Raw genomic sequence first — 72,089 nt, 5'->3', positions numbered from 1 at the left:
TTTCATTCACTGTGAGGTTGCTCATAGTGTAAGACATCCTTCTTAGACTGCATCTCTGATCCTGCTCCTATTTTCACATCACTTTATCTGCCCATAGATGGGAAAGGGTCTCCATCAATAAGGTCTCATTGATGGGAATACTTCTGCCTGCCTACACCAGTACACATTACCCAGCTCAAGGTCACTTCCTGTCAAGATATCTTCAAAGTCCCCTTTGCCAGATAAAGTAACATAGCTACAAGTTTCGGACACTTAAAGATGCATTTTTCTTCAAAATGAGATTTGATATCATAGATAATACAAGTAACTATAAAATGTAAAAAGTCAATAGATGTTAACCACAGTTTTCATGATCATTATCTTTTTAAACATTTTTATGTTAGATGTTAAAAGAACAAATGTTCATTTATACAAGGAAGCTAAGCAGTAAATCCCCATACAAATAGTGATCAAATATTTAGAAAGCTCAAAGCTCATATTTTTCTCCAAGGCACTGTGATTTATGTTCACAATGATTATTATAAAGTGTATCAGCAATATCATAGGCCTTCTGAAACTTCAAAGACAGATGAAATCGATCTGATGTGTTACTTCCTGTTACTTCTACTCTGTACAAGCCAATTTCCTATGTGCTGTAATTGGAATTTTCTTGTGAGTACAATATCAATTTTTAATAAGGAAAAGTGCCCTAAAATTTAAGAGTAGGGTGACTTTGGATGCAGGGAAAACAATAACTCATATTAGGAACATATTCTGTTCAATAAGAATGTGGGTGAAACATAAGCAAGAACAAAGGAGCCAGACAAGAAGGTTCCTCTAAGTTCAATAAAATTCTGACACTGCATTTTGTCTTGAACACCTGTTTCCCTCTTACTCAAAGAGGAAGTGAAAAGAGCAGGATAGAAACCTGCCAAGGACAGCATCCCCCAAAACTCGTTTACCCTGACCTGGCTCCTGCAGCAGCATTATACCACCTCAGTTTTAGAACTTCACAAAACAGAGCTTCTGTTTGGGGACTAAACTTATAACCATGAGCAGATGGAGGGCATCACATATTCAAAACACAATATGGGTATGTCTAGTCTTACCAATCACCTCCTTTCACTAGGAAATAAACATCATTTGGACCTTGGAATCACAGGATAGATTTCCAGGCAGTAATTGACATGCAAACTATTCCTCTGTTTCTTTCCTACTTCTATACAGATTTTCTCAGAGATGGTAGAGATCAAAATATTCACACTCATTTATCTCAATATAAGACAATTTCTATTATCACAGAAAAGTCTCTTTAACAATTTTATTATTATTGAGAATGTTAAGTGGTTCAAATAAAAGGATCATCTTTCCCTCGCATCTCCAACATACTTGATTTTCCCTGTTATCAACATCTTTAATTGATGTGATGTATTTATTATCAACAATGAACCAAGGGTGGCATAATGTTGACCTATAATTATGAAGAATAATACCAAGGCTCCACATATTAGTCATTAGGTGACCCTTTTGTTTGCTAAGATGACTACTCAGTTTAATTTTGATGTCAGGTGTTGAAGAGTTTTCCTCACGTATTTCCAACAATGCCTCTTAATTGGGATTTGATTAATGTTTCTACATAACTAGACTCTTCTGTGTTTTACAAGGAAAACCCCAGATAAATAATCCCCTCATGGCATCATATCATTGTATGTGTGATCAAGAGGACTTATCCTTTTATAATTAATATTTATTTTTCTCCTCTACATGACAATATTGGTGAACTGTTGGTGTTTTCTGATACATTTTCCCTGTCTTTTCTGTTGGATTGCAGTGTGAATACATGCTGACTTAGCCTCAGCTGTACTTATCTTTCTTCACTAATGTCAAGTCCACTGAGAAGTCAGTAGTTGTTATTCTTCATCTTTATTACTGTTCTTTGGCTTCTGTTTTATTTCTTTCTATAGTTTCCATCTTTGCTGAAATCTTCCATTTTTACATCCATATCCATATTTTCCAACTTTTCCTAGTGAGTCTTACAATATCACCAACAAATGTTCTCTGGTGCTGCCTGTGTCTTTATCATAATTGAGCTTTGCTTTGTGTTGTGTTGCTTTCCTTGTTCTGCAAGATTTTTCCTCCCCGTCAAATTCTTGGCACTTGCTATGATATTCTTAGTAGCCGATGGTGACAGACAGAAGGAAGCTATTCTGTCTTGTTACACCAGCCTTTATCCTTTCTTCTAAGTTCCCAGTGGAGAGGCAAGAGAACATTTATCAGGAGGGTACAAATTGCTCTTTTGTTTCCAGTTGCAGCAGGCTTTATAACCTCACACTTGAACCCATTCCACTTTTAACAATTTTCCTTAAAATTTTGACTTTAAATCTTCCCACAACTTACTACACAACCCTATGTCCAATCTGTGACCTTTTATGTATACCGTTGGTTATAGGTTGTATATTTTCCTTATAAATAACTGTCCTTTCTTCAAATTCAGCCCAGTTTATAACATAAGATCTATGTTATACTCAAGAATATTTACAATTTTATTCTGGATTTTGAATGTAAACAATGTCTTCCCCCACTTTTTATCCCTAAGCAGAAGAAAAAAGTCTCATTAATGTTTAAGTAGATTTAAAGACCCTCATTTTCCACTTAAAATATTTTAGTTTATTATGAGTCTTCTACATACTGGACTTCCGGCGGGGACGGGGGAGCTGTGAACAGATTTCAAGAAACCTGGACTGAAGTTGGTTAATTGAATACGTGGACTGTTCTTCCAATGATATGAACTTTCTTATCTACAAAAAGGAAGATATTCCTCTCTCTTATTTTCTCAAGACTCTCCATAATTTTCTTCAGTGGTAGTTTACAATTGTTAGCAAAGCACATATTTTCAAAGGCTTTAACTTCATGTCTCAATTTTATGTAATGAAGGATTGAAATTAAAACCCAGAGATACAGATTTTTCTGGCAGCAAATTTAGTCTTGATCAATTACACAGAATGCAATTACTTAGGAAGTGGTGCTGGAAGCCCTGAAAACTACCTGAGCTTCACTGGGTGTAGAGTACTATGTTAACTCAACAACTTACCAAGGCTCTTAACAAAGTGTAGAATCAGCTGCTAACTGGAATAACACAGCGGAAAGACATGAGCCTTTCTCTAAATAGCACCTGTACAATTAGAATCCCAAAATTTTAATAGGAAGTGGAATTTTTATTTTACAGGAAATGACCTCAGTCTGTATTTGAAGGCTTTCTTTTTCTAAATGTATTTTTAACTAACACAGAATTATATCACTTTCCACCCTCCATCCAGATCCTCCATGCTACCCTGACTGCCCGGGAGAGCAGAGCATGCCTCTCTGTCTGAGGCATCTGGCTCTGAGTGGAGCTGCATTACTTCTGACCTCACTTCCTCTTCCTCCCAGCATTCTCTTCTGTTTACTCCACCCACCTATTTTCTAACCAATAAAATGGGCCAAGCCAGTTTCTTTATTAGCCAATGACCTTCCTCCATCATATATGTATACAAAATATATAAATATAGCCTGCTACATCTATTTTTCTGTTTGTGTGTATATATTTTTAAGACTGATCCTCTCCATTGGATCAATAAGTTGGCTTTATCCCTGGAACAAGATAATTCTTGTTCCAGCAGTTGGTAGTTGCCTTTAGTACTTTGTCTATAGTTGGGACACCACAAAAATTGCTCACTTTGATGCTATCATACCCACTGATCCTGGCTTTTGCTCTGATCTTTCTTCTGCAACTATTTCCAGGAGAGATTGTTTCCAGAGCAGACTTTCTGGAGTTTGCAATTGTTATGTCCCTTCTTCCTTAGTGTCCCTCAGCCATAGATACGGGAGCTGTGATGGGATTCTGGTAATTCACTGACTTATGCATATGCCCAGTTGTGATTTTCTTTGATACTTTCCACTTGTCAAGAGAAGTTTCTTTGATGAGGGGTCGTAGCTATACATCTCCGTGTGTATACGTATAAGAATTAAAATGTAGTAAGCTATTTGCTGGTCTTGCAAACTGATAGTAGTGGGACATTTTCTAAGGCTCATTAACTCACTATCCCTAGGAAGCTGGCTAGATTTCCAATACAGAGCTTTGTTTCTAACCTCTTCTAGAGTTTTGGAAGTTGCTTACAATGCATTTTCTGGTTACTTAGGATATTATATCATTCTGGAGTCTTTGATGGAGTTGAAGAATTTATAGTTATAGTTATAGTTTTTCTTAGTTATGACAAAAGATAAAATAGTCATAAATATCGTAACTGTAATTCTTGCTTGGTATTTGTTTCTTTATATGTAATTTTACTATGTTAAGGTTTATTTCCTTTTTATTTAAAACAGAAAAGGGGAGGTGATGTGAGATTTCCCTCTGTATGATGTAAATACCATTGGTTGATAAAGGAGCTGTCTTGGGCCTGCACAGGGAATAGAGGTAGGCAGGGAAAACTAAACTGAAATTTAGGAGGAAGGAGGCAGAGTCAGAGAGAAACCATGGAGCCCCCACCAGAGACAGACGCTGGGAACTTTACCTGGTAAGCTACAGCCACATGGTGATGCACAGATTACCAAAATTGGGTTAAATTAAAATGTAAGAGATAGCCAGAAATATGCTTAAGCTATTGCCCAAACAGTATTGCAAATAATATAGTTTCTGAGTGATTTTTTTCGGGTCTGAGCTGCTGAGCAGCTGGGAACCACCAAGCAGCCTTCTCCTATACTTAGTGTCATCAATTATATTCGTATTTGCCATTACCAGAAAATTTCAAAAAGTTATACATTGTTCCTATAACCAGTCCTCCATTACATCAACAGTACATTGCTTTGGTTAAAGAAACTCAAAATGCATTCTAACTTAAAGCACTGTACAGCAGTTTCTTTATGCTTTGTTTTGTTGTACCAAATGAGTATGAGACTTTTGAGATAATCACTACTACTAGAACTGACTTCTGCAAAAAAATTTACACTTGTAGTATATTGATTCTATGTCACATTCTTTCTTTTATTCTAAAATATTATTACTTAAGTACCATGCAAAGTGTTTTTCTCAATATGTAAAGGAATTTCTTTTTAAGCTCTTGCTGCTTGCTGTTATCCTCGATTTTGTGTGAGACATGGGGTCCCCCTTGTGGTTATATCGATGCATTTGCACTGACCGTTTGAAAAGGAAAGTCTCTGAATGTGTTATAGATAGTGAAGTGAGGCTGGGGTCACTTCATGTTGGAGGCCCTCGGTGTCTGTACAAATGACCCCAAATGAGTCTAAATAGAAGTATAAAAACAGTGCATTCTACTTTAAGTCTTTTAGTGTGCAGAATATTGGAGTATAATTTAATCATTGAAGATGAAACAAAAAGTGAATTCACATCAACTATACAATAAGTGGCTTCCTGAGGAGTCAGCCCCTAGGCATGACCACAGTCAGCTCTTCTCATTTCAGCACTGCAGACCTGAGTTTCTTTCTTCCTGGGGGGACTGGGTGAGGAGTTCTTCCCCTGCTCCACCCTCTTATCTTGGCTCTGGGCTCCACTCTGCCTAGCCTTGTGAACAGATACATCTTCTCACATGACATCTCCAAGGGAAAAACTCTTTGTAGTCAGCATAGACAGAGTTTTCTCTGTTCTCTTTTTCCCCTCCTATTACACTTGGCACAGAGCTAAGTACAAAAGTTAAAAATTGCAAGAGTGCTTTGCGCAGGACATAGAACACAGTGAACACTGCCCTTCAATTTTATGAGCAAAAACATGACCTGAGGGACTTGGTGACTATCCATAGTTCAAGAGTGATTTAGAGGGCTAAGTTCTCATTGTATGAAACTGATTTTAACAACCATTCCACATGCGTCAGAATCTATTTGACCAGAAAAGAAATCGTTCTTAACCTGGCTGCCTGTGAAGGACTTTGCCATTTGCTTTCTAGGGCCTACCTGGGGCTAAATCAAGCAAGATTTACTAAAATCAGCCACAGATTTATACTGACTTAATATAGAACTATTTTGAAAATTACTGTGTTATACAGGAGGATCATGAAGATAACACAGATTGAAAAAGACCACCAGGGACACATCTGGAACACAGCAAAATTGGGTTTCCTTACTCAGTTCAACAAAGGAGGCTGCAGAGCAAAGGGATGGTCAGTATCTCATGAATTAAAGAGTCATTTGAGTACATGGGGTAAGTTTATTGTTTTAATGGGCACAAATCAAAACAGAACTACACGTGCAGAGGTCAGCATCAGGTCTCCTGGGCAAAGTGGACCTCCCGGTAACATTAAATCTGAGATGGATATTCAGTAGTAGGTCTAGAGGCCTGTTATCTGGACAAAACCTGGGTCCTAGGCTTGTAAATCGAGAATGCTTTTCTGTGTCAAAGCGGCTTCAATCCTTTAGGCAAGCAAGGGACTTCTTTGTGACTGATACAGTTTCAAGTGGTGATTCTTCTTACATTGGATAATTTGGAGTACAAAGTTTCTCTCTGTGTAAGGTATCTGCTGTCTCTTGTAGAGGATGCTTCAGAGGTATGATGTGTGGGGCAGAGTGATTCCTATTAAATCTGTGGTCAGCTTTACCTATGGCTTGTGACTAGTGGGGATAAGTGTTAAAAATCCACATATATTTTTCTCTTTTCAAACACTATATTTTCCCCACAAGGTTATCTTGGGGAGAAAGATGGAACAGTTAAGAGTCCAGATGGCCTGTCAGTGTGTTCATGTATACTTGCCCATTCATTAACTTGTTAAAAATACTTTTGAGTGGTTATTGTATGCCATGTCCTTTGCAAAACTCTGGGGCCCTGCCAATTCACAAAGGCAAGGAATTGTACTCAAGAAAGCTAAAAGGTGATTGGAAGAAAATATGCATAAATAGACAATTATAATAGTGTACAGACAGTCTGCAGCTGTACTTGCAGGTAAGGTTCAATGGACATTAACCCTATCCTGGGAATTCAGGAAACAGAAACACACTGTCAAGTTTATGAGCTCTACAGAACTGATAAGCAGGTAGGGTACTAGCTCAGGGTAGAAGTGAAAGGACTTTGGAACAGAATCTTCTAAGGTTTTGGCTATTGTTTCTGTCTGTTTTGGGTTTTAAGGCAGGGTCGATTAAAAGCACTGCCTACTCTTCCAAAGGTCCTGAGTTCAATTCTCAGTAACCACATGGTGGCTCATAATCATCTGTAATGAGATCTGGTACCCTCTGGAGGAAGAGACCTGGTCAGTCATCCTCATCAACTTAAACCATGAAACCAATACTGACAAGTTCAACAGAATTACCATATATGGGCTGCTAATGCATGCTTCATCATTGCCAGGACAAAAATTTCAATTCAAAATTTCTTCTTATATTGCTGAGGCTGGTCTTGAACTTGATGTCCTGATGTCTCAGCCTCCAGATTACTGGCATTGAGCATAGTTGCCACCACAGCCAGCTGAGTGCTGGTGTCAGAGTTCTGTGTAATAGGAGTATCCAAGTGAGCAGGAGACAAGCTCCTGGTCTTCGTGTATGTGCACAGAAGAGGGTGCTGACTCACAGAATGTAAACAACGATAAAAAGTGAGTAAACTATTTAATGTGCTAGATAATAAACTGGAGAAGATTGGACGAGGTAGTGAGTCAAAGATCGAATGACTGACATGGCCTCTCTGAAAATGTGCGGAACATGCTGGGACTTTCTGTGAGGTTAGATTACAGAAGCAATGCTTGGTTGAGCTGCTGGGAATCCCCTAGCCAACATCCGCCCTGACATTGACCTCACCCACTCTTTCCTTCTTACCCCATGCTGTTGCCTTTTTAATTTGAGGGGACAAGATTTTGTACCTTCAATAAATCTCTCACTCCACAACAGATTTGAATTCCTCACTGAGAACGAATCTGTCTGAACAAAAACAGTTTCTTGAACACACCCATAGTAGCTGGAAAGTTTGGTTTGGAGCCTTCAGAACTTAAATACTTTAGGTTTCCTTTTGTCTGCCCATACTTTACATGAAACCGAAGGTTGAGTCAAGTGCTTACTTCTTACCGCATTCACCTTCTCGCTCACCCACCCCTGTCTTTATGGGGTAGAACCTTGTGGAAACCATGTAACTAGTCATGGGATCTAGGGGATCATTAACCACTTGGTGTGGAGACAGAGATGCCTAAAGTACTGAATTCATGAACCAGTTCGATTAAGTTTTTTTTATTAATTTCTTCTCTCATATATTATATCTCAGTTGCAGTTTTTCATCTTCTCTTTTCTAGCCCTGCCCCCATTCACTCCTCTTCTATTTCCCTTCAGAAAAAGGCAGGCCTCCCAGGGATATCAACCAAACATGGTAAATCAAGTTACAATAAAACTACGCATTTTCCATCATATCAAGACTGGAAGAGGCAATCCACTAGGAGTAAAGGGGTCCCAAAAGCAGGAAACAGAGTCAGAGATATTGCATGCTCCCACAATTAGGAGACCCACAAGAAGACCAAGCTACACAACTATAGCATATATGTATAGAGCCTCGATTAGAGCCAAGAAGTTTCCATGATGTTTGGTTCAGTTTCAGTGGACTGCTATGAGTCCAGGTTTGTTGATTCTGTGTGGTTTCTTGTGGCAACCTTGATCCTTCTGGCTCCTACAATCCTTCTTCCCTCTTCCTCCACCCTTCCACAAAATTAACTGAGCTCAGCCTAACATTTGGTTGTGGGATTCTGCACATCTGTTCCCATCAGTTTATGAATGAAGCCTCACTGGTGATCATTCTGACAGGCTACTGTTTCTGAGTATAGCAAAGTATCATTAGTACGATTTTTTTTTTTGCTAGCCTGTTTGGTTCGATCCTAGGTCTCTGAGCTGTCTGGTCTCTGGTTCCTGGCCCTCCAGGCAGTATCTGTGGTGGGCTCCTTCTTGTGGCATGGGTCTCTAGTTGTATCAATCTTTGGTTGGCCACTCCCACAATCTGTGCCATCAGGTTAGTTCTTTCTTTATGCAACATTCCATTTAAAATATCATAATATCTCTGAGAAGTACTAGTTTAGAAAAATAGACCTTTATCTGCAGACTTTAACTCTTCTGAAAACTGAATTATGATGTTCTCAAAGCATTCATTACTTATTTAAGACCTTTCTACTTTTCTATGAAACACCTTGAATTTTGTACTCCAGATACAGCCATTTAATCAAGATGACTATGGTTAAGCACCATAGGTTTTGTTAGCTTGAATAATAAATGTTGATTTTTATCTAACTTGTAAAACGAGGTGCTCAATATTTAGCAAAATGATGTTGGTAATAGGCTTCCTACTGGTGAAGCTGGTGACTAATGTAAATGGTAAGGCATGCTTAACCCTGAGTCATATAAAACAAGCATTAAGGTTAAATTAATTTTACCAGCCTACATTTTACTCTCACTCTTAGGTAGAGGAAAGGGTGCATATGCTTGAAAGTATGCTAAAATAAAAATGTATGCCTATATATGCTGACAGTATGCGAAGAATTTTCATATTAGCACTGTATATGACAACCTGAAAATAAAATTCATTTCAATGTCAATCTATAATGGAATATATGAATAATTTGCTGGGTGGTGGTGGTGTGTGCCTTTATTCCCAACATTTGAGAGACAGAGGCTGGCGGATCTCTATAATTCTGAGGCCAGCCTGAGCAACAGAGCACGTTCCAGGACAGGACAGCCAGGATTACACAGAGAAGCACTGTCTTGAAAAACCAAAATAAAATAAAATAAAATAAATAAAAAGAATATGTGCATAATTTTATTTTTTCATAGTGAAATATTGGGTGATTATGCAAATGACCAAACTATGGCCATACACAGCAAAATGACTGCATTTCACCAGCATAAAATTGAAATAAAACTCAAACGTCACAGAATACATGTTACATTTCTCAATTTAAATATTTTGTAAAATTAATGGTGATATATCTTTCATGTAAAACACTTAAAGGAATTGAAAACACACATAATTAAATAAGACATTAATCTTTGAAACTACGAACTGTATACAAAATATATGACTCCCCTTGTAAATATACACTGACATGTTTCTAGCATGGAAGGTGAGGTTGAGATTTCAATAAGAAAGAAGTGGGATAATTGCATAGACATAATTAATGGAGTCTTGTCTTAAAAGAAAAGGGAATGCATGGAATGCTGATGTGGGAATTCCATAAGTATGCTGTGAATATGTTTTATTGCCATTGGTTAATAAAGAAGCTGCTTTTGGCCAATGGCTTAACAGAATATAGCCAGGCTGGAAAAGATATATAGAGAGAGTAGACAAGAGTCAGAGAAGACACCATGTCACCACTGCAGGAAACAGATGCTGGATGTGAGACAGAACCTTACCTGTAGACCACAACCACGTGGAGATACAGAGATTAATAGAAATGGTTTAATTTAAGATGTAAGAGATAGCTAAGAATATGCTAGAATCATTGGCCAAGCAGTGTTGCAATTAATAGAGTTTCAGTGTGATTACTTTGGGTCTGGGAAACCAGGAAATGAACAAACAGCCTCTGTCTACAGGAAGCAGAAGCAATAGTTCAGCTGTTCCTCACAAGGAAGCTGCTTATAAACTCCAGACCTAAAGAAAGAAGCAAAGCAGCTACCAAAACCCAGGGGAGTGTGGTTTCCTGGGGAGGAGTTTAGATGAGAGATACAGCTTTATATCCATAATCACAGGGAGGAAAAGTGGGACATTGTGTAACCAGCTCCCTCTCTCCAGGCTTTTGCTAGGTCTCTTCAGTAGGCACCCAACTGGAAGGCAGTGGTTCTACTAATGTGATCCAGGTAGATTAGCACATCAGACAGAAGGCAGGAGCATAGGACTAGGGTGTGGCTGTAGGGAATTCTGGAACATTTTTATGTGTTTCCTTATTGTTTTAATGTTACAATAATATGAGAAATGCTTTAACACTGGAAAAACTATGTTAATGTGTGCTAAGGAATGTATGTATATATTTTCTTTTAAAATAAGCATTTAAAAGTATGTGAGAGAGAAAGAGGTAGAGGAAGAGTAGACTTTGTACAGAATGTATGAAACATAAGTGTGCAGGTACAGATTTTTTTTGTGTGTATGTATGTGCCTGAGGATATACATGTTGAATATGAATATGAGACATGTGGCATAATATGCCTGTGAGTCTATGTGAAAGTATCCAAGTAGATTTGATAGTATACCCATGTGTATATATGTGATTATGCATATGAAAAAAATGTGTTTGAATAGGTGAATATATTAGTGGTATGTTGCTTACAGTATTCAGATACTCATGATGTACAAAAATAGGTGTAAGAAGGTAAAGTAAATCATATGTTAGAGAGTGAGATTTTGAGAGGGGTTAAAAAATTGTGCTTGTTATTGTTTATTTTTTACTCTTTTGGCTCTTTGGGAGGTTCTGTCACCCAACTTCCAAATAAATACATGGAGATTTATTTTTCCTTATGAATGCCTAGTCGTAGCTTGGCTTGTTTCTAGCCAGCTTTTCTTAACTTAAATTACCCTGTCTACCTTTAGCCTCCAAACATTTATCTTTCCTAGTCTATATACCTTTCTTTACTCCTTTCTTTGTGGTTTGCTGTGTAGCTGAGTGGCTGGTCTCTGGCATCCTCCTCTTCTTCTTTCATTCACTTGTCTTTCTACTCTTCTTCTCTTCCTATTTGTTGTCTCTGCCTGCCAGTCCACCTCTACTTTCTCCTACTTATTGGCCATTTAGCTTTTTATTAGACCATTAGGGGTTTTAGGAAGGCAAAGTACCACAGCTTCACAGAGTTAAACAAATGTAACATAAAAGTGGCAGGATAAAACAAGCATTAAATCTTTCTGCAATTAGAAAGGCACTAAATATTTTACTTTGTTCTCTTTAGTCAAAAACATAAGCAAATATGCATTGTCCTTTTGGATGCTGTGTAAAAGTATTTCTTGACTAATAACATGTGACAGTCAATTGTGACTGTCTTAGAGAAGTTCTCATTATGCTTGCTGCCTGTGTAGCTTTCTTTCTGAGAATTTCTCTTCTTTTTTAACCCCCATGTTGATGCCTATATTAAAACATCTTTAGTTAATGCTACCTCTGCCTAATGCTGACTAGTTATAAACTTCTTTTCTGTTTTGAAGCCACTAACCCCAGTTTGACCTGAGTTCAGGTCCCTAATAAAGAGAACATCTCAGCCTGTAGTATTGTGCCTCCTCGCTGACCTAAACCCCGAAGTTTATGTAATAAGATTTCTCTTAATTGTGTAATAAACAACCTCTATAAGGAATTGAAAGAGATTTTGGGTTACTGTACACAACTTCATTTTTTTTTCTGTATTGCTTCATTTCCCTGATAATGAGTATGAAAAGTCACCAATTCCAAGCAATCTTGTTATGAAAGAGCTTTTGGCAGAAAGAGGCTGAAGTGTTTTATACTACTAACTTATTTTAAGAGTTTCAGTGTCCTAAATTTGACATGTTTCTGCCTATCATTGGTACCTATTATTTCACATTATCACATGTGGGCTTCTGTCATCATGTAAATGGAATTGATTGCCTGGAGTCACGAACAACTAGTTTAATTTTATATAACAATTTTTAAAAGCCATTCTCTAGATCATATATTTACTTCACACTTAGTAAACAACCTTATCTATTAAACTTCAAACTGGTTGTGGTGATTTGCAAGTGAATGGCCCCCAAAGTTTTTGGCATTTTTAGGAAGTATGGTCTTGGAGTACACGTAGGCTTGCTGGAGGAAATATGTCACCATGAAGGCAGACTTTTGAGATTTTATATATGTTCAAGCCATGCCCAGGGTCTCAATCCATTTCCTGTTTCCATTGACCTGTAAGTCAAAATGTTGAACCCCCAGCTATTTCTCCTGTATCATCATGATACAGGAGATACTGCTTGCACACCATCAAGTTGCATCGTGATGATAATGGACTAAACTTCTGAAAAAGTGAGCCAATCCATTTAAATGTTTTCCTTTATAAGAATTCCCATGCTCATGGTGTCTCTTCACAGAAACAGAAACCCTAACTAAGACACTGGGAAAACTCTGCTGCAAATGCCTGTAAGCTTAGCTGAACCCCTGGTGCTATTGGTTTCAGAAAACCCGTCAGTCATCATTGAAGGTGCAGACGCCCAGAGATGCCTTTAGTTGTTTGAGGAGTCTCCTTTGTTTCCTCCAATCACTTCAATATCAAGTCAACTCACTTCAAACTGTCTTAGTAACTGGAAAAAGTTAACACCCAGTCTTTAAAATCCATGAGTCATTTTCTAGGATAAAAGAAGAATCAACACACCTTTAGTCGGCAGCCACATCCAACCAGGGCTGACGTTCCGTGAACACCTTATGCTCCCACTTGAACTTGAGCTCTTCTGCAAGATCACCCCGGCCTAGCTTGCGGAGATGGCGAGCCAGGAGGCGAATTTTGTCCATGGAAGTCGGGAGTGAACGTTTCCAGAAGCAAAGCAGGTCGTGGATCTGCTCTGTCAGATCATCTGGGTGCTTGAGTTTGATGAGCTGAACTGTGCTGCGGCGCAGAGGAAGGGATGCGGTGAGGATCTCAACACCTTCTTCCGAGAGCTCCTCTGCCAACCAGTGAAGTAAATTATCCCAAAGAGCCTCTGTCAGGACACGTGTAAGGTTAGGTGAGGATAGTGAGGTTAGGATTCTTGTTTAGTCACTTTCTGATCTAACGCTCCTCACCAGGTCATGTGAAATCTATCTGCTTTCAGGTCTAGCCTCTGAGAAAGGAAACTATGGGACAATCAAGGTAGAATGCCTAATGTCTGCCAGTAATAAGGTCATCTGAGGGTACCAGCTACTGCAGAGGCTTAGCAATGCTAGCAGCCCTAGGAAGCAGAAGAGCTTGTTAAAATGATTTTTATGCTCCATCCATATAATGATTGAGCAGTAAATACTAGGGTAAGACGGGCATATGGTGTTTTTAATGAGCTCTTAGTAGATGCTGATGCTGGAGTCCAGACCACTGCTTGAATAGTACTGTGTTGGAGGATGTTCTCCAGGTACAAGCAGATATTTTTTATTAGTACTAATATGATGAATAACTACATCAGCTATTTTCACAGGGATATGACTACACATATATGCACAAAAGCCAGAGTACCCGGAATGCATTTCTATGGAAGGTCCTCTAACAGAAATGTCCAATGACCTCTGCACAATATAGACCTGCAAACATCTTGAGTAGATTTAGTATGATCAACACAGCTCTGACCAAGTCTGGAAAATTGGTCGTCTCTTGCATTTCTGATTCCATTTTGCAGTCATTACTTATTTGTTGTGGTGTGTAATTTAGACCACCTGTCTGTGTAAGGCCCCCATGCCCTACTCTCTTCTATCACAGCCACTTTTCTCCTGGCTTGCATTCACTCTCACCTTCGACTACCTGCATGAACTACTGAATGCACTTTCCTGTGAAGATTACTTAGGAAAAGGGGCAGATACAACCTGGTTAGGTTCCAAACAGTGTTCTCCTAGCAGCAGGCAAAGCACACATTTTGATGTTCATTGCACTTCATAGCTTTTCCTCTCTCCGTGTCTTTCCCTCCTTCTTCTGAAATTAGCAGGCAGCTTCATCACCAGTCTCGCCAATAACTGTTAACTCCCCTAACCACAATCCCTTTGTCCTGTCTTGTGTTTCCAAAACAAATAGAACCCAGGCTTCACACTTCATTTTCTTTCTCTCCTTTTCTTTTTTTTCCTTTTCTTTTCTTCTCTTCTTTCCTCTCTTCCTTCCTTTCTTTTGCAATGCTAAAGATCAAGACCAGGAGTTTTGCTCCATGGTCAATAGTTTCTCCACCACATCGTAGACTGTAATTCTACCACTGAGCTACATCCATCCACAGCCTGAAAAATGTTGTGCCTCATAGTCAATGAGATTGCTTCCTCCTATGTGGTCTAAGTTTCTCAACATTACTACTTTCCTTACACCCTAGATTTCCACAGCTCCAGTTCCTCTGCTCCTGGGTAGTAAACACGTCCCTCCATCACTAGTAGCTATCTGCCATTTTCTCACCCACCCATGCAAAGTCCTTCCTGCCTTATCCCAGTGCTGCTCTAAAGGCTCACCTCTCTATATCTATGATGGTCTTAGAATCAACTTAAAATGTCTTTCCTCTTTCTCTTCATTGTTTCCTGGTTCTTAACCTTAATCCTGCTTTCTTAACATTTTCCAAACTACTTGGGCTTCCCTGAGTCATGAAAAATATATTGAATGCAACCAGCTATGCTACTTTGTCTCAAGCATATTATCTGAGATATTGACAAGTGCACTTAGAAATCTTATTGTTCTAAAGTCAATTTAAAATTTTCTATCCCAATGGCCAGCAAATTCTTTCTTCTGTCCTAAGCCCACTCAAACTGTCCTAGAGACATTTGGTTACTACTTACAGCCACTGGCTCTTTTTTTTTTTTCTTTTTCTTTTTCTTTTTTTTCGAGACAGGGTTTCTCTGTGGTTTTGGAGCCTGTCCTGGAACTAGCTCTTGTAAACCAGGCTGGTCTCGAACTCACAGAGATCCACCTGCCTCTGCCTCCCGAGTGCTAGGATTAAAGGCCTGCGCCACCACTGCCCGGCTCAGCCACTGGCTCTTGGTTTACATCTTCTGTGACACCCATTGACTACATTATTATTATTATTATTATTATTATTATTATTATTATTATTATTATTATTTTATGCAGAAGCAGTATTTCATGGCTTCCTTCTTTTCTCTCTTTCCTCAGTTCACTCACTTCCCCAGTGTAACTCATTGTAACCTTCCTGTGTCATTTCATTTGAATTTTTTAAAGAGCATATTTTTTCTAAATCTAATTTTTATTCAATATTTGTGTATGTGTTTATGGTTTACATATGAAAATGTGGATGTACATATGACATAGTGTTTATTTGTAGGTTAGAAGATAACTGGAATTTGGAGTCAGTTCTCTCTCTCTCTCGCTGTGGAGTGCAGTGATTGAACTTGGGTCTTTAGGCTTATATGGAGAGCACTCTACCTGCCAAGCCAACTTGCCAATCCCAGATATTCAATTTCTTATGTCTCTCCCAATGAATTCATATAATCTTACTTACTTACCTCTCTCTTACAGGTAACATACCTCAGTCTACTATAGATTCATCTTCAGCTTTGTTTTTTTCTTGAACATACTCTAGAACTGAAATATTTGCCTCTTTGTGAGTGATGAACCTATCTGTATGGCTATAGGACAGACAACTGAGATACCATATTTATAAATCTGAAACTATCAACCTTTGGCCTTTTCTTATTTCCAGCTGCCTGGGTCTTGATTTCTTTGTTTGCTTCTTTGATTTTTTTATTGGGGTAGTTTGGCTGAGTAAGCTTAAACACTGCTATTATTCAAATTTCTCAAAGCCCATGTCACATACTCTTATGTCTAAACACTCTCTCAACTTTACAGATTTCAAGTATTCTGATTTCCGGCCATAGTGACACTCTATTAATCATTCTTTCTGTAGTTGGGATCTTACATATTTTACTTAAAAGACCCATGTTTCTTAGCCAGTGGTGTTATTTGGAGATGGAGGTTGAGCCTTTGGAGGTTGAGCCTGGTGAGAAGAAGTTAGGTCATTAGGCTTTTATTTTTGTGGGAGTACTATGACCCTGAGGTCTTTCTGTTTCTCTCCATTTTTTTTCCTGATGGGATGAGATGAACAAAACTCCTCTGCCATATCCTTCCACTACAGTCTACTCTACTGCCAGAAGTCATGGTGAAACTGAATCAAAACAAGCTTTTCTCATTTTAAATATTTTTGACATTTATTTGTTTTGTTTCACATGTGTTCGTGTTTTGACTGTGTGTATGGCATACCATGTGCATGCAGTACTAACACGGGCCAAAAGAGGTCATCATATTCCCTGTACTGGAGTTACAGATAGTTGTTAGCCACCATGTGGGTACTGGGAATCAAATGAGTTCCTTTGCATAAGCAACAAGTACTCTTAACCATTGAGCCATTTCTCTAGGCCCCTTTCCCATTTTAAAATTGATTTCCTCAGTTATTCTGTCACAGTATTGGAAGACTGACCCCTACAAAGTTCTATCTTCTTGCTGAAAGGAATTAAAGTTCTCATCCATATTCTTGCTATTAATTTTGGCTTGCTTTTGAATTTGACACAGCTAATAAAAATTTGAGACTTGATCTGATCTTGTTAATCACATTATATAAATCTATTGAAAGGCAGTCCTATTGTCTAAGCTTTTTAATTTGAGTATTTTAAGCACTTAATTATTTCTTTGTTGTGCAGGAAAGCTCACTGTGCACTGTGGATGGGACAGAGTGCCGAATATTCTTCCCACAAGGTGGCCTTCTAGGAAGAATCGCATAAACTATGATAAGTGAATGCACTGGAAAGCAAGGTCATGGAGGGAATGCGCTGGTCTGTTCTCATTAACCCCATGACATGGCCAAGATGATAAGGCATAACACCAGGTGTATGCACTTGTATTTGCTTAATCTACCTGTAAACATCACCCCATCCTTTGTTTTCCTTAATAAAAGTGAGAACTGTTTTGTTTGCAATACTCTTTTAGAACTCTGAAGCCTGGAGTCCCCTAGTTTGTCTCCATTCAGATCTTTAGAATATATCGTTTGTCTTTCAGACATAGCCTTGTTGGTCATGGGGCAGGTCAACAACACAAGTCTAATCCCATCTATGATCATCCTTCCATCTGAAGCTTTGATGCTACCTGGAACTTCCTAATACACATAATGAGGAGTGCCATGTTTTTGTACAATCTGATGGTCATTGACAACAACAATTATTGTGTTTTTATTTAAGCATTAAATTTCTTTAAAAATTAACATCATTAAACTTTCTGAGATTTCACTCACTTCAGCTGTGCAAACTTCACCTGTTCTCTTTTAAAATGTATGTCTTTGATAAAGTATATAATAATAAAGTTTATTCCTGTTCTCTATACAATGCAGATGAGGAGTGCCTGCATTTTCTGCACTAACCCATAAAGACTGCTGATCAGGATTCTGGTCCATTCCTGGTGGACCTAGTAAAGTATGGTGAACAATATGATCAATTTGATGAGCACAAATTACAGAATTAGTAGACTTTACACCATTAAATAATATATTTAAAAAGTAAATAGAATAAGCCTGTCAAGTCCTATTTGGAAATTTGCATCTTTGTTAGGGAGCTACATTCTTATTAATATGAAACCTAACTAATTATGAATAACCACAACCAAATATTTTCCCACCGGTTTCAGAGCTTAAAGTGCTCGGCATTACACAAGGAAACCTTCTCTTTTTTGTTGCAATGGAATGCACACCTCACTTTCATCTTTACTGACACCTAAGACAATCCTTAACTGACAACATTTGGATACTGACACATGGAAATTAGAGTTGAAGTTGAACAATTTTGCAGTGCTTCAAAACTATAGTGTATTTACCAATCTAGAATTTCTATGTGAGCAAAATGCTTTATAAAGCTCATATTTCTATGAATTACAATATAGTTCTAATCATATATATATATACACATATATATATTTGTAAATGCTATTTGAGGTTACATGTACATGAATTCTCAAAGAAGTCCATTGATGGGTATTCCTGCAATGATTAAGTGTTACTCTCTCACTTCTTTTATAAAAAAGAACTCAGTTACTTGTAAACTCTATGGCAATAAAAAGTCATTTGACCAGGACAAAGTGAAGGGTCCTTACCTACAGGGTCTGTGGACGCTCTTTTGGTGCTCTGTGGTCGGTTGATTACTTTTTCGTGCTGCTCAGAAAAGGGAAGCACAGTAAGCGAAGGAAGTTAAACGCTGAAGAACAAGCGCAGTCTCCACCCAAACCTCACCCTTGTTGGCAAGACTCAAGTTGCACACCTTGCAATCTGAGACTGTGTGTGTGTGTGGGGGGGGTGTTCACCAGTAGCTCTCCTGTGTAAGCTCAAAGTACAACAACCCAGATGTTTCAAAAAATTTACACTTAGTCACATTTAAGCATCACCATAGAAACCACATGAAGTCCAAACAAAACTAAAATTGAGGATAATTTAAAAGACACTAGCATAAAACACCCCATGAACTCTATGCCGAAACCATGATAGTTCATAAAATCCATGTATGCCAGGAACTGGGCCTTAACACTCAACTCGGAACTTGGTACCCAGCAGAGACTCAAACAACAGTTTATGTGAATGATATTCATACAGGATACAAGAAACAGTTAAGTTGTTATGCATATATCTTAAAACACATTTTTCAGAACTAATCACATAGTTCATCATTCCTTTTGAAACTACCTGAATAACAATTTGTACACAGTTAATGTGGAAGAGTGAAAAATGACATAGGACAAGAAGCAAAAATGTCTGGTTTTAAACAGCTAATTAGAGGCTGAGAAGCAAAGTTTCTTTGAAGCATTTGACACCTCAATCTCTGTGAAAGATAGTTATTAGGACTGCGTCACAAAATCTTGAACACAGTTCATTACAGCTTCATCTATAATGACAAAAACACAAATGACCAAGATTGTCTTAAAGAAGTGAGCACTACTCCGATTATGGAAGAATACTTACTAAAAAATCAAAGACAAATAATTGCAGGACAAAGAAGGTTAAAAATTGAAAGATGCCACTTTCTAAATAGAAGTGCCATAGACTATTGTGCTAACTGCAAAACTTTTGTTTTGAAAAGTTACGTATTCCAGTTTCTCTGAGATCATGTTCCTAAAATGACATTTTTTTTCAAACATGGGAAAAATTGCTAGTGATTTCTGATAGGTAGGTATCAAGGAGACATGACAATAAAGGGGAATAAAGAGGGCATTGTATCTTGATGGTATGATGGGTATGCCATTCATCAAGCTACAAGGTAGCAGAGAGCTACACACAAACATGTATTGATGTCACCTTCCTGACTTTGACAATATACCACATTTACATGGAGTACAGATGCTAAGGAACATTGGTTGAAGAATAAATAATTCTCTCTACTACCTTTCCAACTTCCTAAAAAATCTATCTTTCCTTCCCCCCCCCCCGTGTGTGTGTGTGTGTGTAATGGGACTGAACCAATGGCAACATGCATACTAGCGAATGTTCTAATACTAAGGTTGAGGTACACTGCCAGCACCCCATTTTTTTTTATTATAAAAACCTATCTCACAGCAATGACAATAAGAACAATAAATGTACCATATGTCAATATGTAGCACACCTTATGTACTTAAAACAATAAGTTTACTGAAGCTGAATATTTGCTTTGTAGCAATGCTTTTCATAGAAGTTCTATGGAAGAATATAAAACAAATTAAGAAGTTTCAATAGAAGGAAATTAATAAATAAATATATATTCAGGTATATTGTATTGTACCACTTAAATCTAAATTAACTTGGATGTAATGACTATATGACAGACCCTTTAAAACTGAAATATAAATGTCAATTTATTTATACTTTTAAATTCAGTTTATATGTGTGTAAACATCTGTGTGTGCTTGTGTGAATGTATACACTCAAACATGTGCAGGGACCCATTGAGGCTTTGGTGTCAGATGCCATGAAGCTAGAGTTGCAGATGTAGGTATCTGCGAACCAACATATGTGGCTGCTGGGATCTGAGCTCTGGTCCTTTTGATTAAGCAGCAAATATTGCTAAATGCTGAGTCATCTTGTCACTGCCATAAACATTGCAACAAAATCTGCCTCCCCATCAATGGCCCTTGCATGGACTAAGCCAATGGCAAGATATAGGTATCAAATTGCTTTCGTTATTTATGTATCAGTAATTTTTTTCCTGCTCCCAAGATATTGTTCTTTGTTCACAGAAGTCTCATAGCATCCTGACACTTGACAATGTTTCTGATGCCTAAATAAAGAGGGGTTTTCACACATATGTGCATCCAGTTTTCCCATAAAAGATACAGTTTAACATTTGGGATTACAATATGATTATATTTCTCTCTTGGATTTCCTCTACCCAAACCCTCGTATATACACTCTTCCCCACTCTCCTTCAAATTCATGACCTCTTCATTCATTAATAGTTACTGCATGTAAATATTTCTATACATACATATTCCTAAATATAACCTCTTCAGTATGTGTAATATTACTTCTGTATGTATACCAAGTGGTCAGTCTTGAAATCATAAGGGATGTTTAATGTCACTTTCCTGGGCTTTACTTGCCCCTCCCCACTCCCTCTTACTGCTTACTGCTCCATCCATTCTCTGCGTGGTGCACAGTTCTTGTCCTTATGCTATTTTGCCTGGAGCATTGCCTTTCAGACTTCCTGGTGTCCAGAACAGCCCCCAAGGCCAGATAGAGTCTTCATGCCCTTATACAGTCTTTGTAATAATCCCAGTGTCCCCATGCCATCCTTTACAGAAACAAACAGCTCCACTTTTATACTTTCTGCTTTTTCATTTTTTTTTCTGCTCAGATGATGTCAACCTTTTACCCCAGCCACATACTTTATCTTTATTAGTAGCCTTTTTGTATGTTAGCTAGTATATTTTGGCATGTTGACTATAATTTCTTCATCACTTTCAATTTTTGTGGCACATGAAGATTGTTGAATAAAACTTTGAAAAAAAATAAAACTTTAAGGTTTCAAAGTTTTTTCTTCAATACACTATTCTCTTACAAAGGAGACTAGCAACACTTATGTGGGGACATTTATCGACGACGACCCTCTTAAAGATATCAGCATACCATAAATAATTTGGATATATACAGGTACATATTTATACTGCTATTTATAAGTCAATTCTCATAAAAAGTCAATAAAAAGAACCAAAACCCAAAATAGCCACTTAGGCTTGAAGTGGGTATGAGTATTGAGTTTTAAGGCTTCTATTATCAGGATTCTAGGCACTGCTGACTATTCTTTCTGCCTAAGAATAATCCTCTTACTGAACTATTCAAGTTTACTAAAGAATTTAGCGGAGCTCAAATCTGTGGGTTGAGTTGCTTCTCTGTGTAATTTTCAACAAACTGACATAGAGTTATCTATTAAGCTCTCTAGTTTTAAGTCCTTTAGCACCTCCCATTTTCCCCCTTGTAGGTCTTTTCACTCTCTCAGAACAAGTCTGATCAGTCTTGGCTTTCCTTGTTATGTTAGTATTTTCTGTGCGTTGGCAATCACAAACTCTTGTACTATTGCAATATATACACATATGCATATGTATATTGATAGATAGATGGTAGATAGATAGATACATGATAGATAGATAGATAGATAGATAGATAGATAGATAGATAGATAGATAGATAGATAGATATCATACTATTTTATAGACCCTAGAGTTAATTCCTCCTAATTGTTGACTGGTTCTGTTAATAGCAATGGAGATTCAGACAGAGAGCCTGTAAAGCCTTTTAAATGCCATGGCTTGGGTCAGTTTAAGTCACCTTTTTTATCACACAAGTTTGGAAAGAACTGGCTGTCATTTTTGCATGTATGAAGCGTTTCTACAGCACTAACATTCTAATAGGTGAGTGTCTGAAGTTCCATCTGTAATTATGATGTAAACAGAGGCTTAGGTAAACAGAAAGCCCATCAGTCAATGTCACCATTACACAGTAACCTCAGAAATAGTGTTCTATCTTGTGTCTCACAGCAGCTCTGCACTAAGCTATTGTGGACCATTTGATCTCTAACAGTGCTTTGATCTGGAAAATACTCAGCATTTCAGTATCAGTTATGACTTACATCCATTGTAACGTGTTTTCAGGGAGCTTATGATGGTGCATTCAGTAGCCAAGCCAACATCACTATAGAAATACATGTGTGAGAATAAAGGAAAAAAACATTGCAGAGGAAGAATAAGCCATTGTGGGCTGGCATTAGGGTGATTTGTTTGGTGACATCATATTATCATTCCACCCTCCAACCTAAATGGTTGAATGTGGGTCATAGTTGAGAACACAGCAAAGATGATGGGGTGACCTAAGCCCAAGTTCTACAACTGGTAAAACACAAAATGAAGCTTTAAAAGGAAAATTAAATCATTTAGACTATTTTGCACACATCTTAAGTGGTTAGGTAGAAACAATGATATAAAACTATGCCTTTGAGACCTGGAGCAATACTCTATTTTAATTATACCTTAGGTGGTAAACTAATTTCAAAGGCATCTAGGAAAATATTGTTGTAATTTGATAAATGCATAAGTAACAAATGATAAATTTGTCTTATTTAGTTTCTAGTGCATTCCAATATGGGGTCTTCCAGAGAAGAATCATTTTTTATCAGATAATTATGCTAGAGATTCCCTGTTCTTTTGAGTATCCTTATACATTGATGCTGTATAGTAGAATGAATAACAGCACTTAATCATGAATATAAACTTACAGGTCCTTATTATAGTGTCTTGTGGTAACAGCTATTTCATCTAGTTCTACCTCACACTCCTCACACTTCAACCATCTTGCCACAGATTTTTTTTTTTGGTAACCAAGTAATTAGTTATGTTACTAAAATACACACAAGTTTATTTTAGCAACAGACAATAGATGAAAGCATGTATCTAACTAGTATCTGTCTGCATATCTTTAGGATATCTTTAATGAACTAGCAATAGACCCAAAATGCATCTAACTAGTACTCGTCTGCATATCTTTAGCTTGGGTTTTTATAAGGCGCTTTAAACAGGCCAGTTCTGGATTTGACTGTTAAGGTAATTTGAATGAGAATGGCTACCATTGGTTTACATATTTGAGTACTTGGTCTTTGATAGCTGTTTGGAAAGTATTAGAAGGTGAGTTCTTGTTAGAGGAAGTATCACTAGGCGACAGGCAGTTATAAAGCATCAAAACCCTTCCACTCTTCCCAGTACGCTCTGTCTACCTTCTGCTGTGGAATGGGTTATGAGCTCTCTGCTGTTGTTCTAGCTGCATGCCTTCATGTCTTTGCTCTGCCACCATAAATTTTAACCCTGTGAAACTGTAAACCCAATTAAACATTTTATTTTATAAACTGCACTGCTCATAGTGTTTTGTAAGAGCAATAGAAAAGTAACCAATACAACTGCTTACTTTAATCAATTTATTTTGTGTGAGTGATTCTTTAATAATAATTATCATTTGCATTAGAGAGCAGTTATAGCAAAATAATTGTAAGCCACTTTCTTAGGTTTGTAACTGACGGTTAACATTGATTTCTTAATGATTTCATACTAGAGGCAAGCTAGATAGACTATTAATCAAATAGGTAATCTGTTATAAAACTAATACTAGCAGAAATTCTATGATCTTTATAGGTTCAACATAACTGTCTGTCAAATAATAACTTATTGCAGTATTGTCTCAGTCTATGCTTTATAACATTATTTCATTCCAAAAACAAAACAGTAGTTTGATTAATTATCATTTCTATTTCACAAATGTAAATTTGTGAAGTCAACATGGCTAAGAAATTACAAAACTAGATTTAAAACCCAGGTCTTTTTAAAACTCTAATTAGAAGGTAATGTTCTCTGATAACATATTTGGCAATGATTTTGATTAGTAACCATAGGTTAGGAGTTACTCTAAAGAATATAACCTGTAATCTTTGCAGCAAAATGCAGTTTTGTGAGTATCTGATGAAATAGTTATTATGTATACTTTATAGATGAAGAGAACAGATTTAAAGAAAGAAAACAATTTGGTCAAAAATGTCCATTTAAAACGACAGACATACCATTCAACCTACTATCTATAAGAAAAATCAGATCCTAAGTTTACAACTGTAAGTTAAAACTTGCATAGAAAATGAATATAGCATATAACTTTGCATTTAGTTATTCCAGTAACGTCTACATTGCATGCATCATTCATACATGCTAACTTTGCTTCCCTGGACTTGGAGGTAGTATGAGATGGAGGTTTAAAACCTGACTTCTGGCACTAGTACTCATTTAGTTGTGACCTTGAGCAAAATATTCCCCTTTTCCTTGGTTCCTCACTTTAAGCAAGAATAATAGCAACTGTTCCCCAGTGACATTGAAAGGAGACACTGAATTATATCATGCTCCTTTAAAGCATGGCCTAATGTACAACAAAGTGCTCAAAATATTACCAGCCATGACTTGTTTATTCTTAAAAAATTACTATTTGCTGCCTGCTTAACAGGAAGTTCACTTATATAAACAAAAAGAAGCTCTAAAAATAAGTGCAATTAAAACAAAACAGCATTGCTAAATTCTGTTGCTAGCCAAGATTTCTGAACCTGAGAACAATTCACAGCTAAGAAGGGAGTTTTGCAAGTGATAGAGACATTAACACCAGCCTGTGTTCTATTCACAAGATCAGAGGAAGGGACTAAAAAGAGAGCAGCTGCATCACCATGTGGATCTATGTTTTATTTAAAGTTAATGTATGCATTAATTTAAGAAATAAATGGAAACACTACCAGAAACGTCAAGACTTGAGGACAAGCATTGTGTGAAAGAAGCATTCTTCTTTTTTTTTTTATTTTCAGGTTAATGACATCACTCAGGATAAATAGGTATGGACAGTGTTTATGTCTTTCCAAGCTCTAGAGAAAACATTTTAATGGCATGGGAGTAATGAGTCACAAAGGGAATTAGACTCTTCTACATCAGAGAAAGCCAGATCCGGTGGGTAGAGGGATGGCTGCAGTGTCTGCTCAACTGTCCCTAGGAGCTGTGTCCCTATAGGAGTAGAACAAAAAATCTTACCAGCGTGTCCATAAGTGACTACGCTCTTAAAACCAACATGATTATGGAAGATTGCTTCTGTTGTGTGAGAATTCCCAGGTGAGCAGATGACCATGATCTAAGACTCAACTCCAAAGCTGAATTTCAACAAAAGAGTTTGGTTATGGTGTCTTGGAGGCCTGCTATTTTTCTAAAGGCAAATGGAAGGGGAGTGGATCTGGGAAAGGAGAGAGGAGCTGGGAAGAGTAGAGTGGGGGGAAACTATGGTCAGGATGTATTGTTTGAGAGAAGAATCTATTTTCAATAATACATAAATAAGCAAAAAAAAAACCAAGCAAATAAATAAATAAATAAAATTGCTCATTCCCTTCTCAGGGGGTAGAAAAAGACTCCATAAGAGAATGGAAGCTAAGTGTTGTGACTGGGTCATATTATGACCTTGTCTTTTACATATCAAAAGAAAAGAAAAAAATATGTTTCTCATTGAATATAGAACATAAGCTTGCTGGTGCTTATTATGGAGGAAAGGAATGTATTGTGATCAATTATTGTAATCACCCTTTAGAAATGTATTTCCAAGTTTTTTTTTTTTTGTAGATGAAATGGTAGGTCATATTTTATTTTCTTTAAAATTTTTCTACAAGAAGAAATAATACCATCAAATCAAGGTGTAAAGTGATGAAAGAAGTGTTTAGTAAAGTTCCTTCTGCATATTCTTTACTGTGTTTACACACCAGCATACCCAAAGTTTTTTTTTTTTTTAATATATATTATGTATACAACATTCTGTCTGTGTGTATATCTGCAGGCCAGAAGAGGGCACCAGACCTCATTACAGATGGTTGTGAGCCACCATGTGGTTGCCAGGAATTGAACTTAAGACCTTTGGAAGAGCAGGCAATGCTCTTAACCACTGAGGCATCTTTCCAGCCCATCCCCAAAGATTTTTAAATAAAGAAATTAAAAGGCACCATCATGGGCTAATAACCTGTGGTTGTTGTCACATAGACATTCTGTTAACTCTATAATCAGCATAGAACTTCGCTGACAACCTATAAAAGATGATGCTTCAGTGTGAGAGAAAACTGTTACATAATAGCAAACAAGATTTAGCACGTCTCTAAAATAGTCTATCTCAGCTCTATAGGGCAGTTTATCATAAGTTCTTGTCTGTGGATTTTGTTGTATTGTTGTATTTGGTTCCTATTTATCTCTTATATTGTTTTATAACTTTAAAATATTTTCAGCTTAAATAAAAGCTACCTTGAGGTTTTGTCTTATACCAGTCAAAATGACCAAGATCAATAAAATAAATGGCAGTTCTTGCTGACAAGGATGTAGGGTAAGTTCTTGCTGGTGGTAGTGCAAACTTCTACAGCCATTATGGACATCAGTTTGGCAGTTCCAAGGAAGCATGGGACTCTAACTACCATAAGATTCAGCTATACCACTAGTAGACATATATCCAAAGGACAATTCATCCTACTACAGAGACACTTGCTTAGACATGTTCATTGCCATTCTATTCATAATAGTCAGAAGTTTGAAATAGCCTAGTTGTCATCAACATAACAATGGTTAATTTATAACCCACTAAGTGCAGTTAGTACTACCCACTTGTGCTATTGAGGCTTTAGTTATCAATCCTAATTAATTTTTATAAAAGTACCACATCTGAAAATTGTAAAAACGCTAAGGTGCCTGTGACCATAAGCATTTCTCCTATTCCAGAATCTATTCATCTATTTACTTAAGAATACTTTAGTGCTTCAGGCTGTTAGGAAAAATACGTTTTAAAAATCATCCTTGTAGGGTAGGAAATGCAATAAACATCCAAAATCAAGAGAAAGTGATGCTGCCGGCAAACCAAGGCTTGCAGCGCATCCGCACCCTTCCGGTCTTCAACATGGTGTGCTATTTAATGTGGCGGAAGCACAAATGCTGACAGTACCTTTTTTTTTTTTTTTAAACTAGAAGTGGTGTGACGAAATGTCATGAGTTCACAGGGGTTTTTTGACTTTTTTTTTTTTTTAAGGAAGTTCAATCTCAGCAGAACTCGGTCTGTGTTGCTTATATAAGCCTGTCATTGAGGTATTATTGGGAACTCCAGTCTCAGATACACTTCAGCCACGAGACTGAAGCCTTCCCTGTTCAAAGCAAAACCGCTGAACAGGTGGGGGAAAGACAATGTAGTCACAGCCCAAGCTGACGAAAGCAACCAAATGTCATATAGTCAGCCATCTGGGGAATTTCAGAAGCACACGCTCTAGCACCAAACATTCTAACCACTTCCTTCCACCCCAAAACTCTTCATCTATTTTTTAAAGGTACTTTCTTTCTTCCAGGGTACAAATGCATATAATATCAATAGAAAGTTCTAGAGCATCTCTGAAAAAGCGTGTTTAAGGCACAACTGAGGAAATGATTTATAGGCAAACTATGGTCCTTTGTGGCCACATATTTTACACATATTGCTGACATGGTCATTTTTAGAAAAGCATCTTGATTACCAGGTACCCCTAAGACCCTTTGTTTTTTCTTGTAGACTTTGTAGCTACCATTGTATATTATCCATGATGATGTTTCTTAAAGGCATCACAGAGGCTAGGAATCCACTCTTTTCTTTACCTCATCTAACACTCTCTGAGGAACATAGATAAAGAGGCTTCTCATCGTGAATTCCTCTTCAGCCCAGAAGTTAACTCACTGTTGGCCTTCTGTGACTGTCCTAAGTTAACAAACATGCCACTAATTTTGTTTATCCTCTGATGCTAATTCGTTTTCTTCCTTGACTTTTCTCATTTTCTCCTCACTTTTATTATCTGTAATATAAGGTCAAGTAACCAGCATTTGTTTAACATGTAATCTAGGCCAAGCATTGCTCTACATCCATGTTACTAGATAAGGATGGAACAGAACAAAGCTTCCTGCAGTCACAGAGCTTATTTACAGTTTTACTGCTTGTTTGTCCGTGTTCCTGCAACATACCTAACCCATGAGCCTCCAGTGCATTAGAGGGAACAAAGCTAAAGTAGGCTAGGGAGGGGCTAGAGTATTGGATTAAGAGAACAGAAATGTATTACCTATTAGACAGATTCAGAGGAAGATTTCGAGAATGTGAAATTTGACCAAGCAATGAAAATTGAGCTATTGGCATATAGGTAGATATTAGGAGGACCATTTAGGTCAGAGTAATCACTAACACGGAGATTTAAATCAGAAGAATGTGGTGTGCTCTAGCAGCAGGAACAGAATAACTGTGGGATTGGAGCTGAACAAGTGAAGGGGATGGGATACAAGGATCTGGATTCAGTGGGCACCTAGGTCACATAGAGACTTTTGCAGTAGCTGTCCCTTATGAGTGGTTTGTAGTTTCTGGTCTCAATATCTTCCAGCCTCTCTGGTAACATGGTCAATTAAGGTTAATAGAATTAAATGGAAATTTTCAAAAATAAAAAATCATAAATCTTAAGGAACTTTTATTATACTAAATTATCAATTGTTCCATTTAATTGATAGTTATGCTTGCTAATATCTTACTCTGTGTAATTGATAAAGTACAACTTTATCACAGCAATATATACATAAAGAAGTCCATTCCCGCCGGGCGGTGGTGGCACACTCCTTTAATCCCAGCACTCAGGAGGCAGAGGCAGGCGGATCTCTGTGAGTTCGAGACCAGCCTGGTCTACAAGAGCTAGTTCCAGGACAGGCTCCAAAGCCACAGAGAAACCCTGTCTCGAAAAACCAAAAAAAAAAAAAAAAAAAGTCCATTCCCTTAGGTCTCGATAATTTCTAGCACCCACTGGAAATCATAGAACATACTTCCATCACATGAGTGGAGCTTTTGCTCTAAGGGAAACAAGAGTCATTGCAGGGTTTGCAGCAGTCATGTGATCTGAATGATACTTTAAAGATACCACTTCCTAAAAACAAAAGATGGACCGCAGAGAAGCAAAGGAAGGTTTAGACTGTTATTGTTTTTCTTCATTGTCATCTTAGGGGAATTTGGAGTTGCCTGGGAGACACACCTCTAGTGTCTGGGAGAGTGTGTACATTGAAGTTAGAAGGAGAAGGGAAGACTCCCTCCGAATGTGGGCTTCAAAATCCCATGCAATAGGGGTCTCACACTGGATTGGAAGGTAAAATGGACAAATGAAGTTAAACCCTGCATTTGTTTCTGTATGACTCCTGAAACACACCAATTCATGAACACCCCAGTGCCCCACCTACCAACCACGCTTGTCACCAAGCCTCTGTGTCACAATGGGCTTTTCCATCTAACTTTGAACCAGAAAAAAAAATCTTCATATCTTGCTTTTCACAAGGTATTCGGTTGCAGTGACAAGAGAAGTAAATAATATACGATCCATACCGGATCACTATTGTATATGTATGTGGCCTTTGGCATACAAAACATGTTTTTTTAAGGAATTAATATATGAATGAGCAAAGTAGAAAAGTTGAAGGATATAAGGTATTCTCACAAGCAGGAAGCAAACACATAAAAATTACAAATAATCATCATTGCTTGAGGAGCCTCACAGTGCATTAATATTATATCTTGTGTTTACTTGTGTGCAAATATGTGTGACTGTGTACACACATAACACATAGTGACCTCCTGATGACACAGTGTGTCTTTGAGATGCTTATTTTTCAAATATTCTTGAAGTCTTGACCTTATAGGCAAAAAGGACATTCACTTAGCTCTCCAGACCTTCTCAAGGTACTAGGGTGGACTTGTTTGTGGTGGAGTTTACGTGTTAGTATGCTTTAAATTAGAATCATTTAAGGGGATATAGTTTTCAAACTGTTCTAAGTGGTGCTTAATATTATAGTTTCATGTATTAATGGAAAGTAAGCCACAGCATTTATTCTGTTAGAAGTATTTCCTGTTTGCCTTCTGTGCGTACTTCTATTCACTGAAAAGTAACACATTTCCATGCTGCTCATCTGAGCTGGAGATATTTTTCTTACTCTAAATTTTGTGGAAGTAGTCTGTTCTCACGAAACAAAGGTCACAGTTTCAGTTCCCGTTGAGGTACGCATTAGTGATAAAAGAGGAGAAAAGCTTCCGCAGCCACAAATTCCTTCTCAGCCCCGAGGAACTTATTTGCAAAGGCTTTGTTAAAAGCTATGGCCAAGAATGTGAGTCTGGAAACCCCTGTACAAACCCATCCAGGAGGAAAGAACAGATGGCATATTGATAGTCAATTAGTCTATGAAAAGCAGCAGATATTTAAGACACTTTATCTTTAACATGATGATGTAGTTTCAAGATGGTAAGTTTCAAGTTTGCCGAATTGTAACACTAGTAGGAATGACCTCATTGGTCTAGTCTCTTATAAAGACACTCTGAAATTGTGCTGTCAGATGCATGGTAGAGTTGTGTAGAAAAACCTAAAAGTTTCTGCTGTCAATCATGCCTTCCCAGGTGGAGAAACAAAGCCCTCCAGGAGAGATGTCTTCTAAATGCGACCCGAAGAAGATAGGGTGGAGGAAAGAGAGAAGGAAAGATGAGGAGATAAGAAGAAAGAAGGAAGGGAGAGAGGGAGGGACATTCTGAAATATTCAGAAAGGAGTTTCACAACATGCTTATTTAGGAAAATGCCAGTGTGTTCCCAGGTTGGAGCATGTCTTTTCTAGCCATGTGCTTTTGATCAACGTTATAGTACCAGGTCTGTAGTACTACATATAGAGTGGCCTTCACATTTGATTTTAGAGCACTTGGTTGTCTCTAAAATAGTAGGGGTGGTGGCACTAGTGAACCAGGAGATGTCTTGCCTGGCAGGTCAGTATTGCAGCAAACATGGTCTATAGCTGAGTGAGTTCACTTTCCCAGAAACTTGAATAGCACGTACTAGCACTGTGGCTAGTAGGCAGAGGGAGGGGTGGAGTGGGGGAGTCCCGCTCAGTTCCATTTTGATTTCTGTGTTTTATAACCAGAGCATGTAGTATATTCAAGATGTGTTTTTTTTTTTTTTCAACATATTCTGGTAGGGACCAAGAGCAATGATGATAGGTTGTTTTGGAGCCCCTGAGACTTTTCTGGTCAACAACTCCTAGGGAGGTATCCCACATCTAATAAAGGTTTTGCTTAAAAGCCTACAGCTTCATAGAATAGAATTAGTCATCCATAAAGGAAAAGTATGTCCATTCCAAACTTTTTAAAAACTTGGTTCTTAATTGTATAAGGCAAGGCCATAAGGCTTTTACATGCTTTTACATGTACTTTTACCTTTTGGTAGCCCTCCAAACCCCACCATTTCCCCAATCCTACATAAGTGTTTTCATGCCGATGCAACAATATTTTGCTAATTATTATCATTTTATATTTGTTAATTCCCCGACTTAGTGCTTTCCCTCCCAGTGTTCCTTTTTTGCTTCCTAGTAGATATTTATATTTTTATCTATAACTAGTTCGACTTTCAGTATGGGCCAGATATATGGATTTCTGAGGAGGGTGGCAATTAATTAGAAACTCATATTTGTTCAAAATGATGAGAATCAATGACAAATGGGTGCTCAGTCTTAAACAACATAATAGACACACACACATACAAACACACACATACACACAAATGCACGCACACATGCACACACCTGAAGATGCAGAGATCATTGCAGAAGAGAGGTCAAAAAGAAGTTAATGGACAGAGGATGGGTAAGTGGGTCATGTATTGCTGTCATCCAGATCTGACCTTGTTCTTGCAAGCCTGAGCAATAGCTATGGACACCTGCATGAGACTGGGCTCTCGCGATTTCCACCACGGATATAGGAAATCCTCATGAGTTTTAGTTCCTGCCTGAAGAGTGAACGACTGTTAACATCTGCTACAGGAGCATGTATCATTTTCTCTAATGGTGTAGCCACTAGGTGACTAAATGGAAAGAAGACGGTAATTGGAGGAAAAGGAAGGGGAATCATGAGCTAAAGGCGAGTATGAAAACAAAAACAATAAATAATTTATGTCTATAAAACAATTAGAATTTTAAAAAATGTATTTATGTGTCTCCCATTTAAAACACACATACATTTGTACATATAACATACATATAATATGTAATAGAATTTCTGAGGGGTTGATAAATGGCTCTAGAGAATGTCTAAAAGATTCTCAATGAAAGCATTAAAAACAGTAACGTGGAAAAGTGTTCTTTGAGGAAGAATAAGCAAGGCATTTTCAGGAAATGTGGTAACCAGAAAGAGATAAAGTACAGAATCCTTTCCTGCACATATGAGGAACACCGAGCTTAAACTAGATGGTGAAGTCAGGACAGCTCCCTGGGAAAGGTCACACTGAGGCAGAGGTTCAAGAGGAAGTCAACAGGAGCAGGCTACTGGGTGAGAAGTGTGTGTCAGAGTCAGAGCAGGAGAAGAGCTCGTGACACATTTACGGTGATCACTTACAAACTCTCACTGGGAAAAATCTCCATAAACTCCTAAATTGACCACCTTGGCTAATCCACCTAATGATTTCGAGAATCATACAGGCCATAGAGGAAATATGGATAACAGAAAGTTCAATTTATGTCACGTTTGTATTGAAATTCCTTTTTTTGTACATAATCTCTCTCTTCCCACAGCCTTGCCACAGTGGAAGTAAAGTCCTGGCACTTTATACAAGAAGGTCCTACTGTGCTCAGTTTTGTCTCCCTCTGATGGTTCCACAGCTGCAGAAGCACGACCCAGCTCTTTGGAAGAAGCATGCTCAATTCAGAATGACTCTGCTCTCTGGAAGAAGCATGCTCAATTCAGCAGCCTGGAGAGCAGTCCTCATGGGCATTCTCCACTCCCTACCTTTATGTGTTCACACACATCATCTCCTCAGGGTGACAGGCAAGGGCTTGCACAACTACGCTCTAAGATATTAACCTGAGAAAGTCCAAGTGTTCCATCCAGTCCACAGCCGGGATCCCCAGGGAAGCTATGAGGGCTGTACACAAAGTACCTCTCCCGTGTAATCGCACATATCTCGTGCCTGATCCGAGTCAGGTTGTCCTCTCACCAGTTAGGACAAGAATTGGGCAGGACAGACTAGGTCAAGATACAGCAAATGAACCTAAAGACGGTTGCAGGTTCAAAGATACCTAGTAGATGGGGGATAAGGACAGCAAAAAGCATGTGTGCAGGGACTTGAATGTTAAGGAGCCAAATGCAGGAGATTATTCCAATTCTTCCTTCCTAGGTATTCTGAAACAAGGTTTGCGGTGATGGCTATACTAGTTATCGCAACCTGATCATGTACGTATCAAAAACTCTACATCATAAATAAGTATATTTCTCAGTTACTGCTGATGGTGGTTGAAGCCAGAACCTCACATATGCTAAGCACATGCTCTTTAACTTAGTACATCCCATATAGTACATACATTGTTATGCACATTAGACTCAAAATAAGAGCTAAGTAGACTGCTGAGTGGAGGAGAGAACCAGCTTCCCCAAATTATCCCCAGACCTCCACTGTAGCATATATATATATATATATATATATACATACATACATATATATATGGACATACAACACACTATATATTATATAATATTTAATATATGATATATATAAATAAAATTGGGCTGAGTGTTCATTTAGATGACTATACTGTTCTGAACGTATAACAGTTTCTACCACCAGTGGTTTAACAGCATGTCCTTCTCTGCTCAAAACACTACCTAGCATCCTCCTTCAATCCAGCAAGGAAAGGGCTCTCGTGGCTCAGTGCTTGCTCTTTGCCATTAAGCTCCTCTTCACAGAGGCTGCTTTAGTTCTGCTTTGGTTTGGCTGGTGTCCATGACATGCTATTTGCTAACTTTTTCTAATAGTTGGCCTATACTCTTTCTTTTTTTTTTTTTTTTTTAAAAAAAACTTGTCCTACAAGTTTTAGGGAAAAATCTAGATACCTGCAACTCTATTCTGCTTTCTGGTCTATGAATAGAAGTTATGTCTGCTAAGAAGCAGCAGCAAAGTGATTGCTGAACACCTGAGGATCAGATTTCTTGAGTTGGAATCCTTTCTCTGCACTTGGCTCTAGGACCCCAGACAACGTGACTGAACCTGCTCTGTCTCCACTTCCAGTAACACAAGAACAATGGCACCGAAAGATTCGGTAAGGATTTAAGGACAGTGCGTGTAAAAGCACTTAAAAGCATTTTTGTATTTTAGAAGTTATGGTAATGGTTTTAATTGAAATGTGAATTTCTGCTAAGATATTTCTATCATCCCAAGCAAAAGCATTCCATTTCCTTGCTGTAGGCCAGTTTTCCCCTTGTGTCTAGTGGTTAAAGTCCCAAGAACAAAACAGGTTAGAAAAAAGTGACGCAATCATCACAAAAGGTCTACTGTTTTCAGCTTCCTGAGATGCTCTTTTCAACTTCTGAACAACTATTAAGGCATTATTTCTACAAATATCTAATTAGCTATAATATTCCAATGTACTTTTATATACATGTTTTACATACTCTATTAGGTTCTATTCATCTAGGAAAGTGCTGGGCCACAGAAAAAGCTTTTGAGATGTATATTTCAATTTAGCACTTACTTAAGGAAAAATAAAATTGATTTATAGAATATATTATTTAACCTGATCAAACCAAAATATTACGAATATGCCATTTCATCATTATAAACAGGTTATGATTCATTCAAATCTCTTTATTGGATCTATCTGACAGTGGATGTCCCATTTGAGATTAGCCATATATTGCGCCATGTTTGAGGATAGCCACTTGGGCAGTAGCTACCATTCCTGAGAACACAGCTTCTGACTACATTTTCTATCTATAGCTCTGTATTAATGATAACATGTAGAAGAGCATGTCTCTTTCAGAAGTACAATTAATATTCATTAATTAAGATCAGCACAAAGACTGATTGTGATGTTTACACCTGTAATCCTAGCACTTGGGATCTAAGCAAGGGGATTTGGGGTTCAAGGTCATCCTCGGCTATGTAGTGAGTTTACGTATAGTCTGAGCTATATGACACCTAAAAATGCACAAAATCTGTATATGAAAAACATGTTCTCTGATTCAAAACACAGACGGTAAGAATAGAATAAAATACTCTAGCTTTCTTTAAATGTAAGAAATGTCTTTGCAAGACAGTAATAACATGATTTTTCAGCATTATTTCCATTAAGAATATAGTTAGTTATACTTACTTATAGAAAGAAATTACTTAAACAATAATAAAATGTTTATATATTTTTATGTGTTTGACTTTTCTGGGAGATAGTTTAACCTGACTTTCTGGCAGGAGGCAGATTATTAGCTAATAAAAATTTGTAAACGGGCTGGAGTTATTTAGTCTTAGTGAAGTTATTTTGATGTTAGTCCCGTGTTCAGAATGGTCTGTCCTTCAAGTATGCTCTGAAATGCACTCAGTGTTTTCACAAATGATGTCTCAGTTTTTTAGATGTAGTTACAGAAGATGAATGACATTGTTTCCATGGTCATTGACAACCTGTTGTGAAGAACCAATCGACTTCCATTGCTCTAGTGAGAAAAACTAACATCAGCAACAGCAGAAACCTGATACATATTCCATCACTCTAGAATTGGCCCTGCCTACTCCTTTATCAAATTTGTTATTATATGTTTTAACCTTCTGTAGCCATTTGCTTGCAGAACTGATTGCAATAGGGAATTACAAAAGAAGCAACAAAAGTTGTTTCATAGGAAGATCAGTAACTTACCTTGGGCAATTTCAATGGTAATTTGCAAACTGGCAACTGGTAAAGATTTTCATGAAGGGATTGATCCAAGCTAGGGACAGTCTTCTCTCTGGGTAACTTATAAACCACAATGGCACCTTTATAATGAGGGCAGCTATAGTTCCCAAATTCATCCACCTCTTTGATGTGGAGTTCTAGCCTCGGTTTTCGTTGCAGGTGGAAAATGATTTTGTGGTCTTTCCCATAATCCTTCCCATTGCCTAAAAAGAGATGCATTTGTCACCAATAAGATAATCCTCTTGCTTTCGTTTTTGAAATTCCAAGTGACTTTTCCTTTACCAAATCTAGTCACAGTGCTTGCCTATGCCATCCCTTGTGGACATATAACCTAAGAACAATTGGCGGAGTTATTTAGATCATTAGGAAGATTTCTCACCTGTGATTGGACCACATATTCCCTTGAAGCTCCTACGTGGAATCATTTTTGCTTTTCTTTTGCCTGTCTATGATTTTCCACCAAGAGACTTTTGGAGAAATATTCACATTTTCCAGTATTTAGAAAGTTGTCCTCACTTTCCAAGAATTATCTCCCCTCCCCTGTGCTGTCCTTATCACACTGTGCACTGCCATGACCTCACACTGCATTCTCCTGGGACATGTGGCTACTTAAGTGTAAATTAAAATTAAATTAAAGACCATTAAAAATTCAACTCTTTGACTTCCTAGTTGGTTCAACTTATGAAGTTGTGCTTGCCACAATGGGTGATTTCCTGACTTCAATCCACAGATCCCATGTGATGGAAAGAGAGAACAAATCCCTACAAATGTCCTATGATCTACACACACACACACACACACACACACACACACACAATGTTTAAAAACTTACAGGAGGAGGGGTGTGTTTCTTAAGAAGGATTCACATTACCATTTTTTTATGATAAATTGTTTGGGGTGATTAAAATGTGACCTAAATTGTAAATTAAAGTTTTCAGATCCCTTGAGTAATGCCAGGTTAGGTCTGTGTTTCCCACCCCAAGAATTATCAAAAGAAACAACACTACTCCGGTCCTAGTAAACTATGACTTAGTAAATTTCTTTGTTGTTGCTGCTGCTGTTTTATCTCTTCTTTCCCTGTGAGATTTACAATTACTTATAAGTGATGACTAATATGCAGGATACATACAATGTAGATAACCCTAAATTGGTTAAATTCAGATCTAGACTCTGAAACCCTATCATTGCCAGTCAACACCTTATAAAAGTTAGTAGTATCTATAAAGGCACTCTAAAAGTCACATCTATAAATTAAATAGTGATACAACTATTGATGATTTACCAGTAAAAAATGTTTCGCCTTATGAACAACTTGTTATGTAATTTTGTAAAAAATTTGGGCTTGTGTCATTAAAAGAGAACTCAATACTCTGAGGGCCATCAGTCTCTAATAAAAAGGAACAAAAGGTTAAAAAACATAAAAGGAATAACAGTATTTTTCATCTTCCTCTAACACTTATAAAGAAGTAAAAATGAAAGTGACATTTCAAACTCACAAAGGACAGTTTTGACTGGTTGACCTTTGGAGAGTGTTTTCCCTTCTCACCATAGAACACACATAGTCCTTAGTAGACAATTGAGACAATCACTATTGCAGAAATACTTGCCATGTTAAAAAATTATTTATCTTTTGCGAATAACTGGAGTTTTCTTACAGCAATACATAATTGTTCTCAGAAGCGATGGTTACATGTCTTTTTTTTTAACGTCACAGGCAGTACACACACGTGAAGAAGTGCTTTCCCTAGAAAAGTCAGATGAGGAAGCGAAAGTGCTAGCTATACCAGGAAACTAAGTATCCTGAAGCAGTGTCTCTGGGTGTTTTTTTTTTTTTTTTTGATTCTTACCCACTACCCACAACTTCTACTCGAAGGTCTGCCATGGTCTTACAAAAATGGCTCAATTACAGTAATGACTCATTTAACTGGTCTCTTCAACGCTCACAGTGAAGCTAATTCTTAACAGAGCTGTGGTCTAGCTTGTCATGTCACCCCTCTGTGGAGCACTCATCACAACTGGTACAATCTTTGCAGTGGTCCTAGGGATGGTCATTGTTCATCTCCTGGTACGGTTCCTCACGCCTTCTGATCCTAGGTGCTGGGGGTTGCATGGTGCCCCTAACCACACTGCCTCCTTCCAATGGGGGTCTTTATAGAGAAGCTCGCATTAAGTGAGTAAATAGAAAGTGGCCTCTGTGGCAGGGGACACAAAAGAAAAGGTGAACATCTGTGAAAATAAAATAAGCAGAAATGATGTGATGAGAATAAATAAGGAAGACTTCCTCGAACATGACCACTGAGAAGATGAAATGGGAGTCATTAGTAGGAGAGAAGGTACCAGGGAGGAGATGAGGGCCCAGCAGGCAGAGGACACCTGTGGTTATCTCTTTCAGCTTCCTGGATTCTGATGAAGATAGGGATCAGCTCTTTGTGGAGAGTCCTAGATCCAGAAATTTCTAATGAGGATCCCAATATGAACAAGAATCTCCTGGAAACGGACAATAGAAAGAATATGGATATCTTGCCTGCCTCAATTTCTTTGAATGACAATTAGATCATATCCATCCCTCATAGACAAGGTGGCATACATGCTGCCAGTCTTTCGGTGTCTTAATTTAGCATGGGACCCTTGTCAGTGAAGACAACAAGTTCCCTGCCTGGGAAGACAGCAGCACAGTCCTGTTTAGCTGCCTCTTAGGTTACAGAAAAATCATTTGTACCATTAGTTAGTGTGGAGTACTTCTGAGCTCTGACTATCTCTCTTTAGAGAGTTTCCTTGGGTTTGCAGTGTGGTTTCTGCTTTAGAAGTTAAGTACGAAGGTGTCATTCACATCCTGCCTTTCTCCCCTCCTCCAACGACGGAGCTGCTGTACGTGAGAATCTAAGAGACAGTGTAGACATGGAGATAGTGTGTAATAATGAGTCTCACTTATCCTTGTGAGGGCCAGGACTGGCTTCAAACCGCATTTTCTTTGTGAGCTGCATACAACTACCACATAAGGTTTGGGGGCCCTTTTCTGATTGAGAGCTAGTAGGCATCATGGATTCAATGTTATGCATATTGATTTATAAATATACAACTATTACATCAAGTCAAGGGTGTAACAAGCTTCCTGATTGAGAAATCTCCACAAAATTGGAAATTGAGTAGCTGATGAAAACAAACGCCCAGATGGCAAATCCTCTGAAGACCTTTCATTCTGTGCCTTTAGCGATCACTTTACTTTTCTTCTCTTTTCTTCTCTCACTTCCCCTTTCTCTGCCTTGTATCTTCTTCACCTCGCTAAGCACTCACTTCTCCCTCCCCTCCAGTCCTTCCCATGGCTACCACTTCATTCTTTTCCCTCAGCACTGTCATAGCTTGTACGTTCTCTACAGTCAATGAAAGATGGTGTTGTGAGGCTTAGAGGACATCAGACGAGGAAGTCCCCTGAACGTCCATTCCAGTGAAGAGTATCTCCTGAGAATATGAACAAACCCTAAACCTGGGAATCAATAATTTCTAATTTGAATGAGGTTTATAAGAGAAATAAAATTAACACCGGGTAAATGTGGGAATGAGAAACCTGAGGAGTGTGTCACCCTCGTTCAATATTCCTAAGCATCTTTTGTACCTCAGACCACTTTCCAAATGCAGAACACACTTCTGAGAATATAATTTAAAATAAGCAACATAAAACGTATTTTTATGTTTCATTTATGGGTCTATTGACTCATGCTAGATTCTTGAAGGATACATTAAAGACTATGTAGATAACTGTAGGTGCAATGGAAGCCCATACAGTTCAGAAGAGTAACAGACAGATGCTCCTGGACTTGTGACGCTGTCGCTTTCTTACAAACGTAACAAATTGAAAATATCATGTCAAAACCGCATTTAATATACTTCAAATACTTAATGCCATGGCTTAGCAGCCCAATATATGACAGAATATTAGTTCTTTCTCCTTGAGACTGGGTGGCCTACTAAGACCTGTGACGTCACAGACTATATCATTCCTGAAACCACTAAACTAGAGAAAGATCAAAACCAGAATGTGTTATTTCTACTTGGATGTCTATTGCTATTGCTTGTCATAAAGCCAACTTTTCTATGTCAAATCATCATAAGTGAGGTTACATGACATGCTTCTCAACAGATTATTATTACTGTGTGTAAACAGTCACATTACCGAGTGGAAGCAGGGAGCATTTAGAAAAGAAGCTGTCATGGGGAAGAGGTGAGGCAAGCCTAAATTCATGGGGGCAATCACAAAGAAGACTGTTTCTAAAAGAATGTCACTTACAATCCGTCAGTAAAGACACATGTGCCCCTGTGAAGAAAAAGAATAGAGCCTAGATAGACTAGTCTCTAAATGTTTCCCAAATTCTCTAAAAGGAAGTCTTTCTTAGTAATACAAGTTTAGAGTATTGCCACCAAGGCTTGTGCTTTATAGTCTTTAGAATGCATAAGACCATTTCCTCATACTTACTTGAGCCAAATATGTTTCCAGTAAACCTTAAAAGAAGTTGTTCTCCTTCTCTTACTTGGAAATGTCTAGATGATTCTGGAAGTCCTCCAAACCCTTCCGAGCGCAAGTTCTTCAGTGCCAGATTTAACTCCTTAGAAGGTACCACTAAAATAACCACTCTATATGGATTGTCCTTCTGGTGGGACAGCAGAATGCAGGCCGTGGTGCTGAGGGAGGCTTCCTCTAAAGACTTCACAAAAGAAACCAAGTGGCTATTATCCACTGTGGAAGACAGGTGGAGCACAATAAACCTGTGCGAAGGGAAAGAGGCAAGACTCAAGGGGAATAAGAAGCATTGAAATACCACAGACTCAATAAAAAACTTACTTTTCTTAACTTAAAGCAAGAATTCTGATGATCTAATACCTATATTAACGGGGGACTTCAGTGAAATCCCAGACAGTCAAGAAACTAGTTCAGATCAGCTAAGTTCTTTGTTGTTTTTGTCTGTTTGTGTTTTATGCATGTTGTTTGTGTGGGTGTGTACATCTGTGTGGGCACATGGATGTGCATTCATGTGGAGGTCAGAGATCACTGTTAGATATTAGTCATCTCTCCATCCCTTTCCACCTTATTATTTGAGATATAATGTCTCATAGAGTGTCTTGGTGAACCTAAGAGAGTTCATCAGGTCCCCTAACCTTGCTGGCCAATGAGTTCCAAAGATCTGCCTGTCTCCGCTCTCCTCAATCCTGGAGTTGCAGATGTGAGCTGTCATGCTAAGGTGTTTGAATGCCGGGGAACTGAACTGAGGTCCTCTTGCTTGCATGGCAGTAACCCTACTGAGTGAGACCTCTCCCTAGGTCTCAAGCTAAATTAAAAAACATGGTCTTGACTATTGTTGAGTGGTTTGTTCCTGCACTGTAGCCCAGCTAGCCATGAACTCACAACTGTCCTTCCTCAGGCTGATGAGATTACAAGTCAACATTACCTACCCCTTCTAAAACATAGCCTTAAAGTAATAATCCTGTATCAGCTGGGTTCTAAAAGTGGTCCCTTGTTTTCATTATAGAGTCATGCATCCCATATCATCTCAATTAATGACTGGCTGCATATATAAATATAAATATAAGGGAGCTGAGAAACTTTACTGATGGAGGAAGGTCATTGGCTAATAAAGAAACTGGCTTGGCCCATTTTATTGGTTAGAACATAGGTGGGTGGAGTAAACAGAAGAGAATTCTGGGAGGAAGAGGAAGTGAGGTCAGACCCGACAGCTCTGCTCTCTGGAGCAGAGACGCCATGCTCAGCTCTCCCGGGTAGACTCAACAGCTCTGCTCTCTGGAGCAGAGACACCAGGCTCCGCTCTCCCAGGCAGCTCTGACCCAGGAAGGACGTAGGCTAGAATCTTCCCGGTAAGTGCACCTTGGGGTGCTTACACACATCATTAGAAATGGGCTAGTCCAGGTGCGAGAATTAGCCTGTAAGGGCTAGAGTTCATGGGCCAACCAGTGTTTAAATGAATACAGTTTGTGTGTTGTTATTTCGGGCATGAGCTAGCAGGCGGCCGGGGTGCTGGGGACACAGCCCCACCGCTCCTATTTCAACACTTTACTGCTTAGTATGTTGCAGTCTTAACACCACAGTACAAGCATATTACCCATATCTCTATGGTGATGGTGGTATGAAAAAACTATTGCCCTGCCAAGTGTATGACATTTCAGCAATATAGTTATATGCAGTACCTGATACTGGATGATAACAATAAGCAACTATATCACTTCATTTTGAATTTAATATATTTTCTTATTAGTTTAGATTGTACTCCTATCTACATAAGGTTTGCCATCCACAAGAGGCTCAGAAAAAGGCATTGCTATCATAAGAGATAGCAGTTCCAGCTGTGTTGTTGCCCCAGAAGACCTTTTAGTGGACAAAGTCAAAAGGTAAATGGCAGTATTGGGGTGACTCTGATGCTATGTAGTCCTAGAATAATGTCAATTTGTGTCTTAAGCTTTAACAACAAAATTAAATTAAGTAAATCTATATGGATTGGTTTATATCAGTAATTCCAGCAGTAAGGAGGTAGAGGCAGGAGAATTTCTATGAATGTGTAAATAGAAAGTTCCAGAGTGTACAGGGCAAGCTAGCAAGATCCTGTATCAAACAATACAAAATAAATAAATGAATACCAATTTAAAATGAAAATGGGCAGAGAATGAAGAGGGTAGATGAAGGCATATAGAGATTTCTCAGGGGTTAAGATCACATTCTGTGCTAGCATAGGACACAAGATAGATTCCTAGCACCGATGTCCGGATGCTCAAAACCACCAGTACTCTCAGCCTCAAAAAAATCACACACAATCTTCTGGACTTCATAGATCCCTAAACTCTTAAAAAAAAATAAAAGAAAACAATGTAAGGAAAACAGTTTTATATAGCCAAACAGTATCTTTCTGTGTTAAGCTAATTGATAGTATAAACAATCCAAAATTCTAACATTTGAAATATATGAAATAATAAAATTAAAAATATTGTAAGCAATATTGTTGATGATTGAAGAAAAATATAATACATTTAGTCTCGCCAATGTCGCAGTGTTTATAAATCATGCACAGTGTTGACTAGCTTCCTGGGTTACGATCCAGTGTTCACTGATATTCCCAGAACCATGCTCTGTCCTGCAAGCTCCATTCAGGGCAAATGCACTATATAGGTACACTTTTAAAAACATCTTTTATCCTATATTTTTACTATGCTGAAAGTCGTTTGACAAACCAGCTATTTTACATTTAAATCAGCTGCAACCTTACATGCTTATATTTATTACAGACTAGGCCACTCAGGTTTGTGTGAGTATGCTGTATTCTTTATAAGAATGTGCAGTTGGCAAGGTTTGAAATTTTCATTATTCAATAATTAAACAGGGTAAAACACTTACACTCTGTTGCAGAGTATCAAAGTGATACTTCAAAACACGGAAGCAAACTATGGTCAAAAAAAAATCTATTTCTGTAACACGTGTAGGTGGGGATGAAATTCTAATCTCCAATCCTGTGGTGTGAGAATTTTTGTGACGGGTCATCTTTTGAGATTAATTTTTGTCCCACCCTAAATCTTATCCTCAAATACTAGTGTTCATGTAACATTTTATGTCACTACAGAAGTATATAAATTAAGGTAAACTCACGAGGATGACCCCAACTCAGTATTATTACTGTGCTTCAGGGAGGAGTTTTTAACATAAAAGAAGCATGCAGAAAACACTGTGTGAGGAGGAAGAGGGCCATTTATAAGCCAAGGACAGGCCTCCTGTAGATTCTTCTCTTGGAGTTCTCAAAGGGAGCAAACCCTATAAAGATTCTGATTTGGAGACACTGAGCATCTAGAACTGTAAGATAATAGATTTGTGACATTTTGCTACAGCACTGTTGGGAAGCTGATATAGACTTGGATCCCAGAATGGGACAAGTTAACCGTTGTTTGTTCTCCAGAGAACAGAAGCCCTCTTCCAGAGCAGCCTTCACTCACAGACAAGGACTGTGAGGTGTAACTTTCAAAGCCAACCACTGTGGTATTCCAGAGCTCCCCTGAAGCACCAGACTGGAGGAAATCCAACCCAAACCAGCTTTCCCATCATCCTCCGTGGTTTCCTCTTCTTCTTTCATTCCCTCATATGGTCTTCCAGAGAGGCTTTCCTCAACCAGTCACTTGCCCTCTCATCTCACACCGGGTTTCTGCAGAATTTAGCCTGGGATAATCATAGAGGTAAGGTCGTGATTACGAAACAAAACCTATCTTTAGGCATGTATGTGATTGCCTTTCCTCATGAGTGTTTACTCCTCATGTACCTTAAAACCGTCTAAAACGCTCCTTTAATGGGCCGTCTAGAAAACATGGAAATGAGAAAGCTAAATGAAGGAACTGCAATAACAAATTCAGGTTATATCTACATAGTTATGAGATGAGCATAATACGAACAGTTAATTACTATCCTGTGGAATTTGAGAAATGAAGGTGCTGTTTTGAAACTATTTTGGTGTTAAGAGAAACCTGTAAAAATAAACCTATGCTGCAATTCGTTTCGAAAGTCCTAGTTAAACTATCAGGAGCAAAATCGCAGTGGATCCATGTCAATTGTGGTTTGCCTTTTAAGTGCACTCCAAAAGACAGCTTGTATTTCTATCTGAGTAATAAAAATATAATCCTTGGATTCCGTTCCTACCCATTAATTACGGGCTGGAGTAGAGTGTCATCGCCTCTGAATGTTTCCTATGGTCTTACCTCTCTAAGTGTTCACATAATTCAAAAGACACCAAGCCATTCTGGACAGTTCTCACCACAACGTCATCAATCCCAAACCAACCACTGTCTCTGCTTCTGAATCCTAATAGTTTCAAGTTTTCACAAGCATTGTTACCAGGTTTTCTGAGGGAGGCACTCTTGGTCCTAGAAAATGATAACAAAAATGGGTAAAAGTTTACATAGCACAAATCACACTTAAAACATCTACTTTTCATGAAGTGACTAAGACAGTAATAACCCATCATGAGTATGCTATGTATTACTAATTACTTCTGACTTCAAGAATAGAAAGATGGGATGGTTAGAGCTGTTGCTTACCGAAGTATCCATATATTATCATAGTATTACCTCTTTACAGCATGGACCATCGGGGTGGTACAAAGAAGGTAGAACGAGTGAGTTAGGAGCAAATATAATATTCAAGGATATTTGCAAAGTAAAATGCTTGTATGAAGAATAGATTTTTAGAATGAAATACATTTTACTAATGGTAGAAAGAGGATTAAAAGGGGACTCTTAGAAACGTAAAAAACCCAGAGATGAAGTGTGGATGCTTTAGAGATACACAAGAATGATTTATAACATGCTGGGTAAAACCATAGACTCCAGCTGGGTGATGGTGGCGCACGCCTTTAATCCCAGCACTCGGGAGGCAGAGGCAGGCAGATCTCTGTGAGTTTGAGACCAGCCTGGTCTACAGAGCTAGTTTCAGGACAGGCTCCAAAGCCACAGAGAAACCCTGTCTCGAAAAAAAAAAAGTGCATACTTCCTGACTCAGGACAGACAATAACTTAAGTCAAGTTGTGAATCTGACATTCATGAGCAATGGCCACTAAAATAGTGGCTAACCCTTTGTTTGAGTGCACAGTGGGGCTGCATGTCTCCATCACAATAGTTGAGTGGGACCACATAACTATTTCCAGTTAACTAATTGGAAATTAAAGAGGTATTTGCCACCTCTAGGCCATCAAGATTACTACTGGTGCATCTATCCAAATCTGTTCTACAGCTAGGAAGGCAGCTAAAAACTGTTTATTTTATGTTTAAGTACAGGTATTATAAGCGAGAAGCAGCCTCCATAGCCATGGAATCAGATAAAAAGACTTGTTATATAAGTATAATGAGATACAAAGGACTGTTGAGAGTTTCATTATCTCTTCATAACATAGGCTGACTTGTACTGTATGTTCCTTCTGGATCCAGTTATGAGTTTCTGAGATATTTGGGATAGGCAGCCATACATATAAATGAGGGAAATTCCTATCTTTCTCTAACTTGAATTATGAAGATGTAGTAGGTATCATCTGCATGAGGTAAAAACACGTCAGGAAATAAAACTGTCTGAAGAAAGAACACAAACGAGATACTATGTTTTATTCCCAGCACACAAAACATAAATAAATAAAGGTACAGCACTTTTTGATTAAAGACTTTGTTTGCTTTTTTGTGATCTAAAAAGAGTCCTTAATAGCCAAGGCTAATAGCATATTCCTGTACTCTTAGTACTGGGGAGGCTGAGGTAGGAGAGCAGAGAATGTGAGGCCAGTAGAGCTGCACAGCAGATACCAGAACAGCTATATAACAAGAGTCTGTCTCAAAAACACAAGAAAAAACAGCCCTGATTTATCAAACAGAATGTGCAGAAATAGACACACAGTATCTTTAAGTCAAATAACCACATGGTATATCCATATCTCCTAAGATTAACAGCTCTCTAACAAGACTATGCCCTTAACCACTGATGCACTATAAGCAAACTTTGAACAATAATGTTGCCTAGCAATGACAGGTACTTGGTCGAGATCAAAGAATGACAACATTCTGATGTTAAGGCATTCTCCAAAATATATGAACAAGGACTGGAGATTTAGTTCCGTTAGCACAACATGGAGAATGATCATGGGAATTCTGACCCCCAGGACCTATGACAATGACAGGTAGGTAGATATGCCCACTCTTTTATAATCCCACTGGTCAGGAGATGGACATAAAGAATCCTTGAAGCAAACTGATTGGACAGGCTAGTTGATTCAGTCTGTTCCACATTCAGTCAACCGTGTTGGTACCATGTCACTCAACAAAGTGAAGAGTAATCGAGGAAGATACCCAACATCAGCTTAGGATCTCCACACGCGTGTCTAGTTGTATACACAATCTTACAGCTGCACTTAGGAAAAAATAAAATAAATAAAATATATACCACTTTCTAAAAATGGTTTATTTAAAAATGTTTATCTCTTCCCCAAACAGAATCAGGCTCTTTGAAGACACTGACTAAAATAAATATGCTACGAATGTCTAAGAAAACATGTACTGCATGCAATTACATCATCAAATTCTCATATCACATTTGAGTTTCAGAATATTCCCTTTGTGGTTTACATAATGTATGAGCCTTTAAATGTGAATGTCATTAACATTTTAGGATCTACTTTTTCTCAGAAAGCTAATTTAATTATTAAAGTCCTGATTTTTACAAAGAACTTCTTTACTCAAAAATTGAAAACAATTCTCGTTTTAAATTATGCATGTTATGATGTAACTGTTTTAAAAAGAAGTGTTTCATGACTATTACTTTTGTTAACTTGACAACAAGATAGAGTTACCCAGGAAAAGAAACCTCAAATGCAAACATGTTTCCCTCAGATTGTCTATAGGCAAGTCTGCAGGGAGTTTTCTTGATTCATGTTTGACAAGCAATAGGGCACTGTGGGTGGTGCCACCCTTGGGCAAGTGGTCCTGGGTTGTATCCAAAAGCAGGCTGGACAAGTTATGGAGAGGAAGAAAGCAGCACTCCTTGATGGGCTCTATTTCAGTTACTGCCCAGTTTTTCTTCAGTGATGATGCACTATGATGTGGAAGTATAAGCCAGATAAACTCTTTTCTCCCCAAGTTGTTTTTGGTTCATCACAGTAATAGGAACACTAAGACAGAAAGTGAATGGACCAGGAATGTGTGCAAGTCATATTGGCTAGGGTGGATGACACACTGGGGAAATTCCGGTGGTCTATTTTCTACATAGTTTTGTATTTAGTTTGCAAATTGGCGAACACTTTCTGGGTCAAATTGTGCACCCTGAGTTTAATATTTGTTTACCAGTATAATCCCTATGGATTTCAATTCAACGATTGATAATGAGAGTTAAGTTTTTTTTTCCTTTTCCTGATTCAACTATTCTATTTAAATGATCAAGACATAAACTTTTGAGGTCTTGCTTAATTGACAATGTTCCTAGTTCCATTTACACTTACCAAGGACTCCATAATCTAATCTACCACATGTCTGTTCATGATAACTGAGGATTCCTCATGATCTGTCAACATTAGAACAACCACCAGCTCATTCCTCTACTCCAAGCATTATTTTTCAACAATATAAAAAACACTCTTCAAGGTTAAGTTCACATATAAGTCAGGTACTATTCTCTGAGACTGTGCTCCCAAGGACACTGCATGCTAAGCACTAACATAAACGTTTATTTTTTCAAAAGTGAAATTATGCACATTGCCAACCTGTCTTAATGATCAGCATGATCTACCCATTCAAATCCCATTCTTTGTGTGTTTTTTCTTCCCAGTAGGCTCCCCAATATCTAACTTAACAAAGAAGAAACATTTCCATAATGCTGTACTTCATGGAAAAAGAACGGTGGTGACTCCAATCAATTTTTATTCAGAAGTCTCTTGTTTCTAACCTGACTATTTATCTACCCATCCCCAAGGCAATGAATACCGCATACCAAGGAGTATACAAATGAGGTAACATTTGTTAAGATTCTTTTGGGTAAAGAAAGAAATAAATACACTTTACCAAACTATAAAATGAAGGAATTAATATTGATGCATGTTCATTAGTGGAGCAAATAGAAAAAGTAGAAAAATTCTATATAGAAGAAAAATCACCTTTACCTATTTTTTCTCTTCTTCTTAACTTTCTTTTTCTATATTACCAGTGAGCAGAGCTTTTGAAGCAACGGAAAATTTGCTTTTTACAATGTTAAAATGTGAACAAACCAAGAAATTGCCGTTGCTGTTTCTTGAGTCCAAAGCTCTTCTCATACCAATGACCATGCATTCAGAGGAAAACCTCAGCTTACTCAGGGTTAAAAGTTTCCTTATTGCAGTGACACTAACATGGAAATCTCCTATTGAGTCGACGTGGACAGAAAGGTAATCCCTAGACACAAGGTTGATTTTGCTCAGACAATCTTCCAAGGAGTTGGATGATAGATGCGCAGCCCAGGGTACATTGTCTCAAGCCTGACAGTCACCTATTACTGCGTGTTCGTCCATTTTCCTTAATTCCTTTAATATCACATAAGAGACATTCAGAAGAGTATCCCTTTATAAAACGTTCTGCTTATAGTCACTTCAATATTTTATTTTTTTGAGTGAAAAGACATACTACTAAAAAGTGTCCAAATGGGGGGGGTTCCCCTTGATTTTCCCAAACAGGCTTTGCAACTCATAGGAATTTACTACTTTTAAATGCAATAGTATTATGACATGTTTGAAAACTTTACAAAACAATAGCTTCAGGTTTGACCAATGGAAAACATTTTATTTATTCCATAGCTGACCAAGCCAATGTTTTATGAACATTGTGTCGTTATTCTAATACGTGGGGCTTTCCTGTATGGATCAGAAAATACTAGCTCCTAAGGATAGAACAGCATGTGTATGTTTCTATCTAAGCATTACCATTTCATTCTGAAGTTGATTTTCTAAATGATTTTTTATTTAATACATATAACACAGAACGGTAAGTAACAAATTGGGAATGGGTAGTCTGAGAGTCTTTCCTCAATAAAGCAAACTGGTTAGATGATAATCAATATGATTTTTAAATATAATATTTTGACTTTCATACGACAAGGGACTCTAAAAAATATTTCCCAAAATTTTCTACAAAAAAATATGTGTAAGTCAGAGTTACAGCAGAAGAAACAATCAGAGTAGAATGAAGGGATTTCCATACAGACAAACACCCTTCCAATAACCAAGACATAGGAGACAGCAGCAGTAAGCAATATTTGAATAAGCAGAATATGAGCTCTTCATCCTTAGTATCACAGGCACACTGGGAAGATGAACTTGAAGGCTTAGCATATCGGCACTTTTGAAAATAGTCCCTTTGAAGTAGGAATTGGATCTCAACAGAGACAGAAATAAATGCCATCTGAGGAAACTGGCTCCATCTCGTGCCAGCAGAAATCCTATGGTACACATCCAGGCATTCAAGTTCCCAAATAAAGATAGAGCCACGACTGACAGTTTACAAAAGAAATGGCCCCAGATAGGAATTCTCAAGACTAAAGTGTAAGCAGCAAGGAACTATTAAGAATCTAGGAAATTTTAATAGGTGACAAACAGAAATAAGAGAAGTTAGAAGAAGATATTATAAATGATAATTCAAATATCATCTTAAGAGTATATTTTACAGGTCAGAATATTTTTAACCATGGGGTGTTTTGAGCTGAAATGGGAAAAATTATATGTCACATTGCCATATCTCTATCTATCTATCTATCTATCTATCTATCTATCTATCTATCTATCTATCTATCTACCTTCAGCTGCTGAAGTTGAGTAACAAAATTGATGTCTATTTCTACGTTCTCTATCATTTGTCTTACAGTAAAGAATGTTTATTTTCTCTTCTTGTCACAAACCAACATAGTGTTGCCCAAGCTTCTGAAGCTGCAAGCATAATAGGAACAAGAATATAAATCTTAACCCAAACAAATGATGGCAAGTCAATGGAGAGGAAGCATGTGGGTTCAGTTCCTGACTGCATCATTCACTAGTTAGCAGACTTGCAATGGTTCTTCATGTCACTACACCTAACTCTCACATTGATGCGATAATGCAGGCAACAATATACAAAACAAATATGCTGCAGAATACTCTTGGGTAGTAGTAGCTATTACTCTTGTTTTTCAAGATATGTCCTTTTATGTTTAATGGGAGTATCCACTTTTGCTTTCTCTGTTAGCAAAGAAAATTAATGCTAAATTAAAAAAAATATAAATTAAGATCAGGTTTAAGGTCCTACAATATATTCTATTTGTTAGATTTTCATTTTTTGTTTATGTTGACTGGTGAGTTAATATATATAAAATATTTGAATAAAGTCAATATATATATTGACTTTATTCATAAAGATGTTGTTTGATTATATAACTGGGGAAAAAGAATACACTTGTAAATAGATATAAATTCAAATTTAATTAATAAAATAATTAATTTTGAGTCAGAATTTCTCTGTTTAGCTCTGGCTGTCCTGGAACTTGCTCTGTATACCAGGCTGGCTTTGAATTCACAGAGATACTCTTTCATCTGACATAAACCCTGGGATTAAAAGCATGCGTCACCACCACCCAGAAATTTTAATTTATTTTTAAGAGATCAAATTTATCTTATTTGATCATTGAATGAAAAAAATATAGGTGCTATGTTGCATTCTCATAATTAACCATATCATAAATTCTTAAAAGGTTTAATCTTGTATCTATATTATTAAAAAGCACCATTTTTTCACAACCTACATGAGATTGAACAAGGCCCCACTGAATGTGGATGTCAGTTGTGTGGCTTGGACAGTTTGTGGGGCCACTAGGAGTGGAATTAGGATTTATCCCTAGTGCATGATCTGGCTCTTTGGAGCCCATTCCCTATGGAGGGATATCTTGTTTAGCCTAGAGTCAGGGTGAGGGGCTTGGTCCTGCCTCAAGTGATATGACAGATTTTGTTGATTCCCCAAGGAAAGCCTCACCTTCTCTGAAGGGGTGAGTAGAAGGTAAGGGGAGTGAGAGAACTGGAGGGAGAGTGAACTGGGATTGGTATGTAAAATAAGATTGTTTTAAAACTAAAAAAAATTTAAATGAAAAAAAAAACATAATATTTTCGTATGACACAGTTTTGAGTCCATGAGAACTGAAACTCTTTCCTATTGTGGGTCAACGATGAGAACATTCTTCACACTATTTTCCTCAGATATGTAAATATAGGCCATCTGATTATAGTTAATCATGGAAGGTTCTTTGTCTCCCGTAAAAATCGTTAGCAATAGGAGGTCTCTGCCTCACCTGTTGAAGTATGAAGGTGTTGGCACGCTTCTGTGCATTGTGGCACTCTCTGGTCTCCTGTGATCTTGTTCGGACTCAAGATTCTTTTTTTCAGGGAGAGGGGAACACGGCAGGAACACTGTGACTGGTTTCTGAAAAGGATGAGTGGATGGATGCTGGACATGAATAAGAGGACTTGTGGACTGTACTGAATAGGAAGAATCTTGATGTGTTTTTAAATACGACACCAGAGAAGGATCGACTGGCTGAATCTAAACAAAAAGGAAGGAAAAAGATGCCCATGGATATACCCTCAAACACAGATATGCACATATACATTCAGAAGATGCAAGTATTAGTATGGTCCTAAAACAATTTTCTATAAATTTAAGGGAATACATTGTTATGTGTTTCTCTGTACATTCTTGCCTAGAAATAAAACTCTTTATGTAAAAGCACACAATTGAGTAAAATCTCTTAAAATGTTGTTTCCTATTCACACATGCAGGCACACGCACACACACACACACATACACACACAAACTCATGCATGGACTCATACATACACTCACACACATGTATACACACTCACAAACACAAAACACACGGGTTTAATTATGCATATATATGTTTGTGTATGTATGTGTTTTAGAAACACACTTAACTATAAACATCATGATCAAGAAAATAAAGATGACATTTCATGTCATTTTTTAATTATCACAATTCTTAGATCATGTGAACAACAAAAGTTGAAGACAAGCTACCATAGCTCAAAGTTTGCAGAAAATATTTTCAAAGGAAATACTGCAGTCAGGCTTTCTTCCCAATCTTTCTCCTTATTTTTTGTGATAGGAACTAGGAGAAATAGAAAAGAGAGAATGGGGAAAACAAAGCTGGAATGAGAAGGAATATCATTGGAGAATATAAATCTTCTGGGATGTATATTGATATAGTATTGCATGTTATGAATATAGTGTTTGTGTACATTAAATCATTGTATCAAAAAATCTGATTTTTATTTAGTTGATAGAACCCAAAATTCTAGGTAATAACCATTTAAACAGACTAGTACCTTCTTTTTAATTTTTTTAAAATGTATTAGATTTTTTTTTAAAAAAATACCAATCCAAGTTCCCATTCCCTCCCCTCCTCTCATTCCCTCCATATCCCTCTCACCCCACCCCATCTAATCCTCAGAGAAGGTAAGGCACATTGCTTTGTGGAAGCTCCAAGGCCCTCCCTACTACATCTAGGCTGAGCAAGGTACACTTCCGAAGAGAACAGGATCCCAAAAAGACAGTACATGCAGTAGGAATAAATCCTGGTGCCACTGGCAGTGTCCCCTCAGTCTGTCCCAGCCATGCAACTGTCAACCACGTTCAGAGACACTAGTTTGGTCCTATGCTTGCTCCTTCCCAGTCCAGCTGGAGTTGGTCAGCTCCTATTAGCTCAGGTAAACTGTTTTAGTGGGTGAAATCATCATGGTCAGCCAGTAGCTTCTTATCTTTCTCTATTAATTCATTTGGAAATCTGGATTTATAGAAGTGCCCCCAAATTTGTCAGTAGTTGTTTTATAGGTATTCATCAAATGTTTGCCAACAAATATAAACTAGTAATACATAAAACTATTTGGAAAAGCCTTGCAAAGAGAAGCAGAGATGTGCTGTCAGATGTGGTAAAGATGTTGACTGTGTCACTCAACTCACCATAGATGAGCCCAAGTACAAGAGAAGATGAGCTTTATGGCTACAGGAGAAACCTACTTCCTCTGCATCTTTAGGACCATGCTTGACCCACTAGACAGGATAGAATTAATTTCCTTTTTTTACTATTTACCTTTAGTTGTACAAGCACTGGTGAGCTGAAAACTCCGGCAGGATAACTGAAGGATACTCGGGCATCCACAGTTGACTTCAGAGTGAGCCCTTTTTTTGTTACCGTGAAAGACTGTTTCTTTAAACACGACACCACTGAAAACATACCCAACTTGTAAATGTTCACGGCAGCACAAGCTCCCTATATGGAGTAAAAAAAAAAAAAAAAAAAAAAAAAAAAACCACTTTCCTCAAGCAAGCAGTTAGCATTATTTTTGGGAAATACATATATAACACATATTCTGTTGGCTGTCAAAACAAACAAAATATGTGTATGCTACCCATAAAATCCCCCATGGTGTGAAGGAATCTCATTCACTGAGTGTGGATGGCCCTCTCCTGAGGCAAAAGATAAGTAGATGTTAAGACTTTCTTAAGCTTGGTCTTTTCAACAGAGAAATGAGAAAGAAATGAATTTGTTTTGTAACAAGTTAAATCTTCATATAATAGGTAGCCATAACAGCTTCACAAATTTTAGTTACTTCTGGAATCTTAGCTATTTTGGCTAGATATTCTTTTCTTTTCTTTCCTTCTTTTTTTTTTTTGGACAGAATAAATTTTATTTGTAGATCTTGTCTAGAACTTCCTATGGTATTTTACAGAATTCTAAGGAAAAGATTTTTATCACTTGAGCATTTTACTCTAACATCAGCAAATGTGTTGTTGGAAAAATTCTTCCTTCTGACAGATCACAGCATCTTCAGATGCCATAATCAATTTATTGTCTCTATTTCTTTCTGCAGTTGAAACAGACAACTGTAGAGTATCACACTGCTCCTTTCTGGTGTTTCTATATTCAAATAAATAATCGTATATCTAGCTATGCACTCATCAGTTTTTATCATGCAAAATGGAACTGAGTCCATTAAAGAAATGAAAGGATCTATGTATATAATGATCTGTGTATACAACGACCAATGCTTTAAACAAGGAGGCAAACTAAGAAGCAATTTTCTCTCTTCAGGCTTCTCACAATACCAGCTAGTCTCCACCCAGCATGAGTGGATAAGAGCGCATGCACACACACAAACATTTCAGAGTTCTTCACAATGGAAAATAATCTATCATTTGAAAGCTGACTAAGGGAAACATTTCCCAATCTCACGGTTGGGAAAATTCCGAGCACAATGATCTGTCTTCAGTGGCCAGAGGGAAAGTAGTGAGAAGAAGAGGTCTCCAGGGAACAAGTGGTGGTTGCTGAGCACTGAGGCAACATTTGGCAGATACTGGGGAAACTAAAAAGGCTTTTGGGAATTAGAGCGTTTAAATGTCATAGGACCCACATAAAACTTTGGAAGGAATCCAGAATTCAAATGTTCCCGAGCTAAAATTAGCAGTAACTCTCATTAGATTACTATGTAAAGAAAAGTACAGTTTTTGGTAGACAATGATCCTCTTAATTTTTCTTGTGTCTTGATTATTCATTTACAAAACATCGTTTGAGCCCATCTGGGAAAGGCTCTTGTACTGTGAGCCGTTTCTAAAGTACTTGTTATAAAGGACACATAGACTCGCCAAGATTAAGAAGCCTACTCTAGAGCAATGCTAATCAGACTCCCATATTCATAGGCGGCTAGTCTAAATCTAATAAGATGAATACGAATAATGAGAACAGATGTGGCTTTCTTATCTAACTATATAACCTAGATTTGATTTGTAAACAAACCATAAGGACAGAATATATTATTTGCATAAAAAAGATTAACACTGTAATTAGTTAAAGGTAAATTCAGTAGCCTACAGAAAACCCTTAACTTGAGTCCTCATCAACTCTCTAATACTAAATGTAGCAATTCTGGGTTCTGTCTCAGCAACATTTTAATTTTTGACATAGATATTCTTAATAATATTACAATAAAATCCATTTCAAATGGTGAAAACCTATTAACAACTCACAGCGGTTTGTTTATTTAATTTTTGCCATATTACCAGGCAGGCATTACTATAATATTTTCAAATAGAAAAATTGGGTCACAGAGAGGTGTCTTGATCCAGCTAAGTTCCGCTGCAGCCAAATGTGGAAACCAGATTTCTTCCTTTACTGCCCACAAATAACTACCAAATATAGATTCTTCAGTGTTTAGACTAATCCCATTTGTAAATTTAATAAATTAATCAAACCATGCACATACACAGTGTTTCCATTTTATATATGTTCTTCCAACCTGTGAATAATAAAAACCAAAACTATAATATCTTAAGATTCTAATGCTTCAGTATAGGCAGTTGTCAAACATGTTACATATGTTTATGAAGTTGATATAAACCATGAAGTTAATTAATTAAACTATGATGTTGGTTGCTTTTTAGAAGACAAAATTAATATTTATTGAGTGAATCCTAGGCCCATTCTCTATTACTATAATTTCTACTGTTTGGACTTCATAGACGGTATTTAGGAAACAAATCATGAATGTTCTAACACAAATGTGTCCACACTTATACAATGGAAGACTCATTATTACACTACAACAGAATATTTTGAATTATAAGAAGAAAAAAAAAAAACAAGTGCAGTTGTCTTTCAGGCCCTACTGACCTTACAACCACCCCTCATTCCTTCCAGTGAATTTGGAGTTAGGTAGCTTGACTGAAAGGTTGTGTCAGACATTTTCACCATTATGTCTCTGTAATTTCCCTTGTAGTTTGCCTTGAATGGAATCGCAATGCATATTGGGAATGGAATTTTCTTTTCCTTATCGGAGCATTCAACAGTGACGACATTGCTGACCAACTCTTCGTTATCACTCACTATAAAGGAACTCATGCCGTTCACTATGTGGCAGTCAACCTGCTGCAGGACATGCGGTGGGGCGGTGATGTAACAAGACACTTGAGGGTCAGCTCCATCACTCAGCACGTCAAGATACCTGCAGGCGAAAAAAAGTGAGCTTCATTTTCAACTATTGTATTCATGCACGTTATAGGCAAATGCACAAGGTCACAATGTTTGAGGCACATTGCTTGATGTGAACTTTAGCCCTCCCATTTTTTTTTTAATCTTTGTACTCAAATACCACAATTTCCTCTAATATGGGGTGAAAATGATAATCTACTTCACAGGAAAGCTTTGTGTTAAATGTGTTATTCTACAGTAATTATAGAGAACTATACCCTCACATTGTAAGGAAGCTATCTATACTGTATTGACTATATTGGCTAAAAAGATAAGCCATAATTGCTATTGACTAATTTTATTATCGGAGTTATTGCTTTATTCCTCACTATTATTTATTCTATAATAAAGTGAAAAATAAGTTATGTTTTTTAAAGAAATAAATGTAACTGTGGAGAGTGATGCCTTTATGGGTAAGTCCTCTAATATTGCACGAATAGATTCTTTTTCTGATGATTTGAAAGTGAAAAACAGATAAGAGAGAAGTCCCAGCAGTCATCCAGTTTTACTGAAAGCAAAAGTACACATACACGTGCACGCACCAGAACCACGGGGGGTGCGGGGGAGGCAGTCAGACAGAGAAAGACAAAAGGAGAGACAGAGAGATAAAGACACACAGAGAGAGGATTAAAAACAGTGCAGAACATATTCAGACTCTATACGATTAAGGGTGGGGTGGATTCGCTTTCTTCCTAAGAACTGGCTAGTTTGGCTTATTGACAGACCCTGAATAACCCAGACAAAGAAGAAAAGCTACCTGCTCCCTTTCACAGGTTCACCCCTGACTCCCCACCTCTCCTGGGAGATCCAAAAATTCTGAACAGTTCCTTTTGTAGGGAAAAAGGTCAGCAAGTCCTTGACTTGGAGAGGAAGAGGAATGAGGAAGTTGCCTATCTTAAATGCTTACATCTAAAGTACACTTATGTACCTAAAATCTCTTATTTATTTGCCTGTCTTCCTGCCTACCAGGGATCTGTATGACTCCTACTGCCTCAAGAATAAGTAATGAAGATGAAGTACAGAAATTTTCCAGGTACACTAGATAAAATAGTGATATTTATTTAATTTTTTGTACATTAGTCCTATTAAATAGGAATAGATTATTTCTAATCCTCAGATTATCATTTGAAAAGTTTATTGTAACTATTTTTTCCCTCAACATCATCTTTGCAAAGATTTTTAGAGTCTTATTAATTTGAATTCAAATTTGAGAGCAGGCATCTCCTATTTGTTTGCCTATAAATATCACAACCACTCAGAATAGTCAGTAGTTTAATGCTTTCTGTTGGTAAGGTTTGAAATACAAAGTTTTATCTTCATTTGTATAGCTTCCGTGTCAATTACTACTATCTTAACTACTTTACAGATAGAAAAACTGAGGCTGAAATTTTTAACTTACTACAAATCTCATAGATGTTCAGTTTTAGAACTAATAGTCGACTCCATGCATTCTTAGTGTGGAAGTAAAAGCTCTCAAATATTGTCATGCCTTTTTCAAATCTTTCCTAAGTACTGACTACTCTATCCACTGCAACTTGACACCAATATCTAATCTACGATCTTGGGAAGTTTGAATGAGATATATTATTTTAAACCTCTTTAATACTAATGGATATTCAATAACGATTTGATCTCTTTGTTAATATCATCAACTTGGAGTTCTCTTCTTGATGATATTTATTTCACATTAGAGAAATAATGAGAACAAAGGCAATGTTGAAGATAGATGCCAGCATCTATGTCATCACAGCATTATTTTTTTCAGTTATACACTAATAAATTTTAGCTGCTTTTTGTTTACTGCTAGTACAACTTGAAGTTTACTATTAAATACAACTTACATTCTCATAAAGAAATGTAATACAACATTTAACTCATAGAGGTTGTTTGCTGATGTAAGCAATTCTGAACTTAGAAAAAGATCTCCAGCATGCTGATCTGCTTAACGTTTTTGGTAGAGATAATGATAATTGAGAAAAAGCATTATTCAGCAGAAGATTCAGTGAACCAGCTTCATATAAGTTCAGAAATGCTCTCTTCTGTGTCATAGAAACAATCTCAGTGTAGCCAGCCTCTATGAGGTGTGGTTCCCGAATAACAGATAAAAATGTAAAGGAGATATGTAAGTAAATAGTCCATAGTCCTAATCAAATGTGACTTGTTTTGTTATTAAATAGATTACACTCATGTGCTTTTCTCCTTTGTTTACACATTAGTATAGCTACCTCCAAAGGATGGGGCTTATGGAAAACTAAAGGTTGAAAAAACACAAACGTTCCCAAGCAAGGTTTTGTTTATCACATACACTTTTGTGTGGTGTGTGATGGCTTAGTAGCCTGGGAACTGCAATGAAGAGTCATCTTCGCAAATATGCAAGCCAAGCACATTTGGTTCAATGCCACAAAGGAAGTCGCTAACCAGGGAACACCTAAAGGAGGTGTTAGAGGGAGTGGTGCAGGCAGTGACTCACTAGCTGGTGTTTTGAGTCATTTCTCAATGGGAGGAAACGAAACATCAATGTTTTTCTCAAAAGAAATGGGCAACCACATATTGACAATTTTAGAGGTTGTTTGTCAGGGGCAATAATTCTTGCAAACCACGCAGGTCTGTATGCATTGAGAGATTCATCTATAGAACTCATTAAATTCTCTTTGCTGTGGATACACTACTTTCTTTTCTTTCCCTTTTTTTTTTTATAACGTCCCATGGTCAGTGTAAGCTAAGTACTCGCTGAAGAACATACAGACGGTGATGTTTTCCTGGGAACGGTGCTGTGCATCTATATAGTGGATCAGCCGCGTGTTATGGATCCAGGGAGAACAGAAACGAGGAGGGATAGGACTGTGAAAGTAGCTCGGCATTACGTCAAATAATATGCTAACATTAAGCTTAGTGTGAAATATGGCTGAGTGACTCGACGCTAGGCCCCTCTGTGATTGTCTCATTTGCTATCAAATGCTCCACGGAAGGAGAAAGTACTCTTATAAGTGAGAAACTGAGACCAAAGAACAAACACACAGATAAAAAGAAAGAAAGGGAAAACACAAGCTGCCCAGTGATGAAAAGCTGACTCATAAGGAGACAGCAAATAAAAATGAATTTTTTTCCTGCTCCCTAAATATCTTCCCACTATAACACATTGCTAAGGAAGATGTTGTATTTATATGGTAAAACATAATTAGAAAATATCAATTTATACAAATCAAGAATAATTGTTGCCTTACAGTTGGGAGGGGGAAGATAGTTCATAAAATACATCAGTCTTGTTCCCCGTTTTATTCCACGGGCTTTTAAAGAATTTAGGAAGAAAAAACAAAAGACTCCTGAAAATTTTCTGAGCTAAATAGGTATGAGCATCACATTTGCCTTTAAGAATCCTGAAAACCCTACCCACAAATCCCCTGGAGCGCTGAAGACAGAGTTTAAAGACTGACGACAATTATATTGAAGATATCCATATTATGTATTTTGTAGTTATGACATATGTATTTATTGGTTACATAATCATGTTAGCAAATTGTCTTTTAATTCTTTTAATATTCTGAAATTCTCTTTTTTCTATTAAAATTGAACTTTGTTTAGAAAAGTGTTCATGTTCTGAACAATTGTTTTGAACTACTATCATAACTAATTTTCTTCACTAGAACACCACTTGATTTGAATGTTTCCTGAAACTATGAAGAACAGAGTAATATTAGCAATAGCAGCTACATACATCTCTGTGGGGTGGTTTTAACCTGACTCACTAGTTTACAGCAACTTTTAGAGACATGACCCAAAATTATGAAACTTCATTGCGTATTCCCTCATATCTAATATGTTGAGATTTTATCCCACAGGGAACTGTGTTAGGACACAGGGCCTTTGAGGGACCTAATTAGGTCATAGCACAATTCTCACGGATGGGATTAGTGTCATTAATAAAGAAAGGGCCTTGAAGATGGTCAGTCCCTTGAAGCTGGTTCACACCATTTGAGAACACAATAAGAAGGCACTGTCTGGGAGTCAGTGATCTGTCAGTTGATACTGAATCTCCAGTGCCTTGTTTGTCTCCCTTCCTCTAGAACTGCAAGACATTAGTTTCTTGCACTCAAAATAAACCAGTGTGTGGTAGTTTGTCATAGCAGCAGGATGAAGGCATTTAGGAACAACAGAAATAAAAGTAGCAATCGGCATATATAAGCCTTTCTCATGGTGCCTTTACTTACTCCTTTTCCATTATGTTATTCTTTTGTTTTAGACTCTCTGACTCATTATGAAGACTCTTCCCGTCCTTACTGGAGACATCCCATGCTGTTGGGGATGTGGTAATCTCTTCTCCTTGGCTTTCTGAGATCTCTCGCGTGTCTCTTGCTGGTGTCTGGATTACATCATGAATGTCTCCCTTGTTGCCATCTATGTTCTCAGCAGTCATGTGTTCTATTTGTTTTTCATCTTCATTTTCTGCATTATCTGGGAACACTGTGCTCTGTGACTCTCCTTGCCCTATTACATTTCCACTCAATGATGCATTGTTTTCGTTTTCCCCTAATTCAGAATATATCTGAGTTTTATTTTCTTTTAACTGGACCTGGTTTGTGTAATGACTTTCCCCTGCATTTGCAGGAGAAACAGTGGCTGTTTCCATGACATTTCGTTCCCTTCTTGGAGCAATGTCTGTTGCTTTGGTGTCTTGAATGGCCGATATTGTCTGCTGTGGAGTACGGTCCTCATGCATGCTGCATAAATTACACATCTCTTTTTCTTCTCTTCGTAGAAGCATGGCAGTGTTCCCCAAATGTTCATTCATTTTCATGAGGAAGTCTATGAAAGCAATAATTTCTGCACATGTACACACAAAGAAAAAGTAAAAACTAAGTCAAATTACTCTTCTGCCCAGGCGAGGGAAATATTTGCACACTTTGCCAGCTTTTAACACTTATATAACTAGAAGGAAGCAATCTCTGCTTTAAACATAGTAGCCAAAATGTGAAACTGACCCTTTATACCCACGAGTATGCTTGAACTTTATTTAAAAAAAAATGAGCATACTCCCAAATAGAATGAAAACAACAACTCCTCAATGATTTGGTATATTTGACAGTTGTTTGTTTGCCTTGGAAATACTATACAACATCAATTTTCCATTTCAAATATCAAACATAAATTTATCTGAACACCCCAAGACAGGTTAACAGCAGCAAAGCAACAGCTGTGTTATTTATGATGACACAGATGCTGTATTTTGGCGAGAAATTCAATCCTCCCCCTACTGAGCATGTGATTATTAAAATATGTCAAATTGTTCATTCAAAGAGTAACTTTGACCATATTATTCTCTGACTGGATCTTGCAGTGGCTAATCAATGACACCCAAACTATGACAAACTGCTTTGCTCTAAGCCGAAGCATCATCAATAGCTGAGTCACTCCACTTGTCACTCCATCTCGAGTTCATCCCAAGCTCTCATCTTTGCAGCTTGCTTCTCAAGCTTCTTTCTGGCTGGACCTTTCCATCCTCTCGTCTCTGAGCTGGGAGTCTGTAACTGATGTCCACACATCTCACTGTCACCAAATCACCTTGCACTAGTCTGAGCTTGCCTCTGCACTGCAGTTCTGACAACTTTGTCTTTGTCTTGCATCTGAGATCCCGTGTTTATTTTGAACTCATCCCTTTTGGTACCTGACTACTTGCCTTGACTTGTCTAGGACTGTGTTCAATCCCTCTAGAGACTGACTGGTCCTGAGCTCCTGCTGCTGATCCTGGGTTCACACAGGTTTGGGACAGATTCTCTGAGGTTCACTGTTTATCCTTTGTATTGTCTGCTTGGGATTCCTGTCTGATGAGGACTGTCTGTTCACTGTGACACTAGATGTCTGAGAGCTGCATTTCATAATGCCACCTAGATATTCTGAAAACATTGCTATTACGATCATATTCTTCTGATGCTGCTTTCTCCATACTTACTGTACTTTTTAGCACACACACACACATCTGGTCATATTCCCAAAAATTTACATCCAGCCTTCAGTGTGTAGGCATCCAGTTTCTTCTAGCTCATCCAGTCTTTCCAGTGTTTTTGTAATTAATAGGACTAGGCTCAAATGACTCTGGAGTTAGAACATGCTATTCCAATTTAGAAAAACTGCCTCTTCTGCTTTAATTAGTCCTGAACTTTCCTACCTCTAAGACTTGAGTCTTGCAAATAACAGACAAAGCCCCTGAATTTCCAGTTGCATGACTCCAGTTCGTCATTGAGGTGTCAGTTTAAATAGCACTATTTCCCAGCAGAGTCTAAATTCCCTTCCTCAAAATGTGATCCAGCTACCAGAGAAAGCTGAAAACACTTCATCTGTGCTCCAAGCAGGAGGAGCATCTGAATCCTGTGAAATATGGCCTTCCCCTACTTTCTCTATAATGGCAGCAGTCTCTTCTCAGCAGATTCTACTTTCATTGAGTTTCTATACATAGCTCCTCTTAAATACTGACCAGATGAGCATTTCAAAAGAAAGTGTATACCCAAGCAAACAAAATAAACTACTTACCTTGTCTCCAGATATGCTGATTATCCTTGCCAAGTAATATGTACAGCTGCTGGCAGGTGGACTGAAGGGTCCCCGCTATGTGTTCCAACAGTTGAAAAAGGGCTTCATTGAGCCCTTGGCCCAAAAAGATCACTGTGGCTACCCAAGTGGCTCCACCAGCCACCTCACAGAGATTATCACCCAGGAGCGCCTGCTTTAACATTTGGTTTTGTCTCCAAATCTGCTTCAATATTTGCCCTAATTTACCTAAGCCCATGTCTTCTGTATCCATTTCTAAGCTCCAAAAATAATATATTTGTCTCCTGCCAAGAAAACCTAAAGGTTTAGCACATTCGAACTTGGCAACGGTTATTTCTCCTAAAATCTCGGAGATGATCCAAGTCAGCTAGCCTCTTCTGCAACCTAAGAATTTATTTGTCTTGTTGTTGACGAATGAGAAGTTCCTAGGTGACCAGAAGAGGGGCGTTCCTGAGCCCAAGTGCTATTGTGTACACAATAGATTAATCACCGGGATAGAGTTAGCTCCCATAATCATATGTCCATGTAAAATTTACAAATTAAATATGCTATAGAAACCCCACATGCTCTTTCATTTTTGCAGTAGCAAAATATATATCCCAGGTTGAAGATCAACTTTACAATGAAAGTAAACTATTATTTTTTCTTTTCTATTTTATTACAATACTGATAATAAAATTTATGTGTATATTTTTATAAATACTTTTTAATTAAAAATATGTTTGCTTTAAATTTATTTTGATATATAGAAATAAGATCTAGATACATAAGATTAGTTTTAAAATTATAATTTATTGGAACTGGATGTAGCTACACGTGGGGTCTTTTTAACTTGCAGACATGTGCAAATATTTAAAATTAAAATAAAGAGTCAAAAGAGGTCCAGCATGGTGACTTATGATTCTAATCACAGTATTTTGGAGTTATGGGCAGGATGATTGCTTCAAGTTCAAGACCAGTCAGAGTTCCATAGTGAGACATAGTCACAAACAATCACAGTGAGAGTTAAAAGAAAAAGCTTTCCTCTGCTGGAGCGTAGCCTAAGTACCATGGTTTAGTAAGTATAATTACTACTTTCTTATAGGTAAGCGTACATCAAGATTGTGATAGGAGCTTGGTCTCCGCTCTTCCCTTTGATAATTTCTCTCTAATTGTGTCAAGTGCTTCTTTACAAAGAGAAAGCATCCTTGAAGATTGGCTTCCTCTGAGCTGCCAAGGAGTGTTTACTACCACTATAATTAAAATTCGGATGTAGCATGTTCTCACCGTGAGCCTGTCCAGTTGGCACATTATCCATGGGATCTTTGCACTGCAAAGCATGATACAGGGGAGGCTGAGGTGTACTGCGAACTGACTGCCTCCTCTCCTCCAACACTCCCTTTTCTAAGATAAGAGAACACACAACCAAGGGAGAAGGGTCTGTGAGTTTAAAAACAACACATGTTCCCTAGAGGCCCTGGATGGAAAGAAAACCTTTCCGAAGGGGCCTAGAATGTTTTCCTCCCACCAGCAGTATCATTTCACCCCAAGTGTAGAAAGGATGACTTCTACAAATGAGTAGGGCATCACTCAGGATATGTGAACCACTGGGGAAAACAGTCCCAGGGAATGAAGAGCGAAGAATGAAGGCTCAGACCTGTAGCCTGCACAAACTGCCATGGTTCATAGATTCCAAAGGGCAAGGAAAAAAAAAAAAAACACAAAAGAGCTGGGGCTCCAGAATGCATCTCCCTTTAAGATAAGTAATAATTGCTGAGAGAGGGAGAAATTGTCACCCTCATTAGCTATCCAATACCAAAGTGTCAACACTGAAATCATATACATATAAGCAACACTAAATGGATTCGAGAAGTTGCATCTATACACTTCGGTGTTTGTATGTGCGCATAGACCCCCCCCCACACACACACCTGTACACACAGGAAAGACAACAATAATTGAGGAAGATGGAGCTGCAAATTTGGGAGGGAGAGAGGGCACATGTGGTAAAAGACTTGGAGAAAAGAGAGCCAAGAAATGATGCAATCTTATTTTCATTTTTAAAAATTACAAATTAAGTCTTATTTTCCAGTGAAACTGTCTTTTTTTTTTTGAAATTTTAAACCACATCATAGCAAAGATTACATTAAAGTGTTGCGCACTATTTTCAGATTTTAAGGCATGCTGGTTTGTATCTTACCCTGCTCTTTTGGCTCAGTTCTAAAATGCATATATAATCTCACAGATCATATACAAATGGCTTTTATTCAAGACCAAATCTGAAAATCTTTCTTCAGTATGTACTGCGAGCCCTGATTTCAGGCCATTCATGAGAGGCAGATGCATGAATAAACAATTACAATACAGACTGTTGAAAGCTAGATACAAAACATTAAAGCTTAACTGATGGTGGTATTCAGATTAGGAACCTAAGGATTAGCAGACTATAAAACACAAGGAAAGGCAGTTTTTGATTAGAAACTACCTTATCGAAAGAATGGGTATGAGAAATTACAGAGTGGGATAGGAGTAGACAGGTATGGCTTTAAGGGAAAGTTTAGTCAAGAGGGATGGGAAACCTTGCATCCAGAATTGTGGAGAGACTAGTGAAATCAGAATTTGGTTTTGTGAATAGAAGGGAGAGGTTACATATTCTGAACCAAGTAACAAAAATGATCAATCGGTGCTGCACGTCACAGATGGCCCTGATGTCATAGATTTAATTGTTGGGAGGCTTCAGGGTCTACATTAAAGGCAAGCAACAAAAGCAGATGTCTTGAAAGCAGATTGGATTTGAAGTAGAGTACATAGAGTTTACTAAACCATCAGATGGACTGAAAGAAATTGAAAGAGCTGGCTATATACCTCTTTATTAACCGGTAACTGATTAAAAAAAAAAAAACTATTGTTGGCAATGGAATAGAACTAAACCATTTTACTTAGGTCACTTCCTAGCTGGTAAATGTATTAAGAAATATAAGAGGGACGTTAGGTTTGGTGGAATGGAATTTGATTGATTTTATGTTAGTAGCTTTCAAGTTAGTTCAGGAAAATCATCGAGACTGTGTTGGAAATATATCAAATATGGCAGAAGAGTATTGGCAAATGTTTGAGCATTTTTTTTTTGTAAATCTGTAGTGAATGAATCCTGAGTATAGAAGGCATTGAAGAAGACCTTATACATATATAATTTAAATATTGAACAAAACAATATTAAATACAAGATCATAGGTCTATGCGTATTTCCTCATAGATGTGTGAAAACCTTCTCTGTTATGATAAGAACACTTGAAACCTTCTTTCCTAGTTCCAGCACCACTTGCTCATTTCAGGTCTACACTTGTTTTCTGTCTAGTTTCTAAAGAATAGGAAATGTTTGCAAAATAAAATCTACCAGAGCTCATGCTGCATGCACTTGATAAAGCAGGCATCCACATGCTTATGCATTTTGTTGTCAATTAATTGATGTCGCTGACCACAAAAACCCGGACATTTACAGTAGAGACGCCCAAATAAATCAACTGCAAAAGTTCACCTGAATAGTTTTCACACTTCTTTAGATGCATCATTGCTGAGGTTTATTAAGACTGTTTCTTATTTCCTACTAAGCATCCTTTATTTCGCTAACCTGAAACAAATTAACTCATGGTCTTGAATTCATATAAAATATAAGGTGAAAAAGATGAGAGTACATGAAAGTACTCAATCATATATAAAATCAGGAAGTAGGATAGTTACTAGTAGTTTCTGTAGAGAAATAAAACTATAATAGTAGGATAAATTCAAAACAAAGGATGAAAAGAGTAAAGTGTTTATTGATGGCTAGTCGTGCATAGTTCAGATGTCAGCCCAAGAACTTTAAATATAAACTAAATGTAAATATTATCGATGTGCTTATTAGTTTTAAATTAGTTTTAAAATGTTAAAAAGATAACCATATGGAGGAGGGAAGGACTTGATGGAGGGTGGTGAGGAAGGAGCTTGAGTGAGAACTAAGAGTAATGGTGTATGTTTATGAAGACATGAAGATGCCCCGATAAATCTCATTATTATGCATATTAAAATAAATAAATAATATAAAGTAAGTAAATAAATCAAATAGTAACAGTCAAAGTCAACACCTTTGGTTTTTAGAGACAGATTTGATGCTCCTCTTTTTTGTTTTACTCTGCTTCTTCCTTGAAGCCCCAGAAAAGGAGAAAGAACAATATATAAATTCCACTAGGAAAAGAAAATGAACTATAGAAGAAAGAGGTCAACAAAGGCCAAGACATGTGAAAGTAGTGAACTATGTGACAGTGAAGGAGAATTGAAACTCAAGAACATGAATGGTGAAACACGGGCTGGCATTCACCAGAGATGCTCACCAAGTCCCAGCACAGACAGTAGGTAGTTTTTGTTGTCACTGCTTGAAGCAGGCAGATTCCTAGGACCAGACCCCACCATCTGTTTCACATAGTCAGGACACCACCTTTTCTCTACTCACCGAAACTTGTGATTCTTTCTATAAAGAACATCAGTAGAAAAGCTGAAGACCTTGTTTTAGCACCAACTTGGTGAGAGATTCCATGCCAACCACAGAGCTAAGTGAAAACCTGAAGGCTTTACTTTTTCTTCCTTCCTTCCTTCCTTCCTTCCTTCCTTCCTTCCTTCCTTCCTTCCTTCCTTCTCATTTCTCTCTTTTTTCTCTTTCTTTCTTTCTTTCTTTATTAAAAACACATGCTTTTTCACAAAACAGATTCTGATTATGGTTTCCTCTCCTCCAACTCCTCCAAGATCCTTTCCTCCATCCTGATCCACACCCTCTTCTTTCTTTCATTAGAAAATGAACTGTCAATTAAAGAAATATTAAATAACGAGAATCTGTTCTGTTGTTCTGCTCACCTCTAAGAGTGTAGATGGATGATTACAACCTCCTAGACAGAATGCAGAGGCTTGGCCATAGCATCTCTGCACTGTAAGAGATAAACAACTGTGATTGAATCATTCAATGCCCCTCTCCAACTTCAAGCCCTTCAGAACCTGCGCAGCCTGTACAAGATTGTTCAACCAACAATGAGTCTCTTAGTCTCAGGTCCTACCTGTGAATGTCAAGCTTGCAAATAGTCCATTTCATGCCTCGCTTTTAAATACGGGGAAATAGCCAAGAGGTGAGACATCTACAAAAGTCTCTAGTTTAAAGCTAACGACTAAAGTAAGGAAGCCCAAATAAAGCATTTGAAAGAAATAGAGCCAACACAATGAAAAGAAGAAAATACCAACCAGGTATTTAATTTTATAAATTTATAATTTTATAAATGCCAGGTACTTAAATTTATCAGACTCTAGGAAAATGTACACCATCTCCCATCAAACCAAAAATTATTTTCTTTGCAAAAATAATAAATATGTCTCTTGAGAAAGAACTCAGAAATTAAAAATATTAATGGAAAAAATTGAGACTAGTATATGATCAGAAAAAAAAAAACCAGTTAAGAAGACCTGTACAAAAGTCAAAGAAAAAAGTCAGAGATTGATACTCAGAGGTAAGGGAAAGGATGTTAGTTAAAGATTTAGTGGGGTAGTCCAATTAATATGAATTCTAGTGAAAAAAAAAACAGAACAAATATAAATGTGTTCCAGAGTAATTATTGGTAAGCTCACATATAAAACAATAGTGAAGCCAGGATAAAATTAACTTTTGAGGAGGTTGTGCACTTATAGTCTACTCTGTAGCACTGATATGACTAATATTTACAAAGCAAAAGTGATAAAAAAAAAGATTTATCATTGTTTGAAATAAATATTATAAGCCTGTTACTAAGAAGGGTCCAGGAAGTGTTTATCTAATAAGTATATATAGGGAGGTATATGTGACAGCAAAAGGGCTTATTACACAAAGAAGCTTTCACTTTATGACAAAATATGTCAAAACACAAAAATTAAAATTTAATAATTTAAATGGGATATGGTACAGCAGTTAAAATCCTTGCCATATAAGCATGAGAACCAGAGTGAGGACACACAGAACCCACGTAAATGCGAGATGGGGATGTCATCATGCCTGTGAGTTCAAAATCTGAAAAACGAAGGCAGATACCTCTGGAACAATCTAAATAATCAGACTGTCTGCATCATTCATCTCTGGTTTTATTTAAGAGATCCTGCCTCAATGAATGAGGTGGGGAGCAATCATTGAAGACACATGGGGTCAGTCTTGGGACTCTATACATGAGTGCATACACATACGCACACATACTTCTGCTCCATGCACATGTAAACACACATGTGTCACACCTAAGCACGCTTTGAAAAGTGCTCTTCAATGTGATGGCCTCTGGAAAGAAGGCCACAAATTGAAAAGCAACTCTTGACTTCTTGAGACTGGTCTAGCATTGCCTGGTATGCTAGGTGCTGCTGTGAAAGTCACAGCTAACAGTTGGCATTCTCACATTGAGAAACCAAAGATTTTAATATAACCCCAATATCCTGCTCTGGCTTTCACAGCTAGAAGTTGGCAATCTCACATTGAAAAATAAAAAAAAAAATATTAGAACCTCAATATCATGTGGAGACAAGAGAAAACCAAGATCCCCATATAATCACATATAAATACAGGTAATATGTGATCATTGCCTAATCCATGAAATACCACATGTACCTTTCTCCTAGCATCTGTGCTGGCTGCTTTCAAACAAATGCATCTGCAGTCTCGTTATAGTCTGGTCTTCCTGCAGAGACTTAGTGAGGATTGGGCATGGAGTGTAGTCCAGTGGTAAAGCATTGGTCAGCACTTACCTAAAGGCCTTAAATTCCGTTCTCAGCACCAAATGAAAAAAAAATGTATTGAGACATTGATACATCCAATAAAAAGCAGAAATGTCTCCTATTTTACATACCATTCAAATTCAGAATGAAACGGTCTCCAAAACACCTTGTCAACGCACACATCGGATCATCAGATGAGACACCTCACTGCTCGTTACAGCAAGTTTTCCCTCACTTAATTCATGGAACTTGGTTGTTCTCTTTGACCAGTTTCAGGTATTCATGGTAGTCTTTGATAAACATTTGAGCATTTGAGGAACACAAGTTTGAGTGATCTACTGTTTTCCTTTAGAATTATCATACTATACGACACTCTAAATGATATGGCTATACTCTCTAAGCATAAGGTATATGCATACATTATGGAAGAACTTGATTGAGTCTTGTCATCCCTACAGATCTCTTGGCAAGGTATTTACATTGGCATAATATATCACATCTATGGAATTACTTCAAAGGAGTTAACGTAGACTCTGTTGACTTTATAAAGAAAAGAATTATCATTTGAAAGTGCTTTGAATCCAGTGCCAAATGTTTAATAGTGAACAAAAATCTAATTGGCTGGACAAGACTTTCAGAGGTGGAGTGATCTGCAATTGAATGTGACCTGGAGCCAAGTACCTCATCTGAATAGAGTTCCAGGCACAAGCCAAAGCCAACAATTGTTTGGTGATTCAGACAAAGATGAAATGTCATGAAACTCCCACATATTCTTTTTAAAGTATTACCATACCTTTTATCTACCTTTAAAACAAAACAAACAAAAATCTCTCTTAATGTCATAAATATTATCAAATATTTTGAAACATTTCATAAACGTAAGAATCTTCTTACACAATTCCTAAAATTATAGTCAAAGGTTTATGAAGGTGACTGACTGACTACTTGCTAGTGATTTTAAAGCAAATTAAAACACCCGAAACTCATTTTTGTAGGTGTACATGCCAAAAAGAAATGGTAATGGAAGAAGTTAATCATAGATTTCCAACATCTTTCATTTCTGTCATTTTGTGTATGCTAATGAGACACAGAAGTAAAATAGTTTGTTCAAACCAAGTCACCCAATTTGGAAAATGATAGGAGACTTGTTGACAGAGATGTTTTTATTCCTTTGTATGTCAGTGAATTCATGAATGTTTACCATCCAATTAAGCAAATTCACCAACATTTAACATTCAATTATAACTGTGAATGATTCTGAGATGGTTTCTTACATATAGATGTTTAGTGTTGAAACTTCCTTCTCCTTGGGCAGGTTCCCAATTGTAACAAAAAGCAATGGTGTATTCTATTCTGCATAGCAGGAGGCATCCTTGACTTGACAAGCAGTTATGTATTCAATGATTTGATTGACAAATCTCCTTTCCAATGGCATTAATGGTCTCCAAAGAGAATGCCAGTGCTTCAGATTACAGCCTTGCCACCCTGAGTCATTGTTGTGTTTGTAAAGACTCTGACTTTGTACAGTCATGGGCCTATCACGTGAAGCCATGAAATAACTTGCCTGTGAACTGAAAACTAGATGGCTTTCCCCTCTGCCAAAGTTTTCTGAAACAGATTTTCACAAGAGGGTGTGCCCAATGCATTGCCACACTGTCCTTTGCTGTCTCAGTGTTGTGAGTGCTTGTTTGGCCTTCCTTGTGTTGATGTTTCTCAGGCTACGAGTGTGGGTTGGAACAACAGATCCAGGGGGGAAAAAAGACACAAATGAATACAGGATATTTTCTACAAAAGCGAGGAAGAAAGTGACTCATATGTTTTAACTTGAACATACTTCACTTAT

General features: G+C 37.6%; 1 protein-coding gene across 3 annotated transcripts; it reads right to left on the bottom strand.

Moving 5' to 3' along the window:
• Nucleotides 1–11,441: 11,441 nt before the first annotated feature.
• Dthd1 (death domain containing 1) lies at nucleotides 11,442–63,877 on the bottom strand. Of its 3 annotated transcripts, none has more exons than XM_050150251.1 (10): nucleotides 63,503–63,877; nucleotides 61,186–61,798; nucleotides 56,621–56,951; nucleotides 54,044–54,223; nucleotides 52,226–52,476; nucleotides 45,118–45,282; nucleotides 40,853–41,142; nucleotides 36,346–36,584; nucleotides 18,700–18,757; nucleotides 11,442–13,597 (listed from the first exon to the last, which is right to left on the bottom strand). In XM_050150251.1, the coding sequence occupies exons 1-10, from the start codon at nucleotides 63,771–63,773 to the stop codon at nucleotides 13,275–13,277; spliced, it is 2,721 nt and encodes a 906-aa protein (XP_050006208.1). In that variant the 5' UTR covers nucleotides 63,774–63,877; the 3' UTR covers nucleotides 11,442–13,274. The 3 variants fall into 3 exon arrangements, with proteins under 3 accessions (XP_050006208.1, XP_050006209.1, XP_050006210.1); XM_050150252.1 differs by having other exon boundaries at nucleotides 52,226–52,356; XM_050150253.1 differs by having other exon boundaries at nucleotides 56,834–56,951.
• Between the last annotated feature and the right edge of the window lie 8,212 nt (nucleotides 63,878–72,089).

This window comes from Alexandromys fortis, unplaced genomic scaffold (genome assembly GCF_014885135.2).
Source record: "Alexandromys fortis isolate MF-2015 unplaced genomic scaffold, M_Fortis_MF-2015_v1.1 scaffold_0, whole genome shotgun sequence".
Lineage (NCBI taxonomy): Eukaryota > Metazoa > Chordata > Mammalia > Rodentia > Cricetidae > Alexandromys > Alexandromys fortis.
The sequence above is the reverse complement of the archived record's forward strand: the minus strand, read 5'-3'. Positions and strand labels throughout refer to the sequence as shown.

Coding starts and splice junctions, on each gene's coding strand:
- Dthd1 (XM_050150251.1), bottom strand. CDS start 63,773: ATGGATACAGAAGACATGGGCTTAGGTAAATTAGGGCAAATATTGAAG. Junction 36,585..40,852: donor TGGAAACATATTTGGCTCAA/GTAAGTATGAGG, acceptor ATCTCTTTTTAG/GCAATGGGAAGGATTATGGG. Junction 18,758..36,345: donor TACCATTGAAATTGCCCAAG/GTAAGTTACTGA, acceptor TTTTCTGAGCAG/CACGAAAAAGTAATCAACCG.